We start from the raw sequence: 72,089 nt of genomic DNA on the forward strand, positions 1-72,089 counted from the left end.
CACCAGCAATCATGCCACGTTCAAAGTCACTCAAATAACCTTTCTTCTCCATACTGATGCTCGGTTTGAACTGCAGGAGATTGTCTTGACCATGTCTACATGCCTAAATGCACTGAGTTGCCGCCATGTGATTGGCTGCTTAGAAATTAAATGTTAACGAGCAGTTGGACAGGAGTACCTAATAAAGTGGCCGGTGAGTGTATACTATATGCACAGCAGAGACACAAGTTGCAGCATGGTTTGTTAATGGAAGACATTAACATGACTGACTGAGTGAAATGATGACAGAAATAAGGAAAGTAAACAATGGAGAGCAACATGTAAGGAAGTCAGTGTAGTCAGTGTTCTTTATTGTATCGCTCTTTTGACCTTCCGAATTCCTCTCCCCAGAGCAACTCCATGTTTAATGAATGTAAGAACATATATTTGGTTTATTAGCTCAGACGTGACCGGCGCGGTGTGTTGATGTCCGTACGATGCGTTCATTGGTATCACGTAGATTAGCAGATCAACCAGGGTCTGGTGTTCCCACTGTATGCGTCATTGGACCCGAGGCCTTTGAAAATGTTGAAGTCACTATTTTTCTCCTGTTTCTAATCATCTTTTCGGTACGAAGAAATATCACAAGAGCTCCAAACTCACCGTTTGCGTGTTGTTGAATCAGTCACCAGTTATTCAATCCCAGTTTTTCACAAAATTTATTTTACTTACAACTTTCTGATTACAAAACTATCATCAGTCACTACGCTTACAGCTGGCATGGAAGGTTTAATTTCTCGTCATTCCATCAGGAAAAGAACAGTCAGTGACTTTATATGAGATCAAGCTACTATTGAAAGAACATCTGGAACAGAAATGGATAGAAAGGTTAGCGACATGTTGCTGCTTGACACTTCTCTAACAGTAAGATTTTCCTACATGCAATCTCCTTGGCTTTATTAATACACAAGCTGTGGAACGTTTGGGACTGAATTAATCAAATTAGATTTTCTCCGTTAACATGTTTATGGATTGTATGAAAGAGATGGAGAGAGCAATGAAGGGATAACAGACGTGCTCTGGGCATGTAAAGTAAACGTGTGTGTGCACTGAAAGGAGACTGCAGAATGTTGTGGCTGTTGATTGATGGTGAACTGACGTTAAATATTTACATCAAATATTGCACTTTTTTCCTCCATTGGCAGTTTTCATTGACTGTTTTCAGATCAAATGCTTTTTATTATAATAATTTTTTTAATCTATTTTTTTGTTACAGAGAAACCTCAGCATTTACAGCTCTTGTTTTATTCCCCACTGCTTGGCTTTAATTGAACCTTTAATTCTTCTGCTTAGCTCCCATTCAGCAGAATCATGATCTCCAAAGCAGTACAGTTTTTCATAATCATTTTTGATGCCTTTTTTGTAAATGAACGCCTTCTGAAAGGTGTAATAACTCTTTTTTTTCCACTTTTCCCCGATGTATTCCAGCATCCAGCTGCCATGCACGTGGGCATTGTCAGTTTCACTATAGCTCTGGTGAATTTCAATGGTGAAGTCCTCTGGAAATCTTCAATAATTGTTGTTGATTGCAGATGTGTCTAGTAGTTCCCACTGATTTAGCTTGTAAAGCGGGGAGAATGGCGCTAGGCTTACCGCACCGTGACGTCACTGATGGAAGATGGCAGGAGGGAGGGGCTACTATATCTCGGCAAAAATGGCCGCTCCCAGACTCAGTGATTGTATATGTAATGATTCATTGATTATTCCTTGTTGACCGGACTTTTCCCTTTAAAAAAACTCCTGTACCCAGAATATGATCTGGACCTTCACCAAATTCTAATGGATCATTCCTTGCCAATAGACACACCTCTGGCAAAAAAACACAATCCATTAGAATCCTTCAAATACTTATAAGTAATCCTGCTATCAAACATCAAACCAATATACAAACAAGAGTGAAACATAACCTACGTGTGATAGGAACCAATCTTCAGCTCTATGAAATCTTGTTTCTGTACCTTAACTTCAAATTGAACGAGTCTTTAGTTTAGCATCTCTTAATTTCTGCCCTGAGTTGTTATATCTGAATATTGCTACAATTGTCATGGTCTTGGCGCTGATGGTTGGATTTTTCATTTGCTCCTGCTCACCTGTGTAATTGGCCTGGTGGCTGATTAACGCCGATCGTTTCCACCTGTTCCCTCAGCTATTTATGTTATTTGCCTGCCTTCCATCAGCGCCAGATCATTCTAGCTGTTTAGGAGAGTGACTGTAGCGTTCAAGTGAGTTTTTCTGATTCTTATTCTGACCTCTTTTCTGCTTCTGGATCATGGGCAGTTCTAGACAATGGCCAATAGGGGCCAGTGCCCTTATAGATCATGCCATGGCCCCTGTTATGGCCCCTGTACCAAAGACATAATACTCAAAGAAATTCTAATGATGATATGTCTTTTAGGAATCCAGTTTGTGTGGTCTGTTTGTGTGTTTCCTTTTCTCCACCACCAGGAGGTGCCCTGTCTTCATTGGCCCTCCCTGCACACCTGCGGCTCATTGGACCAGAGGAGTATTTGAGCAGTGGGCTGTCACTACCTCGACGCCAGAGTGTTTGCCAGTTTTCGGTACTCTAGCCAAGCTGAGATTAGCCGAGTCTAAGCTAGCATTGTTTTCTCTGAGACTTATGTTCTTTTGTCTTTGTTTCCTCGGCAGGAAGACTTCCTGTTTAACTGGATACCTGGACCTTCTCCTGCTGGAAGGAAATACCGAGTTCATACTGAGCAGGGGAAAACCTGCACATGATCCGTTCAAGTTCCCATCGGAAATCCGAGTGACAGTCCGCTCCATTACTCCTCCGGGTCCAACGCTTGTCTACCTGTCCGCCCTCCAACGTGTGCACTATTCTCTGGATTCCCCCACAGTCTGGATTCAAGGACTGACAAGGCCCCCTCAAATGTGAGTCCCATTTCAGCATTATCTACAACATCCAAGATTCCTACGGTCCCTGAACTGACCTCTGAACTTCCCTTCTCACTTCCAGTTCTGGTTCACCAGCTCACTGAGTACCAGATCCAACACCTGTACGCTAACCTGTTAACCTTTTCCCGTGTTCTCTGAGTGGTTTCTCTGCATGTGGGTCAGATTTGTAAAACCGATCAGGACAATGTCCTGGAAAAGACATGGTTACTGATTGGTCCTTGGGATCTATTTCATTTTTTTTCTTTACAAATTCTGTTTTACTAATTATTAATGATAGCTTCAGTGGTATTGAGATAGGATCCCAGTTTTCATCTGCTAAATGTTTTTTTTCAAAACAAATAAAATTTTACAGTTTAATTTATTAATTTTTCTTGAGTTCTAATTCTGATTTGATAGAAAGTCATTTTAACCTAAATTAAGTGAAAAATTCCCAGGTAAAAAGTAAAAATAAATGTGCATTGACCTCATAAGACAGATTAATTAAACCTAATTGAACAAAAATTTCACTTCATGCAGCTATCTTAATATATTTGAATCCTTTGCCCTGTTTTTTTATTTCCGTGTTTTCTGTTCCCCCATAAAACATGCTGGCCCCCTCCTGGCCCCCCTCCTGGCTCCCTGGTACATTTGGTGTAGAATCGCCACTGTTCTGGATATTTGAGTTTTGCCTTGCCCTTGTCTGCTCTGTCTGTTTTTGTTTTTGAACTGTCTTCCTGGATTCTGTTGGTTAACCGAACTTGGACTTAGTTACCGACCTTGGCTTGGATTCCCCTTCGGTACCTCTTCAGCTCTCTGATCTCCTGGTCTGTCAACCTGGTTTGGAACCCATTGGAAGAGGAAAAGAATGTAAGTAATTCTCTGTCTCCAGCTTTTATAATCTTAATCACAATGCAGTTGACCATAGACCCTCTTTGTTTTTGTATTGCACGATCAGGATTCATCATAATCAAAATCATTTCCTCCTATGACCATCGTTTAGGATAATGGAATGTAGGAAGCAATCAGCGAAAACACTGTTGGAATGAAATCTGACAACAAGGATATTCACAGTTGGGGAGAATTCTAAAGTGGTTTACAATCAGAATAACTTCTCTTACTACGAAGATAGAAGGAGGACAGCCAGGCAGATGCTACCCATCTGTGGGACTGTGCTTAATTTCCTCATGCAAACACACCTGCTGTGTCACACGACAGTTGTGGGGGACTTTCCATGGACTTCCATTCATGTTGCGTTTATTTCCACAGCCCAATCCTGACCTTTAACCTAACTAGGGCTGGAATAAATCTGTCAATATTTTTTTTCGATTAGTAATCAGATATCTAAACCCAACGAAAGAAGACATTTTATGAAATGAAACCAGGTGAAACTAAAACTTTTCCACTTGAACCCGTCGGAATAGAGCATATTGACAGACGTAAAAGATTTTTATCTTAAATGCTAAAAATGTATCTATATTTTTTTACAAATTTGCTAGAATTACTGCTCTAAGTAGGTCACTCTGTCAGCTAAAGCATGTTTTAGAGTCTCTATACTTCATTTTATGATCAATCGATTACTAAATTAGTTGACGATAATTGATTAATCACGATCGATCCGGTTAATTGTTTCAGGCCTAAATGTAACCAACATTAACCCTAAACCTAACCTAAACTCAACTCAAACCTAATCCTAAGCCTAACCCTCAACTCAAGAACAAAGCACCTTTAAATCCCTAAAATGCAACATATTTCTGTTTCTTTCTTTCTTTGTTTCTTTCTTTGTTTCTTTCTTTCTTTCTTTCTTTCTTTCTTTCTTTCTTTCTTTCTTTCTGATTAATATTCAGAGTTTTGAACAGCATGCTTGACAGGCTATTTCACTAACCATTCAATTGTAACAACATTTTCAGTGTCGGTTAAGATTTATTCCCTGATTAATACGATTATCCTACTATGTAATTTAGCTTAATCAAGGAGCATTTCAAGGATGTCTTTGGTTTCCTAAGAACATAATTGTTGCAATTGAATAATCTTAGAATGTAAGGATGTTGAAGTCTGCCTGATGAGAAGCAGAAACTGTAATTTTATTCAATGTATTTATATACTGTATCGTCAATGCACAGCACATGTCACCTCAAGGTACGTTTTAACAGATTGGTCCAAAGTTTCTATGGAAACCAAGCTGATTGCATTGCTTCTTTTATTTGCATCTGCTGCTCCTGGATGGACATGCACCCACACTAGACATTCACTTGCACTGTGTCGTTGAATCTGCAACAATCTCTTACACCAAGCATGCATGCATGGACAGTGGGGAGGAAGACTTCCTTTTAGCAGAAAGAAGCCTACAGCAGAAACCAAAGGCGTAGGTTTGATTTCAACTTTGGTAGGGACACTGTTAGTCTTCAGTTTCATTGGTCTGATGCCATTGGTCGTTTGCAAAAATATGCATGATCTTTTTTATGCTTAATGTGAGCATCAGGGCTTATTTTGTTAAAAGAGAACAGCAGCATTTCTTGCTACGTTAATACAAATCTTATAATCCCTACACGCACTAGATGCTGTTTATCAATGTTTAAAGCATCACTGGCTCTGATAAATGGGGAATTAGGACTTTTTTCCACTTTCAAAAGATTTGCAGCTAAATATGCCTGTTATATGTGTATTTATCCTGTGTTTTCTTTCAAAGATATAAAATTGTGCAGAGGTTATCTAATATGCCCTTTCTGTATCTTGCAAAATAATACATTAAAGGGACAGCAAATAAATGTATTTACATTTTCACTGGAACTATAAGAGGAACTGACACTGAGCATTTAAAATTAATTTCACTATACAAGTTCTGCATCTGGGCTGTAGTTACTCTGTGTCGCCCATTTCATGTATTTTATCGACGGCTGAAACAATGAATCATATTAATCAATTATTTAAATAATCGTCAACTAATTTAGTAATTGATTAATTATTAACTGGACTATAGAGCCACTAAAATGTGCCTTTAGCCAACAGAGCGACCCACTTAGAGCAGGAATTATACCAAGATTGTAAAAAATATGTAAACATTTTGCATTTAAGACAAAAAAGAAAAGTTTTTATCCTTCAAAATTCTCCGTCCAGAACTCCTCAAGAGGAAACGTTTCTGTTCCACCTGCTTTCATTTCGTACAAAATCTTCTTTAAAGAACATTTGGTTGATTATCTGATTATTAATCGATTCATCGAAAAACTAATCAACAGATTAATCAATTAGCAGAATAATCATTAGTTGCAGCCCTAATTTTATGGTAACTTTCCAAACACGTTTCTTCCATCATGCAGCAGTGAAGGGCAGCTGTTTCCCCTGAGGCTGCCCTGCAGCATTATATCTGTTTCCTACAATCATTTAATGTTTCTATGTTTAATATTAAAGGAATAAATGTAACAAAACCTTTTATCATCATCCTATATTTCTACTGTCTGACTGTTTAAAAGCTCCTTATGTCTGTTTTCTTTTTAGTGGCATCATCTACAAACACAACACTAAGAATGAGTCTAAGTTTATTCAAATATAAAATCACAATTATAAAAGAAAATATCTTCTCTGTAATAGTATCCAAAATAAACAGCCATATTCAAGCATTATTTAGCAGACATTAATGTTTGTACTAATTTACTTATAGACGTGTGGAAATCTAGAAAAATAGAATCAGTGGAAATAGAGTTCCTCTGTTTGTCTTTATCCTATTTCTAGATGGAACTATTTTTATGTGGAAAACAAAAAGTAGCAGATCTTTAGCATCCTTCTAATGTTATGTTCTACAAAAGAAATAAAAGCTGTTATTTATACCTGAACTGCTGTCAAAATGAAAACAGTAATAGCAAAGAAATATTGTTAAAGGGAATCAGAAATGTTGATAGTTTACAGTCTTTGCTCATTTTAACATCAGTTTTCTGAACTCGTCTGACTCAGAATATTTAGTTTGAAAAAGACATCCTAACGTTGGTTACTTTCATTTAAGTTAATCAAATCCAAACTCTCTCCTGCTTCTTTACAGAACTGCAATCAGAACCTTTCGCCTGTTTTAGCCTAGATTATATTTAGTTCTTTAATTGGGACTAGTTTCCTAGCGTAATATTAATTTAGGTAGCCCCCGTATTCTAGCATCATTTTTTTATTTATTTTGTGCTCCAAGCACGCACACGCACACATACAGACTAGAAAACTAGTAATCAGAGAGAGAGAAGGCAGAAAAATCAGAGAGTGGAGTTAAACAGTGCAGCATAGTTCCATGCGCTGCTACGTCTAAAGGGACAGGAGAGAGCAGGCAGCTGCAGCTACCAGGCAGAGGAGCTGACAGAGGAAAAGAAGCCACTGCTGCAACAACAACTGCTGCATAGTAAATTATAATCATGTTGTTCACATCCAATTATTGGGAGGGACAAGTAGGTCTGTCCAAAATTTTGGTAGGGACATGTCCCTATGTTCCCTATGCAAACCTAGGCCCATGGCAGAAACAGGCTTTTGTGTGAAAACCGACATTTACAGAAAGCAATGATCTATAAATACTTTCTAGATGACTTTTTCTATGAGAGAATGTGTTAAAAAGAAAAGCTCTGAGACAGTTTTCATTTTAAAAGCTCTGAATGAGAGAACATACAGTTAGTCAAAGTAAAAGCCCATGGAAATGTGTTGTACAGAAACAGGACAAAACACTCAAAAACAGATTCCACATGAAGATTTATGATTGAAGTTGCTGATGCCTCCCGGTAGGATCGTATAACAGCTAAGCAGACCCAGGCCAGATGAGACGACTTTGACAAAACAAAGCAGAAAGAACACAAAGTTAGAAATTAACCAAACAAATATACAATATTTAAACATATAAATAAAATAAAGCACAGTGATAGAGAGTGATCCCCATGTCCTCCAGCATTCTAAGCCTATTGCAGCATAACTGTAGAGATAGCTCAGGATAAATTGAGCCACTCTCACTATAAGTTTGATCAAAAAGGAAAGTTTTAATCACTCTCTATTATAACATGATCACATTTCAATTTCCTTTCATCTTACCTCTCTCCATTTCCTTTTCCCCTTTTTCCTTTTCACTTGCATTTCTGCATAACATTTGAATAATCACATTGGAACATCCAATTAAATTATTTTGCATAGGTATAAATATCAAATGGGCCATTAAACAGAAAGAATCAATGCTTCACTTGTGAAAGCAAAGCTCTTGGGCTTCTCTTTGGGACACTGCCAGACAGGATTTGTTTTTTTTTAATTGTGTTTTTAGAGGAGCAACAAACAAAACAATAAATATGAGAAAAACATTTAAAAAGTTTCATACAAATTAACACTTTTCTTTGCACCATAAAATTTTGAAGTTTATAAGCAAAAGAAACAAATATACAACAAATATACAAAAAATAGTGCTACAAAAAAAAACCCGACTCAGCAGTAAATAATTTTTTGGCAAAATTCTGAGTTTGTTGCTTCAATGTGTTGAAGCCATAATAAATAACATCCATAGTAAGTCAGTGATTGCTTTTATAAACCTCCCTTCTTATCCTGCTCCAAACTTAATTAAGAGGATTTGGATCATAGAATATGCAGGATGATCTAAAAAAAAAAGGATATTGTTCTCCTGGCAAAACTTCTTTTGCAGATGGTTGTCATGAACTGCAGTATTTTGCTGTTGTCATTAGCACAAAGACCCTCAGATAAGAGAGATTTCATTGGCACTATGTCCTTACAGTACAGCCAACCATGGTTTTGTGCCACTGGAGGCACTGGAGCTTCACTGACGAAAGAAAAAATATCCTCTGAATATGAAGGCCCCCCTACACCAAGACAATGCTTAACCCTTTATTTTTACTCAGTGAATCTAGGACTAGACCTTATTACCTTTTGAAACATTTAAAAAATACTGATATGTAAAAGGCAAAAATGAATGTCAATGTAATAAGAAGAACTTGCCCCAACTTGCCCGTATATAGTAAAAAAAAATAACAAAAGTGCTTCTATAAGAAATTCATAAAAAACACACTGAGTGAAAGAAACACCTTTTTTTTTTGGTCCACCATAACCTTAGAGGCATTAAGGCTGATACTGGCACTTACATTTTTTTTACTTTAAAAAGCCTAAATATAATTGTTAACTAGGCTTATTAACTTTTTAACTTTTCAATTAGTCAATTTGTCATGATGGCTTTCAGAGTAAACCCACATGCAGAACACACCACGGAGTCAGGGGTAAAAGTTCAACAGTTTATTAAAGGTGACACACACAATAATTAGTTCTGATACAGGTTCTGGTCCGGGACAGATTTCACGAGGGTTCTTGTGTAGAGAAGGGATAGTTTGGTTAGCCAGGGGGTCAGAGGAATCTTGACTGAGTCTGAAGCTATTGTGTACCTGAGGGTATTCAAACAGACGCGGTGAGAGAGGGAACCAGTTGGGTCCAGTTGGGTCTAGAGAACGTGGGTTCAGCAGAGAGCGTAGCAACGGCAGAGCTTAGCTTCAGGCTAGCGAGGTTCAGACCTTGAGTAGTTCTCAAAGTTCTCTCCTGAGAACTAGCAGGGAGATTCAGATTGAGGATCTTCAGGTTTGGCTTCTTAGGGCAGGCAAGCAGGTTTCCAAACATGAACTCCTCCAGAGCTACAGACTTCGATCAGGTTTCCTATAAGGCAGAGAAGACAGAGGCTGGTTAGAACCTGGTTACTCTCCAGAGCAGACAGAGATTCTATGTGCAGGCTGAGGATCAGGTTCTGCTAACCAAAACTGGTCAACACTCTGGCACTGAAGACAGGTCTGGCCGCTGCTTATGTAGCTGGTCTCCTGATGGGCTGATGATCCTCAGGTGTGCAGGAGGCTCCAGCTCAGGAGAACCAGAGCGCTCTCTGCTGGAGACAGGTGGCAGATCTCCAGATCCCAACACAATTACCTTTTTTCTTGACTTCTTAACTTTTTTTTCAACTTAATTTCCATCTAGTTGGTCCATCTAATGCCAAAATCAGATGTACAGCCATGTAGCAGTATCTTTGCTGCATGGCTGGATATAGATATTGTGCTTCTAGATGTCTCAAAAACCGGGGGGGGGGGACTCCATTTGTAAAGGGTATGCAATAGATCAAAAACGCAAATTTGTCCTATAAAGGGTTAAATGCATTGTGACCAATTATATAAATCATTTTGTTTTTTAAGTTCCTAGCAAAGGTATTTGCAGCAGGATTGTGGTTAGAAAAGAGCCATCGATACTGAAGACATTCAAGCTCTTAACTTGGGTAAGGGTTTTATCAGTGTCTCCATGGAAAAACACACTCTACATTGTCCATAAGCTAACCAAAAAGAGGACACAAAAAAGGCGGTGGGGGGTGGGGGTGTATTACCATATTGCTTTTAGATATGTGCCAACCCTTTGGGACCTCTAAAGAAATTAAAAATGGCCATTCCTTCTGCGTCCAGCCTCTGCAGCGATGGTGCATGTCAGACGCCTTACTTTTGGCTCAGAGAAATCTCTCACATGACAGGTGATACAATTATTTACACTCCTAATGCCTTTGGGTATAAAACCTAACAGCCTGTTGGAGGTTAATTTAGCTGATCTATGTTTTCTTTTGTCCCTTTTTGATCTATTCTTTTTTGCATTATGAAGCTTTACTTGGTTATGAACCACCTCAAATAAAATGTTTTTTTTTTTGCTAGCGCTATATTTTCAGAATTTGTATTTTTTATTAACTTGTCATTACAGGCACCCTGTTAATTAGCTTTCTGCTAAGTTTATACACTATTATTCACTTTGTAAATGTAGCCTTTCTGTCTCCATTGTAACTTCTACCTCAAGTAAATCCAGACATCCGTGCTTATTACAAAGATACTTAGAATTTAAAAATCTTGCTCCGGAAATAAAATGTGAGATGTATAACTGTCATGCACAAGAAACAGTTTTTTGTCACATATCCTGTAGTGTTTTTTTCTGATGTAAAGTAGCTTTCTCCAGGAAAATAGGGCTGAAGCGGTCTCCACTGCCGTGGGGAAGACACAATTGTAGCACAGAAGCTGTCAGTCAAAGCTCCAGGGAAGCAGAACCAAAGGAAGGTCTCACGTGGCCTGCAATTTTCTTGAGGCCATTAAACCAAGCCTTTTTAATTTCTTTTTCGTCGCTGAAGCTCTTCTCACTGTAAAGTGGTCTTTCAGTGCTCAGCTTCCTGTCCACTGCTGAAAGACATGGATGGAAAAGCATTTTGCAGAACAATGCTGAACACATCTGTTAATTTCCAGGACTAAAAGGGACTGGAGGACATGCTCATTCATCCAGGGCAAAAAGGAAATTCAATGCTGTATTTTTTTTATTTCTATGACATCAGAAACACTCTGTCTTTTTTAACTGCATCTCAACTATTTATTAAAATAATTAAATCTAATCTGTTTACACTGATACGACATATAAATGACTGTAAAATTCAAATAATTTTGTGTCAGATTATTGCACAGCTAAACAGAACACTGGGGCCGTAGTATCTACTATAAGGAGAGAAAAAGAAAACACAGGGAACATGCAGTTAAATACTGGGAGAAAATATTTATAGGAACAAACATGTATAAACATGGTCAATTGCAATTGACTAATTAATTTTGATTAATTTTGAAAAAGAAAAGAAAAACATTAAAAACAGAAAAGCCATCGGTGAAATGAGTGAAAACAACTTAAACAGGCCAGGGGTGGGTCGTACCTTCTTGACAGGAATATATGTTTAGGGGTAGTGTTACTACACAGTACTTGTAACTCTTACTCAAAGCTACTGTGTTTAATTTCCAGAGACATCTAGTCATCAGACTGTAGAGGGTAGCGGCATGGAATATCAGCTGTGCTGCTGCCATCAACACCTTTGTTTCTAGATGTTGGAGCTTGGCCTGTTTTCCAGTGTAGTCCTGTTTCTCTGACTGTGACTAACTGGATGTGCTCTCTTCATCCTCTGACATGGGAGCTGGCTCGGAGCTCGTCTGCCTGGCTGTGTCTTTATTGGACGGGGCCGCCTTTTATAGTTGCCTTTTGTGTCTATGTTTTTTTTGTTTGTTTTTACTACGCCTGCTTCTGTCTCCTTGAACCCCAGTGGGCCTCAGCAGATGGCCGCTCACACTGAGCCTGGTTCTGCTGGAGGTTTCTTCCTGTTCAAAGGGAGTTTTTCCTCTCCACTGTCGCTACAAGCATGCTTAGTGTAAGGGATTGCTGAAGAGTCAATGAGTCGATGCAATCAGCTGGTTTTCCTTAGATAGAAAACTTTGAATCAATCTGACTGGATGATCTGGTGAACTGGAAAGTGCCTTGAGATGACATGTGTTGTGAATTGGCGCTGTAGAAAAAAACTGAATTTAATTTAAAATGACAAGGTTTGTTTACATAGATTTCATAAATAGCATTGTATCTGTGTAGGATATATATTTTATATAGGCTGAATCGGCCGATCAGACCCCTCCTGAATGAAGAGACCCCATATCGCAGCTGGCTATGACGCCGATGTGCTGGAAAACTGCAATCTACGATCTCTTTTGCCATCAGTCTATGTTGTGCTGGCAAAAGAGAAACTTGGAGCTAAATTCCAGCCTCACCTGTGCTGGTACCGCCAGTTTTATATGAGGAGGTTTTATAAATATCTGCATGTCGATCTACCAAGTAGTTCCTGGGACCATCCTGCCCGGACCATTTCTTTCAAGATGCCTACTATAGTGTTAGCCGGTTCTGATCTATAAACCCACCAAACTGTGGTTCTGCCTTTGCTTCTGGGAGTAAGATGGACCCCTGTTAAGCTGAGCTTCCATCCTGAAGGCCGCTCTCAAAAGCTCTGTGTATGATTTAAAGGGTAAGATTCTACAAAGTCTGTGTGGCCTACTGCACTGAACCCAAAAACAGGGGCACTAGCACAATTAATGGTCTGCGTGTGCATTGCAAGGGGTACATGAAAATATTTGATTTCCTATTAAGTAAAACTTAATGGATTTGAATGTTGCCAAAGACTGTTACACATCTGTTCCATATATATCAAATTTGGACATTTACTCAGTCCATCACAACAGCTGAGCTAATAGACGAAATACTATTTAAGAATCTGACTTCAAGGTCGCATTTGTAACCCTTATATTTTTTCAGATTATTTCATGTATACTGTTTTTAGGAAAACCAGTTCATTGCATTGACTCATGACTCTTCAGCAATCCCTCACACTAAGCATGCTTTCAGTAACAGGGGAGAGGAAAAACTCCCTTTGAACAGGAAGAAACCTCCAGCATAACCGGGCTCAGTGTGAGCGGACATAGAAAAAGAAGCATAGATACAAAAGGTAACTGTCAACCAGCTCCACAGGCGGCCCCGTCCAGGAAACACACAGCCAGGCAGACGAGCTCCGAGCCAGCTCCCATGTCAGAGGATGAAGAGAGCACATCCAGTTGGACACAGTCAGATTATCCAGTTTGGACAATCTGACTGTGTCCCCCATTGGGGGACAAATCACCTAGACAACAGAGGGTTAGGTGAGACAGCAGGAAATCAGTGTGAGAAAACCAGCAGCAAATAAAAACAGACCTGGGAAATCAGAGGAGCCCTCCGGGGAATCAGCGCACAAAAGCGGAGAGAGAAGGCAGAGTGGAGAAGCCCGCTGGGGCTAGCTATAGAAGCTAACTGCAGAAGAACAGAGGAGCACAGGCGGGGTAGAGACTACAGCTGCCACACAATAGGACAGTGGTACATCTGAAAAGTCAGCCGGAGAGGCAAAGCTAGCAGAGGCTAGCGCTGGCTGGAGTAAGCCTCTACTGTGGAGTATCGGTGAACTTTCCAGGGCAGAGACAGGTGGAGCTTGGGAGAGAAGGCATCCATCTACACTAGAAGTAGGATGAAGAAACCCTTCCTTCTAGGGCTAAAATAAAATGGCTTTTTTCCCACTTAATCCTTTGCCAACATTATTTTCTCTATCTTACATTAACAAAAAAAAAAAGCTAATGTCCGCTACGCTCACTTTAGCTCACAGCCACATCTATTCCCGGACTAGATTCCAAACAGTGAACAAAAGTTCAAATTTTTCGCCTACTTCACCAAAACCATGACGTTTGTCTCTCTGTATTCTCTACCCGTGTCTCGCTCAGCTTCGGCCCGGTTTGCTTTGCTTAAGATCCACCATCTACCTAGAGACAACATGGGACATTTTCTTTCGGTGTGAACACACTTTTATATTTTGATTATATAACATTTTGTGTCATGACATAGGACAGAATGACCCCGTATTCAGGGCATGACAGACAGTGGGATAACTCAAAGCGTTTATTAAAATAAAGATCGGGCTGTGGATCCAGTGGTATCAGTGGCTAGGTTGGGGCAACGCCCATCACTGGAAACTCTGGTTGGAGAAAAACACAGATTTTCTGACGAAGGCTGATTATCCATATGAGTCACTAACCTGGTTTAACAGTTCAGTGTCCAAGAGTGTCCAAGATGCTGCAGCCCCAGAGAACAAGAAGAAGTCCAAGCTAGGTCAGGGAAACAGATCGGAACAGGAAGGGTCAGAGGTCCAGGAGTTTGCAGCCCGGTCAGGGATACCGGTCAGAATAGGAACAGGCTGGTTCAGCGTTCCAGGAGTCTACAGACAGTTCATGCAGAGTGTTCAGACAGGAACAGACAGGCTCAGTGGTTAACGCTAAAAAAACAGACATATGTCTGCTGTTGGAAAAGCAAAGCACTTTAAAAGGTTTTGAAGTATAAGTCATTTAAAATCAGATTTATCTCAGTCATTCAGAGCTTTAGGTAAAGAAACTGTTTAAATTATGATATATATTTAACATGGAGTCAATTAACAGAAAATTTTCTATTTTGACAGCTGCTAAATGTATTTTGCTTGATATTAGGAAGATCTTTATAAAAAAAAATACCATTCTTCTGTTGTATTCTGTTCATTCTGGATTGATAGGAGGCTACAGGTGTAGGAGGGAATTTCCTAGATATCGCTCTGCTCTCTTCACATCTTCAAGCTCAGTCTGGTGGATCCAAAGGCCAGAGAGGAAATAAAATCTTTTCAGTGAATTCTGGATCTTTATCATGGTCCCTTCCAACGGTATTGTGAGTAGACATCTGAACTGCATAGGAAAATACTCTATATGGTCCTTTTTTTCCCTCAGTCATTATAAGACATAGTGCTTTATTGTAGCAATATTTTGTAATGTGTTGTAAGGCATTCAATTCTCCATACAATTAGCAATTATTTTTGCTTTATTTCAGCTTAGAAATAAGAAAATTCAACATTGTCTTTTTAGTGATAAAGATATATAATTATAATTTCAACATGTTTTACTTTTAACTGCGTGACATAACAATGTAAAAAAGTAAATTTACTTGTATATAATAAGAAATTCTAAGATAATGTACACTTGTGACAAAACTCAAAACCAAAGTAAAGAAAACAAACTAAAGTCCAACTGATCATAGTGTCTACAAAATGAAGCCTACTGTAGGATGTTCTTACCTTGCTTAGATGTTAAAGGTCCAGAGCTCTGACCCAAATCTCATCCCATCTGTAATTCTTGTACTTTTCACAAGTCATCTCACACCTCATCTTTGACATTTTTATCATTTCAAATCAACCCTCTCTGGAAGACTTCAAACCCACACAATGCTTTGTACTGCTACCTGGATGTTTGATCTGCAATGCCCTTAGAAAACTACTTCATTTAACATGAGTTTCATGAGGCAGTGCAACAATGTGGCAAAGCTAAATCTTCAGTGATCTCTTTGAATATAATGTCATTTAATATATAACCAAAGGTTTTCCCTAACGTCTTGAGTTGAAATTGTACGTTTGTTTATTCTTGCTTGGTTCTCATTATGACAAAATAATTTAATCAACAGTTCCATATCTACACATATACAAGAACAAAAACCAAAAATGCATTGTCATGTTTTTATTGTTTTAGTGTGATATAAGTTAAAGCAAGTTTATTTGTTTTGCACATTTAAATAACAAGGCTTTCCAAAAGGGTGGTTTAAATCCTATTTGCAGGACAGGGACTTTATGTATCAGTAGAGAATTTGAAATCAGAGACCAGAAAAATCACATGTGGGTTTACTGAGGGGTCAATTTTGGGGCCCCTTCTATTGAAAAACCAACTGCTGGTTGACAAAAGAGTTGCCCAAGAGCACAAAACCAGACAAACAAACTGTGCACAGACGGGGTTGATTAAAAGAAAGGTTATGACTTAATGCCACACACATAGATCTTGGAATGCCTGAAGCTATACAAGATCAACAGCAATCTAATCTCTTAAAGTTCCAAGGTTTTTTAGCTGAAAATGACTAAAATCTCCTAAAAAGGCCTCTCCAAATTAAAACTTTTATAGCGCTTGAGCCATATAGAGGAAAAATAAAGGTGTGGGGAAGACACTGCGGTTAGTTCAGGCTCAGTAAGAATTTTGATTCTCAAACTTGAAGAGGAGAATTTGGTAGATAACTCACGTTTCCAGAGAAGTTGCTGACTCTTAGACTCCAGCCTGTGTGCGGAAGTTTCAGTGTTTGTCTGATTCGGTTGAGGGGACACGGTTTACCCAGACTGTGGTTGTTAGAAGGCGAACAGAGAAGCTTACTGCCACTCAGATTTCCTGCGGTACTTGAACGGGTCGTAGGGGAGATGAATCCCTTATTCAGTGTGAATGTCAAATGATCTCTTAAGGGAAAGTGGATTCAAACCTCCTGTTTGAATCCTCAACTCTGTTTGAAGCTCAGATGATCCTTCCAGGGAGAGAAGGTCCGAAACATCCGGTTTGCAGGATGACTTCCCAAAACTGGCAAACACTCTGGCGTCGAGGTAGTGGCAGTCAGCAGCTTAAGAGCGCTCCATTAATGAGGTAACTCACAGCAGGTGTGTGGAGAGGCGGACCAGAACCAGGCGCCTCCTGGTGGAGGAAGGGGGACAAACACAGAAAAAACAGACAGGAATCCTGACAGACACAATAAAAACTCGGTCTTATATCCTGGCAAGCATCCTTCCAAATGTGATTGGAATAGCAAAAATAGTATTTCGACAAGTGCTCAATTAGGACTGGGCCATGCCACCACTTTTGCATACTTAATAACGGAAACATCAGTGAGTCCTCTTTGGAAAGATAACACTTAGAGGAATCAGACTAATCTGTCAAAAATCTTTCAAACACACGTTTTTATAAATGTGTAAAAGTAAATATTAAATAAAAAAGGCAAAAAAACAGTTCTTCAGTGAAAAATCTTAATATAAAACAGGTAGTGGGTCATTTTGCAGTGAGTTATCTTTGAAATTAAGTTTCCACCCATATAAGCCATATATCGTCATAAGCAGCTGTCAATCACGTGGAGCTGAGTTTTTACATGTTGGGATAGGAGGTCGGAAAAAGGAAGTCAAAAATGTTGTGCATGATTGATGCCAAATGGCTTTCTGCCCATCAAGCCTGCCCCCATCGTCCTGCAACTGGTCAAACAAGGCGTCAATCAAGCCAGAACTTCCTCTTTGAATCGGTGGTAGAATCGAATTAGTTGTTTTTAGCATCTTGTAGTGGAGATTTTAATTAAAATTAGCACAATGTGTTGGTGTTTGCAGTTTTCGTGCCTTTGTGGATTTAACAAGACGTTTAGAGCCATCATTTTTACCAGATTATCTTTTTTTCTGACTGTTTCGAGCAGAAAGAGACCAAACTTGGAAGGACATGTTGGAGTTTTGTTCTTGGAACAAGTAAAAGGGAAACAGAAACTTTTTTTAGTTTAGTGTATCTTTCAGGTTTCTCTTGATAAAACTGCGGTGTTTCTCGAGGTTCAGCATGCTTGATATCATTGGAAAGAGGACAATGAGAGCTTTCTGTAGATATGCGGACTATGTTGACATTTAAATACTCATATATACATATATACATGGGCTGAAAGTTCAAAAGCCACCACTGAGTCATTGGGGGGTTGTTTGGAACTCAAGGAAACTTCCCTTTATGCCATCTTTAAACCAATTGCAAAAATACCCTTAAAATGTGGAATATAGCAAGGAGACGCTCTGTCCTCTCTGATGTTCTGCCTAAATAATCAACAAGCCTGGCTATAAATACCAGCCCAGAAATGGGGCCTGCATTAGCCCCCTCCTGTACATAAATTACATCAAGCTGTATGCTAAGATAGAGCTAGACATTGACTCACTGATCCACACCACCAGGATCTACTGCAGGGACATCAGTCATTGTGGCTAGGGAAATGTGGCTGGATTGTGACAAGTAGAGGGAGGGTGATCCACCCAGAGGGGATCAAACTGTTGAAGAAAGCTACAAGTTCCTTGGAATAGCACAGGCAGATGGCAACCACCTAGAGGCTACAAGAAAACAAGCCACAGCAAATTACCAGCAACCAATAAGGCAAGTTCTGAAAGTCAGCTAAATGGTAAGAACATGCAGGTCCAGGCAATCAGCAGATATGCATTGCCAGCAATCAGATACCCTACTGGGATAATAACTTGGTATAATGAGGAAATCCAGGCCAATGATGTGTAAACATGACCCCAAATCCAGCATCCACAGAATGTACATTAGGTGCAGAGAAGGATGGAGTTTGTTGAAACTAGGCTGATAGCTGAAGCGGCTGATATGACCACATTCTACCAATTGCTAGAGAGGTTTCAGGCTGGAGGACAGCACAGTAATGATCATGGGAGCAAAGGAGCAGGCCTTGAGCACCAGAGCAATAGAGGCTCAGATCTACCAAAACAGGAAATATCCCAGTTCCATGCTATGCAAAGAGACCCAGAAACAGTCCAGAATCTCACAGCAGGGTGGAAGATACTATCAGGAAAGGAATACATGGAACGTCATAACAAAGTGGTTGGTATAGTGTACACAAACAATGTGCAGAATACAAACTGGAGACCCCCAAGTCAGAATGGGAGCCACCTCCCAAGGGTTTGGAGAATGACAGAGCTAAGATCCTGTCGAACTTATAGATACAGACGGGCAAAATGGTTGCAGCCGACCAACCGGACATAGTGATCATTGAATATTTTTCAAATCAAAACAACCCGTACATGTAAAACATTAGTATTATCTATCATAAGAGCAGTGAAGCAGTGGAGCAACTTGGATCAAGGATTAAAGTTGAAACTCATTTAAAATCATTCAACTGTTTAAAAAAAGATATAAAGAATTTATTTTTACAAAACATGTGAACGACAATATGTAAAAAAATAAGCCCAGGCAGAAGTTCAACTGAAGAAACTGATTACTTAGCTGAAGAAAGTGTCTGGGGAGAGGGAAAACCGGGTGTCTCTGCTGAGTAGATGATGATGAGTACTTTGGTACTTTATTTAAAACCTTATCTTCATTGTAAAGATGACTTTATGTATGTAGAACTGACAGTCAAGATGCTTTAGGATTATTTTTACTACAAATTTACACAAACGAAGGAGGAAAACTACCAGAAAAAGAGCCTGCGGCATCTACAAACAGCTTGGATTGGATATCCATTACAAGAAGAATATGGAGAGCCTAAATGCCTGGGGTTGTCAGCTGTCCGTTATAAAAGTAAACATCCCTTTTTAGGAAACACAATTAGGTGTCTGAATTAAGTCAGGTTTGATTTACATGTATATGAAATCAATTCTCACTCACAAGGAAAGACAATTTGAAAATAGCTGTAGTGTTATGATGGTAGTAGAACAAATGAGACGGAGAAAGGTCTGACTGCTTGTTTTGTTGACAGACTCTGAAAAGAACCACCAACTGAGCATTAAAGAATTGTACTGTTAAGCCTCTTTCCCACTGAAAATAGCGGGTTTACCTTTGTTTGAAAAACATTGGTTGACCCGCTAGCAATCAGCATTGGGTTCCCTTCCCATTGGCAAAAAAAGCTGGTCTAAGTCCTTGTCAGTACCCGATCCGTCCCGGAAGCACAATCTGTAGCTGTGCTCAAATATATATATATATATATATATATATATATATATATATATATATATATATATATATATATATATATATATATATATATATATATATATATATATATGTATATACAAATTTTATTTTGTAACTCTTATGCAATTTAAGTTTTTGTCTGCGTCTATGCCACTGCACTGCAAAAATGATCTCAAAATGAGTAAAAATATCTTAAATTAAGGGTATTTACCCTTAATTTGAGCAGGTAAATAAGATGATTTGCCAATGAAATTAGTATTTTTACTCTTTAAATAAGGTATCTAGATAAAATGCACTTGAAATAAGACAATGCAATTGTTTTTTTCTTATTTTAAGTGTAAATTGTCTTGTTCCATTGGCAAAGTGTCTCACTTAAATCCTTAATTCAAGAAAAAATGCCCTTATTTTAAGAAGAAATGAATTATTTAGATTTCATTTTTTTGCAGTGTGTATAGTACTGAGACGTACTTCTTTTTCTTCTGATGTATAGCACTTTGAATGAAATGTTCAGTATAAATAAACTTGGCTTGCCCTTCTTTACCTTTCTCCTTTATGTCCATTTTCATTAGTTTAAAATTAAAAAACCCACTCACTTTGCATTGTATAAGAAAGATTTGCAAATAGGTTTGAGATGCAAAGATATTAGAACATGTATTTCCATTTTTTTAACAGTAAACAATATTTTATATTTAAGTTTTTTTTGCAAATACATAACCTAAAAAAGCTAAACAAGCTACAGCTGTAGAAGTTACTGAACCTCTACCTGAACAATAACAAATAATAATGGTGATACGGCCTGCACTGATGTGGAAAGGTTTACATGGAACTTTTTACAATCCCCCACTTTCCACTTTTTTTAGATTAGCTGATAACACTCACTATGTAATACGCCTCATTTAAAAGTCATTACTGGTTTTGTCTACTTGATTAAATCTGTGTGGCTCTGATTTAGTGGCTGATTTCACTCAAAATGGGACTGGAGAATGTGCATAGAGGAGGGGCTGTACATGTGTTACGGATCTCAGAGAAAGTCATCACATCTTTCAGGGTGAATAACATCAATGTTTTAAATCTCTCCAGTTCATTATCTATGCCTATTTCTTGCAGTGTTTTGTAGAGCAAAGTAACTATGTCCATAAGTTGGACTACACCAGTCCGTCGCAGGGCAACACAGAGACACATTAAGTCAAACTACCATGCATGTCCAAAGTTTAGGTGTTAAGTCCTTATATTTAGGTTTCCTCCAAGACTTCTGGTGCAAACTTTGATTTTGCTTTTGATAGAACTTTATTGGAAAAAAAATATAGATGATCAAGGGGGTTGGAAAAGACCAAACCAGACACACAAAAAGAACATAGAAATACTGCTCCAAAATAATTTCTATGCTACAAAAGGAAAATATACTGTTATTGATTGATTTATTGACTGACTTTATTCATCTCACAGTGGAGAAATGTACTCTTTTACATCAGCTCAAATGGTCAAATAATAAAAATCTGCCAAAGGAAGAAAAAGGTGCATGGATACATATAGCATATACAGTGAATTCACATATGCACTAAAACTGGCAGTTGGTTCCACAGGAGAGGAGCCTGAGAACTAAAAGATCTGCCTCCCATTCTACTTTTAGAAATTCTAGGAACCACTAGTAAACCTGCAGATTGAGAGCGAAGTGCTCTGTTAGGAACATAAGGAACAATCAGATCTCTGATATCAGATGGAGCTTGGCCATTTAAGGCTTTATATGTGAGAAGGAGGATTTTAAATTCTATTCTGGATTTAACAGGAAGCCAATGAAGAGAAGCCAGGATAGGAGAGATATGATCTCTCTTTTTCATTTTCATCAGAACTCTGGCTGCAGCATTTTGGATCGGCTGAAGGCTGGACAGGAGATTTCTAATTTCTGCAATATTCCTCAGATGAAAGAAGGAAAGTCTTCTACTTTCATATGGGATTTAAATGACAGGTCCTGATCAAAAATAACACCAAGATTTTTTTTAATTTATTATCTGAAATCAGTTTGATCCCATCCAGATGAAGTGACTGACTAATCAGCTTCTTTTTCAAAGACTCTGGTCCAAAGACTATAACTTCTGTTTTGTCTGCATTCAGAAGCAGAGAGTTAAGAGTCAACCAGGTTTTGATGTCTTCAGACATGCCTGTAATCTATGTAATGGGTTAGCTTTATCAAGTTGAAGGCTTAGATGAAGACAATAGTTTTGCTAACTCTGAAAGTTCAACTGGATCAAAGCAGTCTAAACCCAGTTCAGATTACATGACTACTTCAGATGCTGCCCCACCCTCCAGAGACAAACCAATCATAGAGTTAGAGGAGTGCTTATGATCTTTTTTTTTATTAGAACAATCTTATATATAAATAATCCCATAAAATCATTGCTGCTAAGAGCAGGTGGAATGGACGGTTCAACGGAGCTATGGCTCTGGGTGAGTTTGGCAACTGGATTAAACATATATCCAGGATTATTCTTGATCTCCTGTATTAATGAGGAGAAATATGCTGCTCTTGCTTTACAAAGGGTCCTCTTGGTAAACTATTTTTCCAGACTAGGAAGGATTCCCGTAGGCCTGTGGAGCGATATTTTCTCTCCAGTTTCCTAGCATTTTGCTTCAAAGTGCGCAGCTCTGCAGTTAACCAAGGAGCAAGCTTTCTATTTTTAACGGTTTTCATTTTCAAAGGAGCTGCGTTGTCTAAGGCAATACGCAGAGAACTAGCAACCCCATCAACAAAATCATCAACCTGTGAAGGGGAATAAACTATGCTTTTGCACTCTGCAGCACTGCTTCACGACACAGAGGAGAGAGAAAGTGAAGCAGATTCTTTAAAATTTATAACTGCGCTATCTGATAAAGATCTACTAAAATGGAACCTTCTTTTGGGGGAGGAGAACTCTGTTAAAGTAATCCTGAAGGTTATTAGAAAGTGGTCAGAGAGGACAGGGTTGTGAGGAAATACTGTTATTTCTTCACATTCTATGCCGTATGTCAGCACAAGATCCAAAGTATGAAGATGAGAATGCGTGGGACTATTCACATTTTGAACAAAGCCAATAGTGTCTAAGATAGCATTAAAGGCTGCTCTTAAGCTATCGCCTTCAATGTCAGCATGGATGTTAAAATCTCCCACTATGATGACCCTGTCAGTATTTAATACCAAATCAGAAAGGAACTCTGAAAACTCATCTAAAAATTCAGAGTAAGGACCAGGTTTCTGTAAGGCAACACAAGTCAATGTGATTATCACAAATCAAGTCATTAGCTAGCAGACTTTTAGAGGAAAGAGATCTTATGTTAAACAGACCACATTTAATTGTTTTAACTTTTTCCCCAATTGGAGTTATTTTAATTTTAATTAGATTATCATGATTTACTCCTTTGGGAATATTTGCTAATTTATTAGATTTTGGTCGTGGGCAAGACACTGTCTGGATGGAGTAAGGAGTGGGTAACAGTAGAGAAGCTGCAGAGAGGTGTGTTAAACTACAACTCTGCTTCCTGGTCTTAACCCTAACCTTAGCCATCAGTTTCAGGTAGGATTTGATGTCGCCCGTTCTGGCCCCCGGCAAACATTTGACTATGGTCCCTGGTGTCTCTAATGCCACGTTTCTGACTATGGAGCTGCCAATCACCAGAGTGGGCTTCTCAGTGGGTGTGTCACTGAGTGGGGAAAACTGGTTAGAAACGTGAACAGGTTGGTGGTGATCGTGAGCAGAGATCCTCGAATACGCTTTCTGCGTACAGTTACCCAATCGCCTGGCTGCTCAGGCACGTTTGGAGGACAGCTACGTGGGGGGCCTACTTTAACTTCTGGATGTTCAACAGCCTGAAGCCTGGATTCTAACTCTGACACCCTCGCCTCCAAAGCTACTAAAATACTACACTTATTACACATCCCATTATCACTAAAGGAGGCAGAGGAATAACTGAACATCTGACACAGAGAGCAGGAGAGAGGAGAGGAAGAAGGAAGAGTTGGAAAAGAGTCAAGGGAGGGAGAGAGAGAGAAGCCATAGCAATGCTAAGCTAGCGCTAGCCTAGGCTAGATACTCCTTGCTATCAGAAATAAAACCGCGTGAAACTGACAAGTGCTCAGTAGAAAAGTGTAGAAGGTGCTATGTTTTAAAGTAGTTCAGCAACAAATGTCGGAAATGGAGCATTGGGCCTCATGTAAGAAGCTTTCATATGAGTGATTTAGGAGAAAATGGTTCATTCATCATTTTTCTCCTATTTCTAATCTTCTCTCAGGTACGAACAATTTTACGAGTTCTCCAGACTGGTGCAGGAGTCTTATTCAATCAGTCAGCTGTTATCCCAATCTAGGTTTTTACAAAATGACCACATTTATTGTTACTTGGAAACAATTGTCCAGGCTACATAATTGTTTATTATGCAACTCTCCAGTTTTATATTACATTTGTTCATTAGTGACAGCACTATCAGCAGAGATGGCAAAAGTACTCACTTTCCATTGTAAAGGAAGAAAATATTCTAACATAGTTAACTTTGGAAAAAGATTGGCTTCTGATTCTTCCCTTCCCCAGGTCCACTCGGCGAGCTGCGCTTGGTAATAAAACCAACATTGCGTGTTGACGTCACAGAATTACAGAGTTTAATCCCATATAAGACAATGCATACACTTTAGAAATAAGACAATGCACAAACCTACACCAGAAACTGCAGAACAACAGAGACATACATTCCATTACCTGACATAGGAGGAAAGAAAGCAAAGAGTACAGAGACATCTTTGGAGAGTTGCAAGGGCAAATCTGATCTTTTTCTTCTATTTAGAAAGCTTTATCCTCTTGTATCTAATCCATTCAAAAAGGGGCTGGCCCTCGGTCCTCCAACCAAACGCCATCTCTGACACTGCTAGGGCTTCCCCTTATTTACTGCAAACATCTGGGGTCATTTGCTTCTTTGTTTTAACAAGAAAAGGCGGAAAGCTTGTCCTGGCATCTAGAATTCCTAAAGTCATAAAACACAAGATAAGCTCTCACAGACAGCTTGTGGAATGCGGGGGGCCTCACCATCCCTGGTTGTTTATTCTGGAAGACTTTTGACCTTCTGTAAACCAAGCAGAAATCTCTCCTGCAGGCTTAACTGTTATTCACCCCCCAGGAGATACTCATTTTAAGGCCTCCTGTGCTTTGAATACTTACCCATTAGTAGTTTTAAATCATTAACACAGCCTTGTTCAAAATTAAGAAATATGTTCAAGTGAGAGTGTTTACACATGCCATAAGATTAACTGTAATAAAGTCTAAAAAATAATCATTTTTCTTTAACAGTCCCCGTTTTGAGGTCTGAGACATACAGACCTCACAAATAAAATGATTAAGCCTTCTAATAGAGGAACCAAAAAATTATTTAGTATACTAAAAAACTAAAACATAAGCCCAATTTTATAACAGTCCCTTTTTTTAAACAACACCTCCTAGGTCCCCTGCCAGGCCATGTGTCTAAAGCTGAACTCCATAATCTAAACTTATCAAATGTATCTTGCGCTGTCCAACAATTTAATACTCACCTGATGAACCACAAAATTTTAACCAGTAAAAACTAAACTAAAAATACATTTCACTTATCAAATATGAAAAATCATAAAACTCAGTTATCTGAAAGAGAAGCAAACACACAATAGGAATATCAGCCCAGAATATGAAATAAAAAATAAAAAATAAAAGTAAGATATCTCAAAATTACAAAAAAATGCTCAGCAGACTTAAAAGACAATATTCACCACAAAAATTACAATTTGTCAATACAAAACAATAACAACATAAAAAATACATCATAAACACATAAAAATTACAAAAGACCTTTTTTTTCTTTTTTTCACAATTCAACAATAAGAAGTTAGAGTTCGTCTCTATGCTCCTTCGATAGTCTTTCAAAAATGAATATGAATTCTTCGTCAGGAAACGATCCAAAAATACGCGCAAAAAGAAACGAATGTTCTTGAAGAGTTCGCAAAAACGAAAACACGCAATAAAAAGAAGATAAGTTAATGATGATCTTGTAGCTGGATCCTTCACGTGTTCCTCCTCGGTTGTAAACCTCAGGTTTTCCACCTGAGTGTCCGTTGCTCACTGAAAATTGGAGTATTATGCCAATTTAACAGTGAGTTTAAGGAGAGGGTGCAATCTCCTTTTCTCAATGGAAGGACACCGGAACAGGATTATTGTGCCTGTCTGGGCCTTTTAAGCCTTGTAATTCAGGAAAATGAAGTGGTTTTGGCAGACTTCTGCCCGGAAATGCAGATCCTCCTCCGCGCTGTGATGGCCCTCAGACACTCCTCGACCGCAGGTTGAGACTGTAGATTCTCCTGTATGCCCTGCAGCGTGCGCCGTGGCTCCTCAGCTGATGTGCACTGACTCCAATGGAACCACGTGTCTCCTTCTCTCTTGTAGACGGACAGCATGAGAAGTACTCTCCACGACTCGGTATGGTCTGGCGAAGCGAGGTTCAGACCACTTTCTTTTGATGACCATCAGGCGCACCCAGTCGATTCCCCGAACTGATCCCGAGCCTGGACGTTCCTGTGACGTCTGGTATTTTGTAAATTCTGCTGCCAGGACCTGTAACTCATTGAAGAAATCTTTATGAGATAAATGTGCAAGCTTACCTTTCCATCCTGGAATGCGGGTAGCAGGTCCTGGAAACATCCGTCCTGTCTGGAGCTCATATGGAGAGAACCCTGTTGATTGGTTAATGATTGATCCTACACTTTATGACAGCTTCACTGTCTTCCTTTTGTATTATAAATCTGCTACTTTGGAGCTGTATTTTAACCATCCTTTGACCCTCTTTTTATATAAGGCCTACATGAGAAATGAAAGTTTCCTATCATGTTAAACCCAAAACTTAACTGTATTTTAGAAGCAGTTCCATAACTGTTAATTTGTAAATTTCCAATTTAGACCAATTTAATTTCAATCATCATATTTTCTATTTTTTAAAACCTTAAAGAATGATCAGCCTGCTTTACATGAGTCACTAAATATCAAAAATGACCTACTTTATTCCAATCATATTTTAAATCCCAAAAATTTCAACCATTTTTACCTTTGATCCATTTATTCATTTGAAAACCTATTTATAAAATATTTAATTGAATAATGTATTACCCTTTTTATATTGTTTATCAATTATCAATGCCTTTTCAGTTTTGGAGAGAGATTCAATACAGCTAAATTTATTAAATGATGTAAATCTTTAGTTTAGACCTTCCTGGATGTCTTAGTTAAACAACTTATTTTAAAACATATGAATAGAGATACAACAATCCAATGATCACCTTCCTTAGTTTAAGAACACTATTTTATGTAAATTATTTGATAGTCAATATTTTGTTTAGTATATTCAATTTATACATTTTACTTATTTCATATCCAAATAGTTAGCTCATCTTTAATGCTGGTAATACACCGTAAAACATTTAATGTATTTTGATTTAACTTCAATAACCTCTTTTTCCGAAAAGTAAATGCAGAGATCCAAACTAAAAATTTGCCTATCAGATCAATTCCATTCATGTCCCCCTGTTTCTATAACAGAACAAATGTTCTGTCATAGAATACAATAAAAATCCTATACAACTCATTGAGATGAAATCCGCTATCACCACTAACTTTAGCCTCATGTAACACAGGTGGATGCAATTCAAACATGGTGTCCCAGATGCTGTTACAATCTGCACACCTCAAGCAAAGAATTTAATGTTTGATTAAATTTATGAAATCAACACAGAACTTGGTGTCATTTGCTCAGTAAGTCAGTCTATAGACACCCAATCCACTTTAACACCTTAATTTCAAATTCCATTTAAATTTAGATTTAGTTTTACTGAATGATAGCCACTGTACTATGTAAATAAAATTTAGATAATCTTCCTTAGTAGATGAAGCGTAACACACAATGCAATTCAGCTATAGTTAAAAAAGAATGTAATTGCAATCGTTAGTCCCTGCCCATTCTTTTCAGGCAGGAAGGGAAAAAAACACACTAGCATTTTGTGAGACAAACAGAGTGAATCATGGAGGAGGAATGCAGTGTCGTAACAGTTGGAGCACACCAACCCCTAACTGCATCGTAAAACCTCTGACCCCAGGAGATGGGGTTGTCCTCAACACCTAGAATTACACTGCAGGGCTTCAGGACGTGAAGAAAACAGGGCGCCTCAGTGCTATATCTAAAATAAGAAGAGAACAATGGCATCACACACTACAAAAATTTAAAGAAAAGAACTTATTCACCACTACCAAGTTGTGTTGGCACCCATTTCGTCTCCAACCTGCAGACTGAAGGGAACCCCAGGAGTGGGCTTTGGCGCCCAGGTCACATGATCAGAGGTGAGAATCCAGGATCAAACATGAGAACACACAACAGGACCACCGCTGAGCGACTTGCCATGCCCCAATTCTTTATCTGCTGAATCAGAAGGTGTCCAGAATAGCAGTCATTCCAGCAGTGCAGAAACATCTGGATACAGTCCCGCTTTGATGAACTTTGGTCAGCCTTTCGTGGTCGACAGAGCAGGACATAGAAACCAGCAGACCAGTCATCTACTGAAGCTCCCGTCCGGGTTTGTCTATGATCTTTGTGGTCCCGACTCACTGCTGATTTCCAGCCATAGAAGACTCCCACAGATAATGCCTGAGTCCCTTTTGTTTTCAGCCAGGCATGAAAAGCAACAGTCAAAGGAGACATCTGTTGCCAGGTAACAGTTCGCCTTCACTGACCTTCGTAATCGCTCAACAGCGTTTGGCTTTCATACAGCAGTCCAGCAGAAGATGGGCACAGTTCAGCAACATCATGTCTTTGTTCAGCAACAACAGCGGCCTGATGCGGTAATCAAGAAGATCCCTTCAAATACATCTTCCCATGATCTCTGAGCTCAAAAGACCCTTCCCCCAAGATTGCCATCAAGTCAGAAGGAAGGAGAACTGCCAGAGAAAAAATAATACAAAGTAATTAAAAAGCAAAACTTATATTTGCCACATTTTGTTACTTTCACTACTATAAATAAAATTTATCTTGTGATGCCTCCTCCCGTGTGGCGCTAGATTTGTTGTTGTTGTAGCACAAACGGCCAACTGCCCCAAATCCTGAACTGCAAAAAGAATAGATAGAAATTTGTTAAAATAGTCCACGATCGGATGTGCCAGAATTAAGAAAATAATGACACTTACTGTTCAAAATCAATAAACGTCAATACCTCGATGACATTCACTCTGCTTGTGCCAAATATCAACTACAAATTCTAAAATCACAACCTCACAAACTCATTAAAGAATTAGAACAAACTCTAGAATGTCCAAGTACTGATACTTATAAAAGTTGTGATGGAATTGCCCTTGGTCAAATAATTATGAATTGCATATTGTTCTACTAAATACCAAACATCCTTATCATTGTCCCACGCTTCAAGACAAAGTCCTATTTCAAAATTTCAGAAATCCTTTACATTTTATCTGAATTTCATAGCAGTTTTAACCAAAATTTTCCTCAAAATTAACAATTTACACCCAACTGTATATAATCAAAGTCAGCAGTGATTCAGAAATCTATCAACAATTTTAAATGTAAATAGACATGGCATAGATGTTATTTGAAACCGTTCAATTTGAGATGATCAAATCTAATTTAGTAGAAGCTTCTATATCACATACACCATATTGTAGTAAAGCAGGAAGGCCATATGACTCTACATTAAAGAAATCCATAATTCACTATTGTTGAATCGAAAAAATCAAAATTATTGATTAACTAATTTACCATTAACCATATCCAAAAATTTACCAGGAATTAGGGTCTACTTCTGCTTCTCCCCCTGTTGATATAATAAAATTACCATTTTGAAAACAATTTGGAATCTATGTCACTTTTATATAATAATTTGCTGAAAAACCAAAATATCATAAGATGTTCCACCATTTCTCCAAATCTTCCATCTAGTATTCAAACTAGACTGAGATTATGTAAATTTCAAAGTTCCATCTGTAATGATTTATCTTTATAACATCCCCCTGTGTTTTCTTATTTCCAAAAGAAAAACAATTTAGAGGTGGAAAAACAAAAATGGAAGAACTTACCCCCATTATGCTAAAATTTCAACATGTCCAATCAGTCACCCATATGAAATATAAACCAAGTTTATTTAGTTAGAATTTAGGTTAGTTTGTTAGTGTTGTTAGTCAAAGTGGATAACACAATTTCCTAATAACTACATCTATCTGCTTTAAGCCAAGGCTGAATTCTCGTTTCATATTAATTTCACTGCACAAGCAGAAGATTCAGCTTCAACCAGATTGTGACACCAAAATATGAAATCGTCATTACCTTAAAATTGTCCCTTAAAGCAGTAATAAAAACATATTTATGAAACAAAACCTTCAGTGTACCTAAATAGTTTAAAATAAGAAAAATATCACACAGCTACACACTAAACTGAGGTCATATTTACATAGAGCATCCTAAAACCCATCAAAGGCCATCAGCCTACACATTCACTCTCATTCACACTCAAGCACTCATCAACACCCCATTGTAAGAAAGATGCAGGATGTTACCCCAGATTTCAAACCAAAATTCATCCTGTAAAAGTCTTAAACACAAATATTATAACACCATGGTTGAAACCGTTCATGTGGTCATGTAATATGCGAAATGGGCTGCACACGAAGATCGTCCTACAAGAAACAAAGTCATTCATTAGCGTTTCAACATGTCCCACATTAACAGTGTAGAAAACACTGTTACGCAGAAAAACATCCATATGTTCTCCTGTTCCAATCAGTGAGGGTGTTCCCTCCTGTGTCAGGAAACCTAGAAATTGAAGTGATTGTCAATGTTACAGTATTATAAAAAACAATTGGATCATTCCAGTGCTCAAGCCTGGAACTGATGCAACACATTTCACCCGCTGAGAAAGTAAAAACATCTGTAAATCTGTTATTTTGTACTTTTCATTTCAACACAAAACACAGTCCTAAAGCAATTCACATCAAAATCCAAGAATCCTGAAAGCGTGAGCTGGAAATAGCACAGAACTGAAGCACTCCCAAAATGCAAATAAGGGGGGTCAATCAGTCCCCCCGCTGTGAAACAAAACTTGCATCCAAAACGGAGACACCTCTGTCCCACAGAAGCACATTTTAACAGAAAGTTAGTAATACAACATCCAGCAAAAATATTTAACAATATTTCAGAACACAATCTTGAAACACAAATCACTTCCGCACAATCTCAGCACAATTCAGAGACAGACAGACGAATAGACAGCAGCGCGTGGTGGGACATAGGCTACAGTATAACGGGGGAAGACAGACACACAGCCATAAATCAACCCGCAGCCAAGCACGCACACAAACACTAAGAAACATACAAAACACAGAAACACAGACAACGTTGTAGTTCAGTCAAGAAAAGACAGAAAAAAAGAAAAGAAAACGTCAGGAGCCGGCTAAAAGAATGTATGACGCATCTTTTAATTGTCCAATTTCAATTTTACAAATCCCTTTTATTCTCATTTCAACTTCTCAGTCCTACACTTCAGAGCTGGGTCAAGCTCGAGGCGAAAATAAGCCTCAATTTAGTTTATTCGATCACTCAATCCGCCCAGTGACAAAAGGTTTTTTCTTTTTCAACTGGGGAGAGCGATTGAACCCATATTAAATAAAATAATTTATTTTAGTCCTTTATACTATAAGCAACCCGCTTAAGGGTGCCAAAGAAAGGTGATCCAACCTGCTATTAGTCCTTTATTTCCCACGAGTGATACAACTCGATCCAATTAACCCAAATAATTATAAGTCCACTGGAGATGAGTCGAAATCTCCGGCTGATACAAGCCAAAACTAACCAATACACAAATTTCCAAAATACTTTTTTAGAGGCCCAGGCATTGCTCCTCAGGGTAAAAAGAATATACATTTTTTAAAACCCAGCTTAAGTCAGAGTTAACGTAAAGGCTCTGTTTTGAACTAGCCACAGTTCCCTGTAATGTGTATTTATTCAAATCCTTAAACAACTGACTCTTTTAGAAGGGATTTTATCTACCTCTGCAGCAGTGGCGGCTGGTGAAAACTATTTTTGGTGGGGCTGATATAGCCTAGTGTATGTCTCCAACTAATCCGGAATAAGAATTCAAATAAACAATTGGACAATACATACAATTTAACAGTAATGATTTAATTTACTATATAATAACAGTAACAGTGATGATTTGGGTCACTGTGATGGGGTTCTCCAAGAGACGGGCCTCCAAGAATCCAGGCTCAGTCGGGTTACCGGTGTTGGTGATTTATTGAGCTCAAAAACTCAAAACAGGGTGCAAAAGAAACTAAACATGTACAAGATACTCTGGGCCTCAGCCTCCCTCCAGTTACCAGCAATGTAACAAAGAAACAGAAAACAAAAATTGCCGCTTTTCTTCCCACAGCCCTCATTAAATAGTTTAAGCCCCTCACATCAGGCTCTCTTATTTCTGATTTCTTCTCATTAATCAGTTTTGTCCATATATTACCTCCACAAACAATTGATGTACAAAAACAAATAATTTTTACAACTTAATTCTTTTACACAGATTCATTGACTTATTCAATTACACCAAACTGGGTTTGAACCCAGCAAAGACGCAGCCAGACTGAAGATGACAAGTCCCCGTAGCATAAACACGTACACACACACACACACACACACACACACCCACACCCACACACACACACACACACGGCTAACCCCACTGAAATATAAAGTGTGCACCCTCAATATGCCAGCAGGTAACCAGGAACAGCTTGTGTGTTTTAAGTTCATGGAGCTACTGGTCTCAGCGCGAGTGTATTGGTCCTCACAAATACAGTATAACAGGAATGTGTGTGTGGCGCGCAAAGTTAGAGAGGTTGTTTTAAGCGACGAGGTGGATTCGTCACAGTCACAATAACCATGACATGAAATGTTCATATCCTACAACAGGGATATTCTTCTGGCAAACGGGTAGATAAATAAGGATCTCACCGAATTTGGTGGAAGCTGCATCTCGGCCGTTACATTCGCCATCTTCCCTCTAACTGTCTGCACCTGCGCTTGGGTTCAGAAGCCTGTTAAAGCGCAGTATTTTCAGCGCTCCAAGACCATAAAGTTCTGAGACGCTGATTGGCCATTAAATTCACCTAGCAATAGTACATGATTGACAGATTCTCTGCAAATGTGGGTCAGTCTGATCAGCGCCCCCAGAACAGAGACGGTAGGAGTCTGTCTGTGGAAATCCACAAATTAATGACGGTAGATAGGGAAATGTAGTTTATATAATTTGTTTTGCTTATAGGTACACAGTCTAGAGAGTAAAACTGACATTTATGAGTTAATTTCTAAAAATATATTTTACGTTTCTCTCTTCTTATCAGGGAGGGCGGTGCCCCAGCGCCCCCTATGGGCCGGCCGCCACTGCTCTTCAGCATCTGAATTCTGTGAGGCCGCACACAGCAAATCAGCCCCGGTCCGACCACACGGCGCTTCAGACAACTGAAAAATAATCAAATACTGTCTTACCACACCGAAGCGTCGGGCCGAAACGGATCAATCAGGACCAAACAGCCGCGCGCCGAGACTCCAGAACCGGCACGAGCCCCCAATTGTAAAGGAAGAAAATATTCTAACATAGTTAACTTTGGAAAAAGATTGGCTTCTGATTCTTCCCTTCCCCAGGTCCACTCGGCGAGCTGCGCTTGGTAATAAAACCAACATTGCGTGTTGACGTCACAGAATTACAGAGTTTAATCCCATATAAGACAATGCATACACTTTAGAAATAAGACAATGCACAAACCTACACCAGAAACTGCAGAACAACAGAGACATACATTCCATTACCTGACATAGGAGGAAAGAAAGCAAAGAGTACAGAGACATCTTTGGAGAGTTGCAAGGGCAAATCTGATCTTTTTCTTCTATTTAGAAAGCTTTATCCTCTTGTATCTAATCCATTCAAAAAGGGGCTGGCCCTCGGTCCTCCAACCAAACGCCATCTCTGACACTGCTAGGGCTTCCCCTTATTTACTGCAAACATCTGGGGTCATTTGCTTCTTTGTTTTAACAAGAAAAGGCGGAAAGCTTGTCCTGGCATCTAGAATTCCTAAAGTCATAAAACACAAGATAAGCTCTCACAGACAGCTTGTGGAATGCGGGGGGCCTCACCATCCCTGGTTGTTTATTCTGGAAGACTTTTGACCTTCTGTAAATCAAGCAGAAATCTCTCCTGCAGGCTTAACTGTTATTCACCCCCCAGGAGATACTCATTTTAAGGCCTCCTGTGCTTTGAATACTTACCCATTAGTAGTTTTAAATCATTAACACAGCCTTGTTCAAAATTAAGAAATATGTTCAAGTGAGAGTGTTTACACATGCCATAAGATTAACTGTAATAAAGTCTAAAAAATAATCATTTTTCTTTAACACCGTACTTCAGTAAAAGTACAGATACTTGTGCTAAAAAATACTCTGGTAAAAGTGGAAATACTGATTAAACTTCTTTACTCAAGTAAAAGTAACAAAGTACAGGCTTGTAAATGTACTTAAAGTATAAAAGTAAAAGTAGAAACCACTTTTTTCATACCGTTGCCTACATTTTAAATGGATGTCTGCCAATAGGACTAGATCTCCGTTGTGTTCATTTTCAATCATCTCGTCGTCCATGCTACTATGCTAACGCCACCGCCACCAAGCTGCAAAATGATTTGCCGCCAATGAATACCACCGAATCTGTCGATTCATCTTGTAGTTGTGCGTCAAATGCAACGTAGATTCCCATCCAATTAGATTGAATTTGGTATTGATGACGTGAAAAATAATAACGCTAACTCCATTGAAATGATTAAAAACTAAAGTAACGAGCCAATTTTTTAGAATGTAAGGAGTAGAAAGTACAGATATTTGTGTAAAAATGTAAGGAGTAGAAGTAAAAAGTCGCCATAAAAATAAGTGGTAAAGTAGAAAAATTTACTTGAGTACAGTAACGAAGTATTTGTACTTCGTTTCTTCCCATCTCTGACTATCAGTCACTACACCTGAAGGGGCATGTCAGTATCCAGGGAACAGAAGAGTCGGAGGGCTCTATATAAGATCAAGCTACTACTGAAATAAGATCTGGAAAAAACAAAAGATAGAAAATTCTACACAAAGTTCAGCAACTTACTGCTAAAACTCCTCTAATAGTTACACTTCAATTAATTTCACTCCTTGGCTTTTTTAATGAATAAAATATGGAAAGTTCGGTTTTGGGTCCGTCTGAAATTGTCAAATGAGTTTTGCATTGAACAATTTTATTCTGATGCAAAAGAGAGATGGAGATTATGATGAAGAGATGGCAGACATGATCTGGAAATCTACAGTACAGGTGCATGTTTAGTAAAATGTATTTTGCTGAATGTTGTGCACGTTGGTCTCCACCAGGGCTGCCCTTTGTCACTGGTTCTATTCATTACATTTATGGACTAAATTTCTAGCCAGGGACTTAACTTCAGCCAGCGACCGGACGGTGTCTGGTTTGGGAACCCTAGGATATCATCTCTGCTGTTTGCAGATGATGTTGTCCTGTTGGAATCATCAAACCAGGACGGGATGAGGATCAGGACCTCCAAATCGGAGGCCATGGTTCTCCACCGGAGAAAGGTCGACTCCCCTCTTCAGATCAGTGGAGAGTCCTTGTCTCTGGTGGACGAGTTCAAGTCTCTCAGGGTCTTGTTCACGAGTGAGGGACGGATGGAGCGGGAGATCAATAGACGGATCGGTGCGGTGTTGGCAGTGTTGCAGTCGCTGTATTGGACTGTCGCGGTGAAGAAGGAGCTGAGTCGGGAGGCAAAGCTCTTGATTTACCAATCAATCTACGTCCCCACCCTCACCTATGGTCATGAGATCTGGGTAATGACCTAAAGGAAAAGATTGTGAATCCTAGAGGCTGAAATGAGTTTCCCTCGCTGGGTGGCTGGATGCATCCTTCTGGATGAGATGAGAAGCTCAGTTACCTGGGAGGAGCTCGGAGTAGAGTCGTTGCTCCTCCACGGTGAAAGGAACCAGCTGAGGGGGCTCGGGCATCAGTTTCGAATGCCTCCTGGTGTTCCAGGTGTGGAAGGCCCAGGACATGCTGGATGGACTATGTCTCTGAGCTGGCCTGGTGTCGCCTAGGGGTCCCCCAAGAGCAGCTGGAGGAGCCCAGTGTGTGTGGATCGGGAAGTCTGGGCATCTCTGTCTAGACTGCTGGCTCCTCCATCCATTTTTGATACATTTTCCATATTACTTGTCTTCCGGTTGTCACTGGATGTAGTACCTGGACAGACCAGCATTCCATCATGTGACAATATTGATACAATTAAACATTATTTACATACACATGACTATTTAAAAATCAAAAATGTTGACTTAAATTGAACAGATGAAAAGACTTATTCTGACAATTTCCTCAGTGACTTGCAGAAGAAAGTACAAAACCCAGGTTTATGTGAAACGTGACATTTGTGTGCGACTCTGCCTCATTTGCTTTATGAAATAGGCTACCTTTCGTAAATAAAAGTAAAAAGGGCAACTTTCACAGTTCCTTGATTTGAAAAAGTGCCTCTTTCGAAACCCTGCACAGAAAACAAACAATTACATTCTTGGCTGCGTTTATTTACTCCATGATTGAGCAATGCAGGCAGACAGGCACAGGCAGATTAATTAACTAGCGCCTGAAAACCTTTATTCTTAAAGCATTGTCACATTGATGGATGGCTGATTAAAGTCAGTGAGATGGCTATCAGTACACAAATGAATAACAGCCAGAATATCAACAAAGAACAACCCATAGAGGTGAAAAGGAAAACATAAATTTTGCTGTTCTTTTACTTACCAAGAAAACACTTTTTTTGATGATGGGGACTGCTTGGTATGAAAAAGAAAAAAATATGTAATTGGGAATAGAGGAGGAGGCCGTGAGTGCAACTTATCATGCCAGCAGCAGCTCAAATTACCTGCCTTGTACGTCTTTTGATGAGGTTTCTCATTAGGGGTCTATACAGCCCAGACTTTGGAAATATCACAGAATTAATTAAAATGATAGGAACAGAGAAAGTGGGCTGCAAATAACAGGATGGGAGAGGGCCTGCATAATCATTGTTCTGATCAGAGTACTATTGTCTGTATATGAATGTGCCTGTTGACGGCAGCCAATGACTCTCCGCTGTTTATCTAGCATTCCGGGCTAGCTTGTTTCCAGTGTGCTGCCACTGATAGAGCATTCAGAATCCATTTACTCTCCAGAGGCTCAAAGGCTTCATTTATGCCTGTGTTTGAGCAGATGTTGACAGGCTACGGCACGAGTCTCCGTTCAACCGCTCTAATATTCACACGAACCATCTAAGAACAATTTGACTTAATATTCTCCTCATGCATCTTTATGATCATTTCCCTATACTTCATTTGTGCATCTTTTTAAAAATTTAAACCATTTAGACTAGGCTTGATTATTTGTATATTAATAAATGTTGGTATCTTTCTTTTACATGTTTTTGGATCGGGATATGATTTGTTTTTAAAGCTCTATTAACAGAGTGGATCACTCTTACGGAAATACTCAGCACCAAGACAAAGGTATGCTTGGTTTGGACAGCTTTTTTCTTTAATAAAACAATCTGCTGTTTTAATTCCCTAGCATTGAAAATTGTTAAAATAACTTAAAAAGTTAAAAGGTTTTACTAGAATTCAGTCAAACTAAGCAGTTAAATTTTTACTGCACTGCAAATTAATCTATTTAAAACTATTCTAAACCAATTAAGTGAATGTAATTTGTATTGTGTTGCAACCTTGCATTTGTAATTATCAACTAATTGAAATAGGTTTTGGGGGCCTTCTAAGGTAATAATATTTGGAACATTTTGAAAAAAGTTATGTGAAAATAGATATAAAGTTGCATGCTAAGTGTCAGAAATCAAAAAGCGACATTTATTTTTATAATTTTACACATTTTAAAAGTGCTGTATCTCCAGATGAACAGAGATTGAATTAATATCATTCATTACATATTGGCTTTACTGATGAACACTTATACACTGTCCCACCTCACAGTCTAAGAGGCGATAAACAGGTGTTCTCTGTCTTGCAATGCTTGTCCAAAGTAATTTCTTGATATGTATTCATGTCTTTACCTGTCGATTCAATTCAATCCATGTGATTTCTATGACACCATTTTACAGCACATATCTTTAAATGGACAGTTCACCAGATCATCCAGTCAGATTGATTCAAATTTTCTATCTAAGGAAAACCAGCTGATTGCATCGACTCATTGACTTTTCAGCAATCCCTCACAGTAAGCATGCTTGTAGCGACAGTGGAGAGGAAAAACTCCCTTTTAACAGGAGGAAACCTCCAGCAGAACCTGGCTCAGTGTGAGCGGCCATCTGCTGAGGCCGACTGGGGTTCAAGGAGACATTCTTATGCCGACATATGGTGGCCAGAGCGGCTTTGGGAGGGAGACATGCTGACTGAATTTCAGATAAAAAGGAAAAGCCAGCAGAAGCTCGCTGCCTTTTCAGTGCAGTGCTTCCCCTGGAAATGGCCTGAACTTAAGGTCCCGATAGAAAGTGAGATCTTCCTCTGTAATTTGTGCTAGTATCAATGATTTATTAAACATGCCTGGAATAAAAATGTTTATACTTAACCATGTTCCCTCCTTTGTGTACGCTATCTGAGAAACAATACCTCCATCGAATTTGGACCGGTGTTCTGTCAGACCATCATACCCATAGTCAATACCCATTTATCCCTTCAGCTTAGCAGAAAATGAAAATTAGACTTTAAACTTCCTCAACAAACATGTATCCCTTTAGTCATGTATAAAAAAACGATTTAATGACTTACTTTTTGCTATTTCTCTTTGTATAATTAAACAAAGCAAAATAAAGATTCATGGGGCATCAAATTAATTTATTTTATTTACATGAGCACTGAAACTGGGAGAGGAGCCGACACTGAGCATTTAGAACATTCACTCTACAAGTTGTACATCTAGGCAGTAGTTACTCTGTTTAACCCATTTAATGTATTTTATTTAGGGCTGAAACAATTCATCAGATTAATCGATTATTAATTTATCAACAAATTTAGTTTGATTAATCGTTAACTGGAGTATAGACACTCTAAAACATGTCTTTAGCTCACAGAGCGACCCACTTAAAGCAGGAATTATACCAAAATTGTAAAAAGATATATATAAAATTATTTGAATTTTAGATAAAAAATGTTTTCGTCTGTCAATATTCTCCATCTAGACGTCCTTTACTGCTGCAACAACGCTGTATTGTAAATTATAAACTTGTTATTCACATCTAATTGTTGGTAGGGACAAGTAGGTAGGTCCAACATTTTGGTAGAGACATGTCCCTATGGTCCCTATGCAAACCTACGCCCATGCCCTGATCTTTTTCAAAAGTCCGTTTTGGTCCCCTGCACTTTTTACTTTCCAAATACAGTGGTACGCTACAGTACACCCACAGATGTCAAGCACTAGGACCAAGCGGAAAACAACAGCTCTGAATCCTGCTTTCCTGAGTTTAGACCCGTCCACAAGCTCCTGATTAGGCCTCCGTCTTTTCTTATGTGATTAGCTGTCACTACTGTCACTCCTGAGAAGCTCACTTTACAAACATCTGATGCGCCACTGAATCTGGTCTGATTGGACGACCACAGCGTTGCTGAAATCCTACGATCTACTGTGATTAGAAATATAGGGTCGCAAGGCTTTTTCTCAGCTTTCTGGTATGTTTTGGATTTTTTTTTATATCTTAAACGGTCCAGGAGTTACAGTCTTGGAGAAGAATAGGGGTCAGCAAACAGACGGTTAGGGAATCTGCTACTTTAAATTGGGCATTTGTTCTTCACTTTGGTCTTCTATTCTAGAAGGGTTGTAATATCAGATGTCTTAATTTACACAAATCTTTGAATTGGTGTCCTGTGTGTGTGTTTGGTTATTAGACTCACAGTCAGGATGTCTGAACACAGAAAGAGAGACATAAGAGACTTCTTCAAAGTCAAAATGTGAGTTACGTTCAAAGAACTGTGTAACATCCCTCCTAAAACATCTTAATTGTCTCCACAAAGCAGCAGGTCCACTTCAAGGTCCTCGTCTGCATTTTAGAGTTTTCAATAACCTTGTTCAGTTTATTTGTTTTATTAAAAGTGCTGATAAATAAAACGCAAATATATTATTATGATAAAAAAGGAAAAAAAAATCTATGAATGTGATATTATATATCCAAGCTCATAATAATTGTTAAATTATGTGTTTGAAATCACCATGGATTGTTGCACACCAATAGTCCAATCATTCATTTCATGCAGCCGTATATTTTGTCAGCAGATGAATAGCAGAGAAAATGGAGGAAACAAACACAGAAGAAATATTGGAAAACACACTGAACCTATAAGAGTTATATTAAAAAATACTTGGGGCCCCATCCCTGCACTTCTATAATCAAAATGTTGTCCATGTGTTCTACAATAACAATTATTAATCTCTTAATACAATGTTTCCCAAACTTTGAAGAATTGTGTACCCCTTTGGGCATTTTATTTTACCCCTCTTAGTCCAAAATATTAATAAAATAAGATCTATTTTCCTTAATCGTTTCACTTTAGCATTTTATGCTTTCCATATCAAATAAAAGACAACATAAATATTATGCCTGGAGGATAGAATGGAAATGAAATAAATACAAAATACAATCATGTTATAATCCTGTATTTATAAAACTGGCGCTCCTCTGAGTAATCACATTTAAACTTGATGAATTGGGAACAAACATTATAGTCAGACTGATTTGATTTCATCCAGACACCTGAGCTACTTTGATGCGCTCCGATAGCTCAGTGTGAAAAGCAGCTGATCCCAGGCTGTTCTCTACATCCAGTCTGTTCCTCTGCTTGGTTTAGATTAAAGCTGAAGGTGAACTCAAACATAGAAGAAAAACGTACATTATGTTTGGTAAAAGCTTGTTTAATCTTTCAGGTGGGTCCTCACAAAGCAAAACAGATTCCAGCCCCATTTTCTTTTACTAAATGGAGCCCAGGTGGACGTTCAACTGAAGAAACTCATTGCTTTTCATACATCCACCTGGGACAGCCAATCAGCTTTGAACCACACCTCCACGAAAGCCAATCAGCATCCAAAGCTCATCGTAAAAGGCCTCCGATACGCACCCATCTGCTCCTGTGCGCAGGCGGCGGATGCCCTGTGTGACTTCATTCAGATGAGACCGTTTCAGCCCCCCTCCAGCCCCTCCTCCACCATCGTAGCTAAAGCTTCATCAGAGCGTCATTTCTCCTGGACTCTTACTGCGTTCCCTGTCTCATCTCAACCGGTCCGGCAGAAGACCGCCATGTTGAGCCTGGTTCTGCCAGATGTTTCTTCCCAATAGAGAGTTTTTTCCTCTCCACTGTTGCCTCATGCTTGCTCATCATGGACAGGTTCTCTCCACTTGTGTTATCCAGCTGGGCTTCCATCTTCCAGGTCCCTGAGTGAAGCTCTAGTATCAGCTCACGCAGTCCACTGGATCTCCCCATAAAGCTCCCACAAAGCTTGCAATGCACTCAGGGGCCACTAGGGCTAGGAGTATCCTCACCAGTGGCGGCTGGTGAAAAATATTTTTGGTGGGGCTGATATAGCCTAGTGTATGTCTCCAACTAATCCGGAATAAGAATTCAAATAAACAATTGGACAATACATACAATTTAAGAGTAATGATTTAATTTACTATATAATAACAGTGATGATTTGGGTCACTGTGACGGGGTTCTTTGGCCTCCAAGAATCCAGTCTCCGTCGGGTTACCGGTGTTGGTGATTTATTGAGCTCAAAAACTCAAAACAGGGTGGAAAAGAAACTAAACATGTACAAGATACTCTGGGCCTCAGCCTCCCTCCAGTTACCAGCAATGTAACAAAGAAACAGAAAACAAACATTGCCGCTTTTCTTCCCACAGCCCTCATTAAATAGTTTAAGCCCCTCACCTCAGGCTCTCTTATTTCTGATTTCTTCTCATTAATCAGTTTTGTCCATATATTACCTCCACAAACAATTGATGTACAAAAACAAATCATTTTTACAACTTAATTCCTTTACACAGATTCATTGACTTATTCAATTACACCAAACTGGGTTTGAACCCAGCAAAGACGCAGCCAGACTGAAGATGACAAGTCCCCGTAGCATAAACACGTACACCCCCCCCCCACCACCCCCCCCCCCCCCCCACACACACACACGGCTAACCCCACTGAAATATAAAGTGTGCACCCTCAATATGCCAGCAGGTAACCAGGAACAGCTTGTGTGTTTTAAGTTAATGGAGCTACTGGGCTCAGCGCGAGTGTATTGGTCCTCACAAACACAGTATAACAGAAATGTGTGTGTGGCGCGCAAAGTTAGAGAGGTTGTTTTAAGCGATGAGGTGGATTCGTCACAGTCACAATAACCATGACATGAAATGTTCATATCCTACAACAGGGATGTTCTTCTGGCAAACGGGTAGATAAATAAGGATCTCACCGAATTTGGTGGAAGCTGCATCTCGCTCGTTACATTCGCCATCTTCCCTCTAACTGTCTGCACCTGCGCTTGGGTTCAGAAGCCTGTTAAAGCGCAGTATTTTCAGCGCCCCAATACCATAAAGTTCTGAAACGCTGATTGGCCATTAAATTCACCTAGCAATAGTACATGATTGACAGATTCTCTGCAAATGTGGGTCAGTCTGATCAGCGCCCCCAGAACAGAGACGGTAGGAGTCTGTCTGTGGAAATCCACAAATTAATGACAGTAGATAGGGAAATGTAGTTTATATAATTTGTTTTGCTTATAGGTACACAGTCTAGAGAGTAAAACTGACATTTATGAGTTAATTTCTAAAAATATATTTTACGTTTCTCTCTTCTTATCAGGGAGGGCGGTGCCCCAGCGCCCCCTATGGGCCGGCCGCCACTGACCCTCACTTGGGAATAACTGCTCTAATATTGTCATGATCTGGCCTGTTTGCTCCTCCTTAATTAGTAATTCCTCTCACCTGTCGTTTTCCCTCCCTGCCTCAATTATAATTTATTCCTCTCACCTGTTTCCTCTGGTTTATATTCAGTTCAGCCTGAGCATTCAGGGCCAGATCATTACTTGTCTTGCTGTCAGTCTGTCTGTTATTTTGATTCATGGTTCATGTCCTGGATCCTAGCAGCCAGTGGAAAGAGGTTTTGTGTTTGTCTCGTCTCCTGATCGTCCACTGTTCCTCCCCCGCAGAGTCCTCTGGGTTTTTGGCTCAATATGTGGGGAGGTTCAGTTTTTATCCAGTAAGCCTGGCTCCAGGGAGGAGACCAGTTTAAAGTCCTGCATCAAGTTCTGGTTCCACGTCCTGTCTTGGCTACCCTCTTCCACTGAGCCTGCCTGTCTGCACCTGATCCTGTCTGCTCCTGTTCTGTTCCTGCCTGATCTGGATCCTGTTTCTGTCTGTTCTGGATCCCTGACCAGGAACGGCTACCAGCATGTCCACTGGGACCGCAGCATTTGGGGACATTCAGGGACTGAACTGCTAAACCAGGTAAGTGACTCACTGAGAACATCATCTTCAGTCAGATGATCGTGGTCACTTACCTAAGTGCCACTCCACTTTAATTTTTGTTTTGTTTAATAAACTTTTTTAACTTTCCTACTGACTGTCTCTCCTTGAATACTGGGTCCATTTGTCCCCGGTTCATGACAAATATACCCTCCAATATATTTAATTTAATGTTCAGATTGTGAACCTTAACTTCAGTTTCAGCATTGGTTCATTGAATAACAAAGACGACTTGAATAAGCCAAACATTAACCTTTTGATATTATCTGACTGAATCATGTGTTCAACTTCCACCTGTCGGTAAACTCATCCATAGTTTCAACATAATTCTTTTTCTGGGATTAAGGTGGCTTATTTTTTTCTGGGGATTACTTTTAATATTAATTACGCATTTAGTACATCAGTAGATCTCCTCTCTGCTCGGACACAGGCATGGTTTCTGCTGAGTCATGTGGCTACTGAAGATGACCAACTGTCAGTGCTTTGGATGTCAGAGGGGCAACGCTGTAGAACGTAAACTATTGGATTTTTGGTTCTTTTAGTTGTAGTATAAAAAGTATAAAATTGGCTCCTTACAAAAAAATAACAAGGAAAACCCTTCTTTAGGTAATTCAATGGCAAGTTGGAGTCTCAAGACACAGACCATAGTTTAACAGTTTATTCTACCCTACGTACAACTTTGCATGAACAGAGATTTACTTAGACCTAAGAACTCTGGGAGTTCTGGGTCAAACCTTATGTTTTGTGTTTTGAAATTCTTTCCTGTCTGCTGACTGACTTTTCCTGTTTGACCTGAAGTAAAAACAGACATAGAAAAAGAAGCATAGATACAAAAGGCAACTGTCAACCAGCTCCACAGGCGGCCCCGTCCAGGAAAAACACAGCCAGGCAGACGAGCTCCGAGCCAGCTCCCATGTCAGAGGATGAAGAGAGCACATCCAGTTAGTCACAGTCAGAGAAACAGGACTACACTGGAAAACAGGCCAAGCTCCAACATCTAGAAACAAAGGTGTTGATGGCAGCAGCACAGCTGATATTTCTCTCCAGGATGGAGTCACAGCCAAACAGGAACAGACCAGATGAAGCTACTATGAGAAAAAGCAGAGAGAGCAGAACGTTAGAGATTGAACTAACAGATTCTGCAGAGTGGGAGAATAGAGATAGAATGAAGCAGAATGATGAAAAAGGGGTCCCTATGTCCTCCAGCAGTCTAAGCCTATAGCAGCAGAACTATAGAGATAGCTCAGGATAACCTGAGCCACTCTAACTAGAAGCTTTATCAAGAAGGAAAGTTTTAAAAATGAGTTCCTATATCAGTATGTATTTTATTCACTTTTTTAAAGTGGAGTTCTCCTTTCTGTCAAGTGATTGATATAAAATCAACTCAATTCAAGCAACTATGTCTGTGTATCAAAATAATTTTAAAAACTAATAAAATTTGAGTTGGATTTTCCATAAATGATTAAACATTGTAACTTTCATATATATAAAACAATGTCCGAATTAAAATCTGCAGAGAAATGCTAATTATGTAAAAATTTGTTTGTTTGTTTATCCAAATAAATAATTGAATATAAAGAGATCATATTAGCATACAAAAAAAAGAGTACAGGTCGTGATAAGCCTTCAAGGGATCTCCATCCAATTCTCTTCCTTAGTAACTTTGACTGCTCACGCATCTTTCCCTGTGGCTTGGGGAAGTTGAAGCTTATTTGAAGCAAGGAGTATAAACCTCATTCCATCTGTTTAATTACAGTGGAGATTAGCAGATTATTTTTGCATTACTGGCGCCTGTCGCTCCTCATCACATAGGCAACCCACAGGGAAAGCCAGGATGGAAAATTACCAACTAAATGCAGGAGTGGATGTGACTTCCTAACTGAAAGAATATACTTAAAACCCAAAAGCATACAATCATGATCTAATATCAGCGTCTACAATCTAGGAAACATCTTATCTCTTCAAACAATTCCAAAAAAATCAGTGAAACAATGAAGTTAACAGGCAAATGGATTATCTTCTTACAGTATAGTCACATAATATGCACAACTAAACTCACAAAAGAAATGTTCATAAGGAATTATTTGAATGTTGGTTGAGTGCATTGCTGATTTATCAAGCAAAATGCATGATTTGGTAATGTTCTTTTCTTAAACCTATTTAGTCCAAATATCTATAAACACATAAGTTTGGTCAGTTATAGCTGAATAAACCAAAAGAAAAGGTGAATACCAAAATAAACCATCACTTATCAAGAGAGACATTACTATACAACAGCAATAATAAGATCATATAAATATGTATAGCTATATATAAAAAAGAGACTGTGGACGGTCTTTTTTCCTCCAAGCTGGGGTCCTCTACCTGAGCCCTTAGCTTTAGGGTTCTGCTTAGTATATTTGCTGTTCCTAGAACTGGACTCTTCTGGACCGAGGTGTCTGATGTATTTCCAGGGATCTACTGTAACCACTCCTCCAGTTTGGGGGCCACTGCCCCGAGGGCCCCAGTGAATGCCTTGTCCTTCCAGGTTTTCTCCAGCTCTTCTCTGAGCCCCTGGTATTTCTCTAGTTTCTCATGTTCCTTTTTCCTGATGTTGCAGTCACTTAGTATCGCTATGGCAACCACAACGGCTTCTTGGCTCAGCCATTCTCTACCATTTTTGAAGGCGTTTCCCACTTTGACCTTGGGGTTTCCAGCCCATACTCTGCACAGATGTTCCTCTATACTATTCCATCCACTTGGTTATGGCGCTCCATGGAAGCTTTCCCTGCCAGCATGTTACACCCTGCAGTTATAGGCTGAATTGTCTCAGGGGCCTCTTTGCATAGTCTGCACCTGGGGTCTTGTTTGGTGTGGTGGATCTGGGCCTCTATTGCATTGATGCTCAGGGCTGCTCCTGCTCCTGCATTCTGTGTAGGGGCTTATCCTCCTATTCTGTTCCCCTTACATATATATATATATATATATATACAGGTGCTGGTCATAAAATTAGAATATCATGAAAAAGTAGATTGATTTCAGTAATTCCATTTAAAAAGTGAAACTTGTATATTATATTCATACATTACATACAAACTCATATATTTCAGATGTTTATTTTGTTTAATTTTGATGATTACAAATGACAACAAATGAAAATCTCAAATTCATCATATCAGAAAATTAGAATATTACTGAAGACCAATAAAAACAAAGGATTTATAGAAATGTTGGCCAACTGAAAAGTATGAACATGAAAAGTATGAGCATGTACAGCACTCAGTATTTAGTTGGGCCTCCTTTGGCCTGTATTACTGCAGCAATGCGGCGTGGCATGGAGTCGATCAGTCTGTGGCACTGCTCAGGTGTTATGATAGCCCAGGTTGCTCTAATAGTGGCTTTTAGCTCTTCTGAATTTTTGGGTCTGGTGTATTGCATCTTCTTCTTCACAATACCCCATAGATTTTCTATGGGGTTAAGGTCAGGAGAGTTTGCTGGCCAATTAAGAACAGGGATACCATGGTCCTTCAACCAGGTACTGGTAGCTTTGGCACTGTGTGCAGGTGCCAAGTCCTGTTGGAAAATGAAATCTGCATCTCCAAAAAGTTGGTCAGCTGCAGGAAGCATGAAGTGCTCTAAAACTTCCTGGTATGTGGCTGCGTTGACCCTGGACCTCAGAAAACACAATGGACCAACACCAGCAGATGACATGGCACCCCAAACCATCACTGACTGTGGAAACTTTACACTGGACTTCAAGCAACGTGGATGAAGTGCCTCTCTTCTTTTCCTCCAGACTCTGGGACCTTGATTTCCAAAGGAAATGCAAAATTTACTTTCATCAGAGAACATGACTTTGGACCACTCACCAGCAGTCCAGTCCTGTTTCTCTTTAGCCCAGGCAAGACGCTTCTGACGCTGTCTGTGGTTCAAGAGTGGCTTGACACAAGGAATGCGACAGCAGAAACCCATGTCTTTCATATGTCTGTGTGTGGTGGTTCTTGAAGCACTCACTCCAGCTGCAGTCCACTCTTTGTGAATCTCCCCCACATTTTTGAATGGGTTTTGTTTCACAATCCTCTCCAGGGTGCGGTTATCTCTCTTGCTTGTACACTTTTTTCGACCACATCTTTTCCTTCCCTTCGCCTCTCTATTAATGTGCTTGGACACTGAGCTCTGTGAACAGCCAGCCTCTTTAGCGATGACCTTTTGTGTCTTGCCCTCCTTGTGCAAGGTGTCGATGGTCGTCTTTTGGACAACTGTCAAGTCAGCAGTCTTCCCCATGATTGTGTAGCCTATAGAACTAGACTGAAAGACCATTTAAAGGCTTTTGCAGGTGGTTTGAGTTAATTAGCTGATTAGAGTGTGGCACCAGGGGCCATCAATTTTGAACCTTTTCACAATATTCTAATTTTCTGATATGATGAATTTGAGATTTTCATTTGTTGTCATTTGTAATCATCAAAATTAAACAAAATAAACATCTGAAATATATGAGTTTGTATGTAATGTATGAATATAATATACAAGTTTCACTTTTTAAATGGAATTACTGAAATCAATCTACTTTTTCATGATATTCTAATTTTATGACCAGCACCTGTATATATATATATATATATATATATATATATATATATATATATATATATATATATATATATATATATATACACTCACCGGCCACTTTATTAGGTACACCTGTCCAACTGCTCGTTAACACTTAATTTCTAAGCAGTCAATCACATGGCGGCAACTCAGTGCATTTAGGCATGTAGACATGGTCAAGACAATCTCCTGCAGTTCAAACCGAGCATCAGTATGGGGAAGAAAGGTGATTTGAGTGACTTTGAACGTGGCATGATTGTTGGCGCCAGAAGGGCTGGTCTGAGTATTTCAGAAACTGCTGATCTACTGGGATTTTCACGCACAACCATCTCTAGGGTTTACAGAGAATGGTCCGAAAAAGAAAAAACATCCAGTGAGCGGCAGTTCTGTGGGCGGAAATGCCTTGTTGATGCCAGAGGTCAGAGGAGAATGGGCAGACTGGTTGGAGCTGATAGAAGGGCAACAGTGACTCAAATAACCACCCGTTACAACCAAGGTGGGCAGAAGAGCATCTCTGAACGCACAGTACGTCAAACTTTGATGCAGATGGGCTACAGCAGCAGAAGACCACACCGGGTGCCACTCCTTTCAGCTAAGAACAGGAAACTGAGGCTACAATTTGCACAAGCTCATTGAAATTGGACAATAGAAGATTGGAAAAATGTTGCCTGGTCTGATGAGTCTCGATTTCTGCTGCGACATTCGGATGGTAGGGTCAGAATTTGGCGTCTACAACATGAAAGCATGGATCCATCCTGCCTTGTATCAACGGTTCAGGCTGGTGGTGGTGGTGTCATGGTGTGGGGAATATTTTCTTGGCACTCTTTGGGCCCCTTGGTACCAATTGAGCATCGTTGCAACGCCACAGCCTACCTGAGTATTGTTGCTGACCATGTCCATCCCTTTATGACCACAATGTACCCAACTTCTGATGGCTACTTTCAGCAGGATAATGCGCCATGTCATAAAGCTGGAATCATCTCAGACTGGTTTATTGAACATGACAATGAGTTCACTGTACTCAAATGGCCTCCACAGTCACCAGATCTCAATCCAATAGAGCATCTTTGGGATGTGGTGGAACGGGAGATTCGCATCATGGATGTGCAGCCGACAAATCTGCGGCAACTGTGTGATGCCATCATGTCAATATGGACCAAACTCCCTGAGGAATGCTTCCAGCACCTTGTTGAATCTATGCCACCAAGAATTGAGGCAGTTCTGAAGGCAAAAGGGGGTCCAACCCGTTACTAGCATGAGATACCTGATAAAGTGGCCGGTGAGTGTATATATATATATATATATATATATATATATATATATATATATATATATATATATATATATATGTGTGTGTGTGTGTGTGTGTATTAGATGTAAAAGTTAAGTATTTGAATAGTAAACCTGTTTATTTTCTCGTCAGATTGGTGATGTATTTCTGCCCTGGGGCTCAAAAATCTTTGCCCATAGACTCTGGTTAAAAGTTTTCCATGCGCAGCAGGTCCTCTGCAATTTAAAAGGATAGGAGATGTCGGGGCGGAGCTCTCCTTCACCCAGAGCTGACAGGAACTGATGTCACAGTTGTGGTGTAGCTTTTTTGACAGGTCACGGAAGATGTAGAGCAGGCATCCCCAAACTCGGTCCTCAAGGCCCCCTGTCCTGCAGGTTTCAGAGGTTTCTCTGCTTCAGCACAGCTGCTTATAATGATTGCAGTAGACCAGAAGCCTGTTAATCAGCTTTCAATTAAAATCAGCTGTGCTTGAGCAAGGAAACCTCTAAAACCTGCAGGACAGGGGGCCATGAAGATAGAGTTTGGGGATGCTTGATGTAGACGATTGGAGTGAGAGAGAGACGGAGAGATGGACCAAGAAAAATGTAAATAAGTGAAGTCCCTTAAATCGAATTTACCAATAGAAGCTTGAGGTGAGACCGTTTGGACCTGATCAGCCGAACATCAAAATGAAGCAGCAGTCCAAAGACAGACGGTTCATTCTGTCTTTTTCCAGGACCTGGTTTAGCTCCAAGGTTCGGCTAACTGCCTGCAGCGAGGCTAACGCTTTATCATGCTTTCCCTGCCTGCTTTTCAAAAATCAGGATCTGAGCCAGCAGGGATAAAAACAGCTAGGACTGATTTAAATAAAGAATGAACAATCTGGGATTCACATGGAAAATAATAGAAAATAGTCCACTTTTTCTAGATGTTTGTTAATTTGCATAGTTGCCCTTAAATAAACACATTCTCAAAAAAATAAATAGTTTTTATATACAAAAAAAAATATAAAGCTGACTAAAAGCTTCTCCATTATTAAACTGGTACATTACTCTTTATATTATATTATATTGTTTTTTATATTGGACAATTGATAACACAGATTTACCTGCACAAAGCTTCAGAAGAGCAAGATATATGTACAAAAAGTATTGTAGTAGTAAATTATGTGTTGTTTTTATAATGTTTTTGTTGTTGTTGGCATTCATATTCTGGTGTGATAACTTACTACACATTTGATTGGTTTTTGGTATACGTCTATTTTGAATTTGTTTCATCCAGATGCTTCATTTCTTTGTGGCTGGACGTACCAAAATAATTCGTTTTTGTCATGATGCGATGGTTTTACTAGCCCAAATGCAGAACTCACCAACACAGAGGGAGGATTAAAAGTCCAGTAATTTATTGGAACCGGTTGACAGACTTACAGGTTTGCAGAATCAGACAGGCATGGTGGCACAAGAAACACAACGATCCAGCTACGAGTGGAGCTCCTCCACAGCTAATATAGGGAAAGCTCCTAATCAGCTGATAGGGAACAGCTGTCAACGCTGAACCCAAGCTCCCCAAGAATAGATCCACGGCGCCCTCTGGTGGGCAAAGTCCCGGATCCTGACAGTACCCCCCCCTCAAGGGCTGATTCCAGACGCCCCAAAGAAAAAAAAAAAACTCGCCCATGGAGGGCGAAGGGCGAACCAGGGATGCCAGGAAGAGTCTCAGGTGGCCGGCCATGAAACCAGCAGCAGAGCAGAGTCTCAGAAGCTGCAGGGGCCTTGCAGGAGGGCGTCACCTCCGCTTCAGCAGGAAGCACCGGGAGAAACTCTGTCTCCGCTTCAGCAAGAAGCCCCGAGAAGGACGCCGTCTCCGCTCCCGCTGCTCTGCAACAGGTCCGCCCACTACGGCTCCACATCCAGAGCAGAGGAAGCCGCCGACTGCGGCTCCGCATCCGGAACAGAGGAAGCCACCGACTGTGGCTCCACCTCAGGAACAGAGGGAACCACCCATTGTGGCTCCACCTCAGGAACAGAGGGAACCACCAATTGTGGCTCCACATCCGGAGTCTCTGGAAGGCGCAGAGCAGGCTCAGGGGTCTCCAGACGGCACAGAGCAGGCTCAGGGGTCTCCAGACGGCACAGAGCGGGCTCAGGGGTCTCCAGACGGCACAGAGCAGGCTCAGAGGTCTCCAGGCGGCGCAGAGCGGGCTCAGGGGTCTCCAGACGGCACAGAGCAGGCTCAGAGGTCTCCAGACGGCGCAGAGCAGGCTCAGGGATCTCCAGACGGCACAGAGCGGGCTCAGGGGTCTCCAGACGGCGCAGAGCAGGCTCAGGGGTCTCCAGACGGCACAGAGCGGGCTCAGGGGTCTCCAGACGGCGCAGAGCGGGCTCTCCAGGAGCGCGTAGAAAGAGTCTGCTGGGCTAGTCTGTTGGCTGGATCGTTCTGTCATGATGCGATGGTTTTACTAGCCCAAATGAAGACTCACAGACACAGAGGGAGGATTAAAAGTCCAGTAATTTATTGGAACCGGTTGACAGACTTACAGGTTTGCAGAATCAGACAGGCATGGTGGCACAAGAAACACAACGATCCAGCTACGAGTGGAGCTCCTCCAGAGCTAATATAGGGAAAGCTCCTAATCAGCTGATAGGGAACAGCTGTCAACGCTGAACCCAAGCTCCCCAAGAATAGATCCACGGCGCCCTCTGGTGGGCAAAGTCCCGGATCCTGACAGTTTTTTAAGATGACGCAAACTTAAATTTGATGCTGTTACCATTGGTTATACAATTATCTATGCTTAATATTTTTATCTACTTTACATTTCATTTTGTACTCTAAGTAGTTTTAAAAATGGTAGGCCTTCTTTTACAGTTTCACTTGAGTAAAAAGCTTAGGCTGATCCTCTAACTTCTACAGTAGGAATTTTACTTCTACTGGAGTAATAAACATTAATAATTTTGACACCTCTGGGTTCCTCCCACAAAAGCATGAGACAGTGTCATAATTGAAGGTGACTCTGGACGAGTGCAACTACAACGGCAGGAGAAGGTTTAAGAGGTTTTATTGAAAAACAAGATAGTGGATGTGAACTGGAAGCTGTATGGTCTGGTCAGGTTCTTCTGGGCTTCTGCAGAGAAGATGAGACTGGTGAAAGTGAGGAAACTGTTGCTGGAGGATTATGGTGGGCTGACATTCTCTGTAGAGAGGCTGTGGTCCGATCTTGGGGTGTGTGTCCCCGGTGGTCCGAGTGCTGACCAGTACTCTCTCCCTGGTTGGAGGTTCGAGGATGGACAGGCAGGTGATCGCAGTTAGGAGGGCTGAGTGGTGGATAACCCGAGATCCCTCTCGGGTTCCTGGTTGTTTTCAGGCGGAGGGTCCAAGGTCTTTGGTTCACGGCTGGGTCCAGGGGTCAGAAACAAGGGTTCTGCAGAAAAAGGATCAGAACTAGATTTAGACAAGGGTTTAAAAATCACAAGGACTAGGTTTGGGTTTGGTCTGTTACCAACGCTGCAGCGTTAACGAACTGACGCCCTCCTCCTGGTTCCAGCTCCTTAAGAAGGGTGGTGATCAGCTCAGATGTAGTGCACCTGCCCGTCCATCCCTGCTGAGGAGAGAGAGAGAAAACCTGGCCTGCACCCAGATAGAACCCGGAGTGTGACAGACAGAGTGTGGATGGTTGTCTTTTTGTGTCTCTGTGTTGCCCTGCGAAGGACTGGCGACTTGTCCAGGCTGTCCCCACTTTTCAACCAGAGACTAGACAGAGACAGCCACCTCTAAGCTGTCACGCTCTTAGTACTGTTAGGTTTTCTTTTGAGAATTCAGTTTCACTTTGCTCCATTTTTCTAGTTTTATTGGTTTAATTCCTATTTTGTTGTGTTTTCTGGATATATTTGAGTTTTTATTTTGATGCAGTTTGTAGCATTGTTGCCTTGCAGCAAGAAGGTCGTGGTCGTAGTTTTTTTTTTATTATATAAATAATAATAAAAAAGCACCAGATGCCCATTTTTAAAATCAGACTGAGCACCTGCCAAAAAAATAAAATAAAAAAATGTGTCCAAGTCCCTGACATCCAGTGTGCAATACTACACCCAGTCTGACTAAATATATTAACTTTTTTTCTAAATCCTGAACATTCCATTCATAAACAACATTATCCACACACTGGAGAAAACCCACTCTGGCTTATTTGTATGCAACTCAAAGAGTAATGAGAGACAGACGTACATCTGTAGCTCTAACTTTCAGAAGTGCTTTGTTTCTTTTCAATTAAAAAAGGGTATAATGCATTTCCATTAAGCACTAAATAATGGAGAAAATATCATTAAGTTCTCATTTAAAATGACACATCACATTAGACAATACAGCAGTTTGTCATGAGGAGCTAATTTCATCAATGTTTGGCAAACAGCGGGAGCTGTTGGTTGCAGGTGGTAAAGCCCCATCCCATTACTGCAGATATTTCATATTCTCTGGATCCATCCAAACTATCTTGGAAAATTATTTGATTTTTATGTATAAAGCTGTGATTTCTGGTGATGCTCAAGTTCATAACGCTCTGCATTGTGGCATTCATCCACTTATAACTTTGCCTCCACTCCATTTCCAGGAAGCTTCTAGTTGTTCTTTTTGGCTCAGCTTAGTTTTATAATCTACTGTTGCTGTTTTTCTATCTTGAAATGTAATTTCACCGTGGCAGATAGCAGCCCTTAGGATTCAATCTGGACGCCATTGTTTTAGAGATTTAAAGATGTTCCACAAATATGAGAAACTCAGAGCAGAAATTATTAGTAGTTTATAAATTAGGCATTAGTTGTCGCAATGTGCTCAAGTTATTCAGTAGGATGAGTCTCAATGCAGATTTAGTTTCGTTGTGATAATTGATTTAACCTTAAAGCTCTAATCCACAGTGAAAATGAGAGAAGAATAAAGACTCTCCTGTTTTTTTTTTGTTCTTGTTTGTTTTTAAAGATAATAGTAATTAAAATAGCTGTCCTTATTTTTTCTGCATTTTTATGCTGAGTACTTCAAATAGTGTATAATTGGTAGCAGACGTTCTACTCATTAATATATAAATTCTGAAAGTTACAGGTTGTTTATCACCTGACTCCGCCAGATGGATTTGCTCGGCATATCCATCTGGAAACCTTCCGTAGAAGTAATTTTGGGAAGGGGCGAAAATACTGGTTAGCTGATTGGCCTATGTTGGTCATAGACGGGCCAAATAAACCAATCAGATCAACGAAGCGTATGACGTACTAACAGAGCGACGACGAAGAGGAGCCAATTGATAGATCAAACTCTTGCTGAAACCAGTCGGGAGAAGAGCAAAAACATCTTTTCCTCTGAGAAAAGCCTCCAGAGCAGTGTTTTGCTCTTCTTTCAGTGAAGAAATACTCTGTAATTCCGATAAAACTTGCTCGATAGCCTCGCTAACGCTAGTTTCATCGGCTGAAGCCGCCATGTTCTTTAGACTGAACTGTCGCGCTTCTTGTTGCGTCACACCTCAACCCGCCTCAAAGCCAACGCTGATTGGACGTTCGTTTGGTGAACGGCTCCAAGTTTTCTTTAACGGAGAGTCTCCAGACTGATCTGCGAGTGAAACCTTGAAAGCTCGCAAGATCAGGATGGTCTCACGAGGCTAGGTTGTTTAAAATTACTCAGGAAATTATACAGGAATGTGCTGATATTAGAAAATGTCATTTATATTTTTGAATGCTTAAGTACGTTTAAATGCATGTTATTTGAATACTCAAGGAATTTCAAAAGTGAGGACTTTTTGACTGAGTAACTTCTACTTTTAGACAAGTAAGATTTGACTATTAGTATCAATACTTTTACAAGTACTACCGCTGAGTACTTACATACATGCCATTTTTCAGTTATTTCGTTTAAAATTTTCTATGTGCAATAAAACACATCCAAAAAATGACAGGTTGCAACAGATAATTAGGTCTGCAGAGAGAATAATTAGCTCTGACCTTCCCTCTATCCAGGACATACAGTTCTTAGGTCAGAAATAAACGGTAGCAAACATTTCTGCAAACGTTTGGCACTATAAAAAAGCCACAACATGTCCCTCTATTATGAACACACTCACAGCCTTATTAGTCAGTTTATCTGCTGTGAAACAATATAATCATGTTTTCTTTAGCCAGACTTTTGTTATTGGGGCAATAATAGGATATGTTTCTGTTAGTCACTAAATTTGGTTAAAAATAAACCTACCTAATAACATTCCACTATGATTAGCAACTTTGGTTTGATAAAAGCATTTTTCCCCCTTTTTTATTTTGTTTTTTTAATTTTGTTTCTCAATGTTTTTATTTTATTTTATATTTTTATGCATTTTAAACTAGAACATCTCAACCTGTGAAATGTAACACAGTCTTTATTACTGTTTGCCTGTTCACACTTTTCTGCAATAAAACATATAAAAAACCAACAAACGTATATATAAATTATATAAATCATATAAATTTCCAGCCCTGCGATGTACTTGTGACCTGTCCAGAATGTACCCTGCCTCTCATCCGCAGACAGGCACCAGCATCCCTCACAGCCCCGCTTGGGCTAAGGATCACGGAAAATGGATGAATGAATATAAATTTGCTTTATGAAATTATTAAATGCTGTTCATACATGATAAGTGTTTTTAATTAAGAGTAGAATGTGCTTTACTGGAGGCATCCATGTTTGTCAAAGAACACTACTGCCACCTGCTGGTTAGTGACGTCACGGTGCGGTATCGGCTGTTGATCAAGTCCCAGTGCTGTATCTGGTTTTTGTCACAACGCGCTATTATCCAAGTCATCTTGAAAACATTCTTCTTCCAAATGTTGGCTACATATTACGGGTTTTTTCCCTGGCCAGAAGTTCGATGGCAAATCCTCCCTCTTCAAGTTGGCGATCCAACGACCAACCCGTCCGTGGAGGATCAGGAATCAGAAAGGTGGAATAACTCTTTTTTTTTTTACTTTTACCCGATGTATTCCAGCATCCAGCTGCCATGCACGTGGGCATTGTCAGTTTCACTATAGCTCTGGTGAATTTCAATGGTGAAGTCCTCTGGAAATCTTCAATAATTGTTGTTGATTGCAGATGTGTCTAGTAGTTCCCATTGATTTAGCTTGGAAAGCGGGGAGAATGGCGCTAGGCTTACCGCACCGTGACGTCACTGCTGGAAGATGGTAGGAGGGAGGGGCTACTATATCTGGGCAAAAATGGACTCAGTGATCGCGATGAAAATAATTGCTTTTTTTTTTACTGATTAACTCTAAATTCATTAAATCACTGCAAACTTTTAGTTTTAGGTATAAATAATGATGCAATGATTATTCCTTACTGATTGGACTTTTCCTTTAAAGTTGTAGGGAAATCATATTTGAATGTCAAATCATTCTGGCTTAAAGATGTATATAAAAGTTTTTTTTTTTTTTATCAAGCGATATTGTCCCAACGTTTTTATTTTTGAAAAAAATCCTTTATAAAAATGTGTTTTTCTATTCACTATCTTCTGCAGGCCAGTTAGTTCTACGTCAGCCTGAACACCTAAATTTGGCCAATCATATATCAACGGTCATCTGTCAATCAAATGTTTTCAGTCATGGCATCTTGATGTGTCGCAGCTAATATACGCAACGGTTGAAATCAGAATCCTTTCCTTTCCCATTGAGTTGCGTTCCAGTGTTTACGGGGATGGACGTCTGTGTCTTCGGCAGGCGTAGAGCTAACAGAACTGAAGCTAACAGTTTTTTCAGTGTAGTCCTGTTTCTGTGACTGTGACAACTGTGACTAACTCGGAGCTCGTCTGCCTGGCTGTGTGTTTCCTGGACGGGGCCGCCTGTGGAGCTGGTTGACAGTTGTCTTTTGTATCTATGCTTCTTTTTCTATGTCTGCTTCTGTCTCCTTGAACCCCAGTCGGCCTCAGCAGATGGCCGCTCACACTGAGCCTGGTTCTGCTGGAGGTTTCTTCCTCTTAAAAGGGAGTTTTTCCTCTCTACTATCGCCGCAAGCATGCTAGTGTGAGGGATTGCTGAAGAGTCAATGAGTCAATGCATTGAACTGGCAGCGTTGCGAGGCAAGGGCTCAAACATGTACGGCTGGAAGCCTTCTACACCAAACCAAGCTTCTGCCGCCCTGGCGTCCTCTTCCACAACATCTTCATCCCCGCTTTCCTCCTCTAAATAAAAAATGGATGACGGGGGAGACTCATCCACGACCCCCGACACTAAACTCTCCTCCTCTTGCATGTTTCCTCTGTCCAAAGCGTTCCTTGACAGCGTCGTTTCTAAGTCACCAATTTAGTACTACTTGGTCCCAATGGAATTTCCCATTGGGAACCTGCTAGCACTAAGATGCTAACTGGTTAGCAAGATGCTTCCGACAAACCGGCCACAACCAAACCTGCTTGTGAACCTTCAACCACAACAATCCCGCCCCCTTGATAATCGACCAATCACATTCACTTTATTCACTGGTGTAAAGTCGGGCACCACTGGGAGAATTCAGAAATGCAACGGTTGGAACGGCCGCTTCCCTACGACTTTAAGGTTTTCATGTTCCCTCCCGTAATGCAATGGCAGACCTCTAGTATTACTAGAACCCCAGTTGGGAATCACTGCATTAGGCCACATATGAACATATTGTCTCATGTGATTTTGGGCCCGCCTTCATGAAGAGCTCGCCACGCTGAAGCATGTTTGTTTAGTGACTTTTAGTCACTGTGTCGATATGCGGTCATCTCTGGTGAGTTTCTGATAACACATCACCACATATTATGCAGCCAGCGGTTCTGTAAACAATGTGCCAACTTTTTGTAAATTTTCCTTTTTATTCTTACATTTCATCAAGTTAAAATGTTGTTTCAAATGCTTTTGTGAGTTTATTTACTAAAATGCTTAACATCAAGTACTGTGCACAAAAGCTCTCGCATTATGCTATAAGGCACATCAGGCTTGTGCTGCTTTTGGCAGATGGAACGCATATTGAGATAATTATTCTATTCTGCTTTCAGTAATTACTGCTACAGCTAAACTGAACAACCACCTTTTCACAAGTTCAAGTTTCAAAATATAAATTAAGATTCAGAAATTTAATTTAAGTACAAATACGTCAAAAATAGTAACAGGTTATTCTTACAACATTTTTTTGTTTTTCATGTGACCTGATTTTGGGTTAAATCTTATCAAAGGGATTACAGAGATATTCAAATTCAATCTGTGTTTTTGCCAAAGGATTATGAATCAAACTTAAACGTTCTTTGGGATTCAGTAATTTGATTTTGATTGGATTTTTATTAATCCTCAAAGTCAGAAAAAATCTCCATCTGCTATAAAGTTTCATTAACATGACTGTTTTTTATTATTATTTATTTATATAACTCAACTGTTTCTTAACAAATAATATGAATAATAGGGATTGCTTAAGGGTAAATCAATATACTGGTGGGATTTTCTAGAGCCACATAGCGATACTTTTAATTCAATGGAAAAACACTTTATTAATCCCAAAAGGAAATTAAATAAATTTGGACAAAAGAGGAACAACAGAAAATGAAAAAACTGTAGATTTGGATCAAAGGTCTGCTCTAATGGAAACATTTTTAGGGTAGTCAGATATCATAAATATTATACATTTACCCCATTAATTCACCTAAACTTTGCTCCAGATCCTAAATTGCTGAGGTGGATCAACATTAAAACAATAAGAGGTTCACATGATTATGGCTACCACTCATTATGGCTAAAATCTTGGTCATAATGGACTCAAACCTAAAACTTCAGAGGCCCATAAAGGCCGTTATTAGCTCAGTCTTCTGTCACCTGAAGAACATTTATAGCAATAAAGATGAAGGTCCAAACAAGATCTGTCATGGTCTTGGTCCTGCTGTTCTTTACTTTGCTCCTTGTTTTCTAGATTTATTGGTTTAATTCCAGTTTTGTTGTATTTCTAGATTTATATTAGTTCTCATGTTTTTCTGTTGTCCTCTTTTGCCCTCTTGTGTGTGTATGTTCCTTTCCCCTTGGCTCCCTCATTGTCTCCTCTCACACCTGCTCCTTGTCTGCTCGTTAGCCCTCCCTTTGTCTCTCTCTGCTATATATGCTCTCCCTCTGCTCTCAATCTTGGTTGGTTCCTTGTCTTTGCTGTCCTCCCGTGCTGTCGTCCACGTTCCTCGTCTCTCCCTGGCTCCTCGTGTTTGGTTTCCCCCAGATGTCTCCATAGTTCTGGTTTGCTTTGATTATTAGTTGGATTTTTGCATTCCTGCCTTTGTTACTGTTTTTGCCCCATTAAACTCCCAAGAAATCTCCTCAGCCTCTCTGCCTCTGCATTTTGGTCCTCTACCACAACCAAACCCTGACAAGATCTGGAAAAACTCATCCTGTTGTTAAATGCCATATTAAAGAGGTTTCTAGAATTTCCTTCTTTCATCTGAGGGATATTGCAGAATGAGCAATCTCCTGTCCAGGGGTGATGCTGAGAAACTAGTCCATGCATTTGTTACTTCAAGGCTGGACTATTGTAATTCAGGAAGTCCACAAACTGTAGTTAAAAGCCTTCAGCTGATCCAAAATGCTGCAGCCAGAGTTCTGATGAAAATGAAAAAGAGAGATCATATCTCTCCTATCCTGGCTTCTCTTCATTGGCTTCCTGTTAAATCCAGAATAGAATTTAAAATCCTCCTTCTCACATATAAAGCCTTAAATGACCAAGCTCTGTTTTATATCAGAGTTATTATTCCTTACATCCCTAACAGAATAATTCGCTCTCAATCGGAAGGTTTAGCCCAAGATGCAGACACCCTGTCTACTTTTAAGGCTAGGCTTAAAACATTCCTTTTTGATAAAGCTTATAGTTAGAGTGGCTCAGGTTATCCTGAACTTCACAGAGGATGCTGTCTTGTTGGGACGGCACGCAGCTCGGACCTATCTGCAGCACCCACACAGGTCTCTGCTCCTTGATCATTGACTTCCTAAATGGTTAGGTCATAGGAAAACATGCATCTGCCCTGCTGATCCTCAATACTGGCCACACTAACTTATCAGCTTGCTCTGTTCACTGTTCACACAGGACTAATGTGATATTCATCCCACATGGTTGTGAAGTTAGCAAAAGCCACCAGTTGGGTGGTTCTCATGTCTAACAGGGACGATACCCACCTTGGATAAGGGACAACCTTAGAAGCAAAACACCAACAAGAGAAAGAAGGTCATAGTTGACCACAGGAGGTCCAAGAAGACTGGACACGGTCCTCTGTGGATTCAGAGCATTCCACATCTCACAATTATATGGTCACAAAGTGTGAACTTTTTGGAATTCAAAAGTTTTGTCATGTGTCTCATGACACATCAACAAATCAGCAGCTAGATCTGGCTGTGACATAGGATGAAGGAGCGCAGTGGAGATAAAACTCATTTTCAAAATGGAAGATAGAGAAATTAATGTTGACAAAGGATGAAGTAGGGAATGTAGTGAAGGGGTTTGCAGCAAACCTTAAAACCAAGCGGATTTACTTTAACCCATGAAGGACTGCTAACTCATTCATCATCCGTTGTCCTCCATTAGCTCCAGCAAAGACCCCAGCCAGTCAATGTAGGTGGTCACAAGTTAACGCAGTGGGATGACGGTCATTCTTTTTACATGAAACCAGACTGAACAAAATGGCATGAATTAGAAAAGAAATTAAATAGTGGCATGTTTAAAAAAAAAAAGAGCCTTCAAAGAGACTTTCCAAAAAAGAATTTGGATATTTTATTTTTGAATTGAAAAAGTTTCCTGGATGGGAATCCAAACGTCTTCAAACTTGGAAAAAAAAATCCAGTGGATTGTTTTTAATTTAATTTTTTTGGAGCCAGGATTTGGACCTGAATGACTGAGAACCTTCACCAGCAGACACCTTCAAAGAGACACAGAGGGGCAATCAAAGGACACAAACAACTTTCTCATGTTTAATTAATCACATTATGCATCAGTTATTTTCATGATTTTATTCATTTTAAAATTTTTTGCTTTAGTTCATAGCACATAGATATAGGTTATCTATGTTAAGTGTCTATACATATTATTTAGTATAATAATTATACTTTTTAAATAGTCATTATTATGAACTCCATCTTCATTGAATTCAGTTTACGTCACTCAAGTTATCTCACAGTTCACAAGATCTTACAGTCAAATTGAAGTTTTCTATTTAAGGAAAACCAGCTGATTGCATCGACTCATTGACTCTTCAGCAATCCCTTACACTAAGCATGCTTGTAGCGACAGTGGAGAGGAAAAACTCCCTTTGAACAGGAAGAAACCTCCAGCAGAACCAGGCTCAGTGTGAGCGGCCATCTGCTGAGGCCCACTGGGGTTCAAGGAGACAGAAGCAGAGATAGAAAAAGAAGCATAGATACAAAAGGCAACTGTCAACCAGCTCCACAGGCGGCCCCGTCCAGGAAACACACAGCCAGGCAGACGAGCTCCGAGCCAGCTCCCATGTCAGAGGATGAAGAGAGCACATCCAGTTAGTCACAGTCGGAGAAACAGGACTACACTGGAAAACAGGCCAAGCTCCAGCATCTAGAAACAAAGGTGTTGATGGCAGCAGCACATCTTACAATTAGTGAAGTGACATAAAGGTATAAAAAGATGTGCATGTGCAATTTAGAGCCAACTATTTGGAATCTTTGAAGACCAGGCCCCAAATACACAAATTATTTAGTAAGGTGTCATCATCCAAAAATCCAACTTCTTATGTCACTGTAAAACATGAATAGATATCAGGCTTCAGTTAAAATGCAGAGTATTAGCATGGCATTTATTTGTGACTTTGCTGGGTGTTTGTTCAAATAAAAAAAACAAAAAATCTCTCTTTTTCCCACTGTGCCATGATCATGGTTTTTGGACATTGGGAACCAGTGTCCATATTTCGTCTGGACATGATGACCAGAGAAGAGGATAACAGTTTGGAGATTAACCAGCTGTAAGGTCTCTTTAACCCCCTCATTTCAGCCAACTCAGCCACAGGAACTCCCACAGAGGGGTGACCAACCACCCTCCTCTGTGTGAGGACAGAATAAACCACAGAACACAGGATTCTCTCTCTTTCCTGCTCTCTTTTCACATGGGGCTGGCTGTGGTGCAGTTCCACTGGTTCTCCACCACAGTGGAGATCTGAGTCCAAGGACCAGATTTCCAGAACCATGAAGGATAACTCAGAGCCTTTCTGAACCAGACTGCTGCAAAACAGGCCTTTTGTAACATATTTCTCTTGAGTTTCAGAACTTATAGAGCCAGACTGGATGAGAAAGCCTGCCTTGCTGTTTAGCCTGCCTGCTAAACTCCAGCTGGATGGAAACTCAACCTTCCCAATGGAAATGGACAAAAAGGTTTGCAGGTCTGGGACAGAACAAACAATATGTCTTTGGATGATTTTGATCATTTCATGTGTTTACTGATGAGTAAAGACAAGTTAACAGGATAAACTGCATGCTATGCTATACAGAAACATGTGAAGATCTGTTATTGAAGCTTGGACAAGCTTTATTCACTAAGGATTTAAACACTGATATAACATTAGTGTTCACGTGTTCCTCAGATGATTATTACATTTCAATCACTAAGTCTGACCAAGAGTCATTTAGTGGAATCCTGATGTCTATTCGCTGCTAGCTATTTCAAGGAGGGTAAAGAATCATTTGAATAAAAGTTATTGGTTACTGATTAAGAAAATCATTTAATAAAACATTATTTGGCCAAATAATGTTTTATTCACCTCATGGATTTGCATTGTGAATTGGTCTGGAATTCTCCAAATTAGTGAAAAGCTAATTTGATCAAATCCCAAATTCTTCCAGATAAACTTTGGTTTTCAAACACAGAATCCATCTTAAACTGTAATATGGTTTTCAACCATGTTCCTCTTCCTCTTTGTACATAGTAGTTTAGTTTAGTTGAGTTTTACTAGTATTATTCCATGTATGTGCAGAATTAACTGTTTGACCATGATTAGAGCTCGAATCACTCTTTCATCTATTGTTCTAACACAAAGTTAGTAGGACTGTGTGTCATAAACAGTATATAACAGCTGAAATAATATCTGATTAAATAAGATATTTTCCACCCCTACCGGGGAGGGCAATAAACATCTTAAAGTATCAGAAATATAAATGCTCAGCTTGCTGGGAATTGAATAGAATATAAATGTGGCATCCAACCTGGATGGGCATTGAACATAAAATCACAACACCCCTCAACTCCTGTCTCTGAGTCGATTGCACCTTAAATAATCCCAAACCAACTATAAAGCTTTTATATGTATATCAAGCAGAGTATTATATTAAAAGACGTAATGCTCCACCTGTATGTTGGTCTTTTTGAAACACAAACAATGACTTTGAAAGCTGCACCCCCGGAGAGAAAGTTTTTATGTTTCATTTTGTTTTGTTTGTTTGTTTAATATCATACGGTGATGAGTTGAAATTATCAGGAATGTTATCAACATTCTGCTTTAGAGTAAACTGACTTAAATTCTAGATATTCTTTTTACAGATATCTGCACATTATGATGAATGCATAAAGCACCTTTGATGTCAAGCTAGTAAAGCAAATGTTTTTTTTAAAGATCATTGAATTATTGTCATGAGGGTTACATTTGGAAGATCATTCTCATTTTGTACAACTATCTTCTTTTGTCAAACAGCAGATAGAAATATAAACATATGTTTTTTTCTTTAGTAGTCAGTTTACAGTAAAGCCTTTTGCCAAAGATGACAACAGGTGAAATCTTTGCATTAATACAGAAATATGAAACATTGAAATAAAAGATTGGTTCATGACCTATCTTTGCTGTTCTTTTTTTTGTCAAACACAATTCAGATGCAGCGAATGAGTGTGAGCAATTATAAAATCAAAGCAACTGATTGAAGCAGTTAAAAGACTTATTCATACAAAGATTTGTGGCAGGATCTCAGTGCCTCTGATTGGTATCCTAGAATTGTAAATTGTCTCTAATTGGGCTGTCATGGGTTCATTAAGGACTTCAGCAACTCAGCTCCCACTCACCTGCATGTATATTAAAACTCATTAGCTTCCTTGTCTGAGACAGCACTTGCATTAATTGCCATTGATGCCCTGGCTCTCTAAGCAGGGTCTTTTCATGCTTTTTTGCACAGCATGGTGAGTTAGCAAGCTGAACATCTTTTGAGAATGAGATCGTCCCTCAGCTCTTATAATGTTTGTGCAGTTTATAGAGTTAAGGAATGAGATTTCACACTCAACTCTGCAGTCCTGGGATTATGTGTCTTTCCTAGTGTTTTTTGTTTATTTATTAATGATGTTGTTTTTCTTTTGTTTTCATGAAGTCTCGGCATCACTGTTTCCCCACAACCTCATCCCTCCCTCTCGTACAAAACATGGAGATTATGTTAAGGGGACCAAAGTGTTCTCATGCTTAACCTTGTGAAGTATGGATGGTTTCAACTAGGGATGCACGATATTGGGATTTTGGCCGATATCCGATATGCCGATATTTTAAAACTCATGTAGCCGATAACCGATATCGATACCGATGTTAAAGCTGGACAAAAATAAGTAGTCATTGAAAATAGCAGTTTTGTTATCCATTTCTGACACTTTGAAAAATAATATACTCAAATATATTTTCATATGCTGATATCAAATAGATTTTTAAAAACGCGGTATCAATCTATTTTACTTTCAAAATCTCGTGAAATTTCATCGTTCTGTTACAAACTCTCGTGATATTTTGCAAATTCTTGTGAGATTTTGTTAGTAAAATAGATCGATACCGCGTCAATATATCAACATATAAAAATGGCAAAATTTGGTGAATTTTCGGGGGATTTTGTAGCATAACGATGACATATAGCAATATTTCATTAGTAAAAGAGATTGATATGGTGTTTTTAAATGGCAATATATCAGCATATGAAGATATTGTGATATTTTAATGGATCAATATTTTTTCCCTCGTCTTTAGAAGTTTTTAGGTCTGTAAAAAAGAAGTTTTTGAGGACGAAGAAGAAGTAGTATTTTTTTTTTTTTAGACTTTAGAAACTCAGAAGCTGATCAAATATCGGGTTAAATATCGGTGGGGTGGCCGATGTCCGATATTCAGTTTTAAGGCCGATACCGATAGGGGGCCGATTATATCGTGCATCCCTAGTTTCAACACAATGCTGCAATGGCTTCACCATTAAGTGAGGGTGACATATTTTTCAGTGTTTTGTTGAGATATCACCTCCAATGTTCTGCTCTCTCTGCTTTTTCTCATAGTAGCTTCATCTGGTCTGTTCCTGTTTGGCTGTGACTCCATCCTGGAGAGAAATATCAGCTGTGCTGCTGCCATCAACACCTTTGTTATTAGAAGTTGGAGATCTGCCTTTTTTCCAGTGTAGTCCTGTTTCTCTGACTGTGACTAACTGGATGTGACCACTTTGGATTTCCTTCAGCTACAAATAGCCTGCTCTCTTTGCATGCTCTAATAAGCATTTGTTTCCATATTCATACTGCTATAAGTTAAGACTGCTGCATAGGAACTACTTTTCATCATATTGAATTTTTATTTCAGTTTATTTATATAGCACCAATTCACAACACACGTCTTCTGAAGTCACTTTACAGAGATAATTCAAACAGATTTTACAGTCAAATTGAGTCAAAGTTTTCTATCTACGGAAAATCAGTTGTTTGCATGGACTCGACTCAAAGGCAATCCATCACATTAAGCATGATTGAAGCGACAGTGGAGAGGAAAACTCCCTTCTTGTTAGGTTTCTGTTTCTGTTATGTTTTTCTTTTGCTCCTTGATTTCTAGTTTTTAGTTTTCTTTTCACCATGTTTCTTTATCGTAGTTATTTGAATATTATCTTTGTTGTTGTTTTCTTATTAGTTCCTGTCTTCCTGGTTCTCCATTTGTTGTCCTCTGCTGCCCTCTTGTGTCCTCTTTCTCTTGCTCTGTTTTCTGTTCAGCCATCACCTGTTTTCCATTCCCTCATTAGCCCTCTCCCTGTCTCTGTCCCCTTTAAAAGCCCTCCCTCTTCAGTTCCTGTTTGCTGGATCCTGTCTAACATCTGCCTGCCTTCCTCGTCTCTCCCTGGCTCCTAGAGTTTTGGTTTACCCCTGATGTCTCCTTGGTTCTGGTTCATTTTGTTATTTTGTGATTTTTGGATTTTTATGGTTTTTTGATGCCTGCCTCAGTTCCTGTGAACTTTATTAAACCCTCTTAAATTCACCTCAGCCAACTTGTTTCTGCATTTGGGTCCTCAACCAACACCACACCCTGACACTTCTAAATGGAATAAACCTCCAGCAGAACCAGGCACAGTGTGAGCGCCTCTGCCATGGATCTGCTGAGGCCGAGAAAAAGCAGAGAGAGCAGAACGTTAGAGATTGAACTAACAGATTCTGCAGAGTGGGATAATAGAGATAGAATGAAGCAGAATGTTGAAAAAGGGGTCCCTATGTCCTCCAGCATTCTAAGCCTATAGCAGCAAGACTATAGAGATAGCTCAGGAATGACCTTAATTTCTTATAGTTACAGAAATGTGCAGCTGCATTATGGGTAACTCTGCTGCTAAGAATACATCCCACCCTCTGCTATGACTGGTTCGGTGGGTTTTAGACTGGAGAGTCTGAGCTTGCCCACACTGCCAACTTTTGTCATGAAAACACATGTCATAGCCTGTCTGTCCAGGTTAAAGATACACAGCTCAACAAATTTTATTTCTTCCTGTTTTTTTTTCTCCATCTTGCAATTCAAATCAATTACACAGACAAAATGAAGACTTCAGGCAAATGACCTCAGCACAAAAGGCATACGGTGAAAAAAGGAAAAAAAAACTGTTGTCATCAGGCATTTATATCTAATGACGGAATTTTCACCCCATGTAAATGTAGCACATCAGCATCTCGACAACATTTTTGTTCCACATCATTAATCTGCAGAAGCTTCCTTAGCGAGGAAAAACAAAATGGAATTAATTAGGAGAATGCAAGAAACCAAGTTGAGGAATTAATAACACTGCATGCCTTGTTAATGGACACCAAGCAAATGACGCCATTACTCTTTAAAAGGCAGGCCGGCTCAGTGCACCAACTGCTAGTTTCTGACTCAATTACAGCGCAGAGAGAGCACTGTTCTCTACCTTTCTAAAATGAAGTTTCAATGAGAAAATGTAATTAGGAGTTATAGCCCACTGAAGACACTCAAGGATAACAACGTTCCTCATTCCCAGTTTCTTTCTTTCTTCATTTATTTTTCTTTTTAAATTTCTGTTTACCTTTGGGTTTAATTAGAAAACACTCTAATTATTCTAAATGCATTAGATTAAATCCCCATGAAATACAGCACATTGGAACATATAAGGCCATAAATACATCAAGAAATCTGTAGAGAAGTCTCTTTCCCACGAAATGCATTTTATTATCCAAATAGTTTATATTTTTAACAGATTTTAAGGGGAACTCCAAACTCATACATGAAATGCCTGTTGCCCTTAGGATGCAATCTTTTAACTGCAAGCGATTAACAAACATGGTTGAACCCACAGCACATTCTCGCACCGGTTCCTGGGAGGGCTGATACTCCCCACAAGCTAACACCATGTGCTAAATTTCTCCTTAGAAACAGGTTAAGGCATTTCAAACAAGGCTGGGGAAAATGTTGGCAGGGGTCACACAGCAGTGGAATGAATCGATATATGATGAGTAAGGGTGGAGAGAGCTGCCATACCTGGGGAAAGTCAGAACTTTCTCTAATCTTCTGAGGGAGAAAAAAAAATGCAAAGCTCCATTTAAGAAGTAACCCATGAAATTAACACCTCCAGCTCGTTTCTCTGCTTCCAGGACAGATTTAAAAAAAAAAAAATATGCAGGTGCTTTTAAACTTTTCAAGGTGAGACTGAACCTCGACATCCTCCTGAGAGTCACCCTGTACCCACCTGTTACAGCTACGTGTTTTTAATGTGACTGGGACTTGTTCAAACAGAATCATTTAGAGCAGTGGTCTGATATCTTTTAGGGAACCTCCACTAATCTCCATTAAAAAATCCAGGCTATAGATTCAATAATAATATTTCTGACATTCTTACTGTTATGATTTAAATTGTGTTTCCTGTATTTACAGTAGCAGTCATTTAAAAGTTCGCCACTTTTCTTGATGGGCCCTTGACTGGTCCTTGGCTGGTCCTTGGCTGATCCTTGGTTGGTCTTTGGCTAGTCCTTGGCTGGTCTTTGGCTGGTCCTTGTCTGGTCTTTGGCTGGTCCTTGGTGGGTCTTTGGCTGGTCTTTGGCTGGTCTTTGGCTGGTCTTTGGCTGGTCCTTGGTGGGTCTTTGGCTGGTCTTTGGCTGGTCTTTGGCTGGTCCTTGGCTGGTCCTTGGCTGGTCCTTGGTGGTTCTTTGGCTGGTCTTTGGCTGGTCTTTGGCTGGTCCTTGGCTGGTCCTTGGCTGATCCTTGGTTGGTCTTTGGCTAGTCTTTGGCTGGTCTTTGGCTGGTCCTTGTCTGGTCTTTGGCTGGTCCTTGGTGGGTCTTTGGCTGGTCTTTGGCTGGTCTTTGGCTGGTCCTTGGCTGGTCCTTGGCTGTTCCTTGGTGGTTCTTTGGCTGGTCTTTGGCTGGTCTTTGGCTGGTCCCTGGCTGGTCCTTGGCTGATCCTTGGCTGGTCCTTGGTGGTTCTTTGGCTGGTCCTTGGCTGGTCTTTCGCTGGTCCTTGGCTGGTCCTTGGCTGATCCTTGGTTGGTCTTTGGCTAGTCCTTGGCTGGTCTTTGGCTGGTCCTTGTCTGGTCTTTGGCTGGTCCTTGGTGGGTCTTTGGCTGGTCTTTGGCTGGTCTTTGGCTGGTCCTTGGTGGGTCTTTGGCTGGTCTTTGGCTGGTCTTTGGCTGGTCCTTGGCTGGTCCTTGGTGGTTCTTTGGCTGGTCTTTGGCTGGTCTTTGGCTGGTCCTTGGCTGGTCCTTGGCTGGTCCTTGGTGGTTCTTTGGCTGGTCTTTGGCTGACCCATGACTGGTTCTTGATGGGCCCTTGACTGGTCCTTGGTTGGTCCTTGGCTGGTCTTTGGCTGGTCCCAGGGGGCTGTGTAGGCTAATATATTAGTGGTTAGAGCAGTGTGCTTGTGCTCTGAGAAGGTTACAAGTACCCGGTTTGATCCCCAAAGCCTGCATTCTGTGCTGTGCTACAAGTTTGGTGGCACTGCAATGATCTACTGTAAAGTGTAATAATTGGCTTTTTTTATGCTTATAATAACAATGAATAATCTAAAAAAGAAAGTGCAGCTTTGAAAACAATAATACAAAAAAAATAATAGTCATATAAACATATGACTGTATATTTACAGTTCTAACATTCTTTTTTTTTCTTACTTTGGGAAGAGAGGCCAAACTGTATTTTTGGAGATTTATTCATTGTTATTATGAGCATATAATAGCCAATAATCACACTATAGATCATTTTAGTTCCACTAAACTTGTAGCACACATAGATAACCTCATCTAGTTCACACTACAACTCTTACTTTTGGAAAATGTGCTAAACTCTATTTTTTGAGATTTCTTAATTGTTTTTATTGTTTTATTGTTTATATAAGGCGAGTGGGAAAGAACAGGAGTTGGAAGACGCGCCAGCAGCACTTTATAGGTCTGCTGTATGGGACCACTTTGCATTTAGAGTGACCTACGATGACGCAGGAAAGAAAGCTGTGGAAAAAAGTGCAACAGTGTGCAAGCATTGTGCAACACGTTTTGTTTATGCTAACAGCAACATGACCAACATGTCATGCTAAACCCGAAATCCCTCATACTCCGTCAGCGCTCCGCCCCGCTGCGCTCCAGACCGGCTGCTCAAAGCAAAGCCTGCAGCCTCCACTGCGGCTCCCGTCCGCTCCGCTCTGAGTTCCTTGGAGATGGTAGAGGGCATGCGCCAGATGATTAAATTCAAAGCAGCAAAACATGCGGAAATTATCCAGGGTTTCCGCGGATCATTTAAAATAATTACAATCGATTATTTTTTTGGGGATTTTTTCATTAATTTCATAAATTTTTATGGGATTTCGGTGTAACAATCAACATATACCGAATCGAACGAACCGAAAACCGTGACCACGAAACCGTGAATCGAATCGAACCGTGGATTTTGTGAACCGTTCCACCTCTAATGCACACACACACAAACACACACATGCACATAGATACAAGCACACAATAAATAAAATAAAAAAAAGGCCAAAGGACACTTTGGGTATAAAGGAGCTTAGCGGCAGGTGCTCAAGCACCCTCAGCCCCCCCCTCTGCACGTCCCAGCCCCTGATCACACCGCTCCAGGTATTACTGTTATTTTCCACATGGGAATTAAGATTCCTGAGCGGAATGATAAAATCCCTAAAGGGGTGCTTTCCAAAACCTCCTCGCAGGGATACAAAGTAGGTCTGGTACTTCTTCCACCTCTTTGCCTCTGAAAACAGAGACCCCCACCCTATCTGAAGGTGCAGGGGGGCAATGTCTTCATTTATTGCTCCATGGTAAAAATCACTAGAAAAAACAGTTTGTCACACATTCACCATAAGCAAAGGGGAGCAGGAAGAAAATCAGACCATGTTTCTGCCCCAGTTGAAAAACTGAATAACCTTTGCAAAGCTGATTACAGTAGAAACAAAGCAATGAAATAACAAACATCTGTGTTCAATTAAAGTAATAAACAGATTTTTCTGAAACTATCAATTCTTAATAGAATTTGTTTACATATATATGAATTGACACAAGGAGGGGATCATTTTTTTTCTTTTTTTTTTCTTTTTTAATGTGCATATTAAAAGCTGTTGCCTTTATTTAGGCCAGAAAACACTTTCAAGCTGGAGGCCTGTGTTTGTTTAATAGCCTCTGTAGGGAGGAAATCTTCTGTTTGCCTGCAGGCCTCTGGTTGGATGGTGGTTTCCATGTGTGGGGGGGCCTTGGTTCATGTACAGCCCTGCGTCTCGATGGTGGCTTGTATGCAGATGATGGCCAGCATTTATGTAGACGCTTGGGTTTGGGTTGAAGCCTCCGTTTGGATTCTGTCTCCTGTTTTCATGGTGGGGGCCTCTAACTGTGGAACCACATCTGTTTCTTTGGGGCCTGTTTTGCATGGGGGCCTCTTTCTGACTGGAAGCTTCAGTTTTCATGGACTCCTCTGTTTGTGAGGAAGCTTCATGATGTTCTTTTTTCAAAGGAAGTTTCAACTCTGCTGTCAATTGTGAGACTTGACTCTTCAGAGATTTGATCAGTTCCTCCTGTTCCTTGAGTCTGGAGTCATTTTCAGTTTTAGTCTTCAGCTGTTCCTCATATTTGAGCCTCAGCTCTCGTTCTTCTACAAAAGCCTCTGCCAGCCTCCCTTCTCTACTGGCGTTTTTCTCAGCCTGCCTCTTCAGGAAGGCGAGCTCATGCACGACACTGACGCACACTGTAACTGTAGTATTTTTGTAGCTTTGGAGGCGAGGGTGTCAGAGTTAGAATCCAGGCTTCAGGCTGTTGAAGTAGGCCCCCCACGTAGCTGTCCTCCAAAAGTGCCTGAGCAGCCAGGCGATTGGGTAACTGTACGCAGAAAGCGTAGTCGTGGATCTCTGCCCACTGGTCACCACCAACCCGTTCACGTTTCTAACCGGTTTTCCCCACTCAGTGACACACCCACTGAGAAGCCCACTCTGGTGATTGGCAGCTCCATAGTCAGAAACGTGGCATTAGAGACACCAGGGACCATAGTCAAATGTT

This window comes from Cyprinodon tularosa, unplaced genomic scaffold (genome assembly GCF_016077235.1).
Source record: "Cyprinodon tularosa strain WSP-4 unplaced genomic scaffold, ASM1607723v1 ctg217, whole genome shotgun sequence".
Lineage (NCBI taxonomy): Eukaryota > Metazoa > Chordata > Actinopteri > Cyprinodontiformes > Cyprinodontidae > Cyprinodon > Cyprinodon tularosa.